The sequence below is a fragment of the Aegilops tauschii genome, chromosome 6 (genome assembly GCF_002575655.3).
Source record: "Aegilops tauschii subsp. strangulata cultivar AL8/78 chromosome 6, Aet v6.0, whole genome shotgun sequence".
NCBI lineage: Eukaryota > Viridiplantae > Streptophyta > Magnoliopsida > Poales > Poaceae > Aegilops > Aegilops tauschii.
Genome location: NC_053040.3, coordinates 16,240,704 through 16,301,651, shown reverse-complemented (window position 1 = coordinate 16,301,651; position 60,948 = coordinate 16,240,704). Strand labels below are relative to the sequence as shown.

Below are 60,948 nucleotides of genomic sequence, written 5' to 3'. Positions count from 1 at the left end.
TGCGAAAAAGATGTACGCCATGCTTGAAGGTACCTCTCTTTGCTCGAGTGAATTTATGTGAATCTCAGAAGCGATGCCATAACTAACCCTTTCCTTCCTTCTCGTGTAGAATACTGTCAGAATTTTGAGCTCGAGACTGAACGGATTGAGACGGATCTGGATCCCACCAAGTCACTCGTCAAGGACGTGGTGGCTTTGAACATGTTGCGACTTGAAGCTCGTCTTGATGATGTCCTGGGATACATCACCCGTCTGAGGGCTGCGCTGGTGAAGATAAACAAAGAGTTGTGGCAGGAGGATACACTCCAGAGTGATCTTGAATCAATGATGACCCGACTCAATGAGATCCCTGGACGGGTGCAGGCATGGAAGATGTCTGTCCCTCGCCGCGGGGCCGATGTGGCGCTTTCACTCGTCCGCGTCCATTGCAAAGATGCCAAGGAAGAAAAGCTGAAGAATCTCTAGGTCGCGAACACGAAGAAGCTTAAGTTTGAAGACTTCATGGAGACATTCATCGAGGTAGCCACTCGGATTGCGGATGGCATAGACTTGGAAACTTTCGTCGAGCCAACGAGTCCCACCGGTGTGTGAGGGAAAACTTATGACCCGAGTATCTTTCAGTTAGAACTTATTTGCCTAGGTATGCCGAGTAATTTTGTATCCATTAAAACTCCTTCGGGCTTTCAGCCCGAGTACTTTTATATGCGCTTGGGATTCTAGATTTATCTAAATGTTGCTTTCCAATTTCTTGCATGGTTAAGTCTATTTCATAACTTAGGCGAAGGCGGGCTCGCGGCTAAGTCTCCGAGTGAGAGAGATGCTCGTCACTCGGAGTAGTTTTTAACTTAGGCGAAGACTGGTTCACGGCTAAGCCCCTGAGTGAGAGGGATGCTCGTCACTCGGAGTGGGTTTTAACTTAGGCGAAGACTGGTTCGCGGCTAAGCACCCGAGTGAGAGGCATGCTTGTCACTCGGAGTAGTTTTTTAACTTAGGCGAAGACTGGTTCGCGGCTAAGCCCCTGAGTGAGAGGGATGCTCATCACTCGGAGTAGGTTTTAACTTAGGCGAAGACTAGTTCACAGCTAAGCCCACGAGTGAGTGGGATACTCGTCACTTGGAGTGGGTTTTAACATAGGCGAAGACTGGTTCGCAGCTAAGCCCCCGAGTGAGAGGGATCCTCGTCACTCGGAGTGGGTTTTAACTTAGGCGAAGACTAGTTCGTAGCTAAGCCCCTGAGTGAGAGGGATGCTCGTCACTCGGAGTGGGTTTTAACTTAGGCGAGGACTAGTTCGCAGCTAAGCCCCCGAGTGAGAGGGATGCTCGTCACTTGGAGTGGGTTTTAACTTAGGCGAGGACTGGTTCGCAGCTAAACCCCGAGTGAGAGGGATGCTCGTCACTCAGAGTGGGTTTTACTTAGGCGAAGACTGGTTCGCAGCTAAGCCCCCAAGTGAGAGGGACGCTCGTCACTCAGAGTGGGTTTTAACTTAGGCAAAGACTCGTTCGCAGCCAAGCCCCCGAGTGATAGGGATGCTCACCACTCGGAGTGGGTTTTAACGTAGGCGAAGACTGGTTCACAGCTAAGCCCCCGAGTGAGAGGGATGCTCACCACTCGGAGTGGGTTTTAACGTAGGCGAAGACTGGTTCACAGCTAAGCCCCCGAGTGAGAGGGATGCTCATCACTCAGAGTGGGTTTTAACTTAGGCGAATACTAGTTCACAGCTAAGCCCCCGAGTGAGAGGGATGCAAGTCACTCGGAGTGGGTTTTAACTTAGGCGAATACTAGTTCACAGCTAAGCCCCCGAGTGAGAGGGATGCAAGTCACTCGGAGTGGGTTTTAACTTAGGCGAAGACTGGTTGGCAACTAAGCCCCCGAGTGAGAGGGATGCTCGTCACTCGGAGTAGTTTTTAACTTAGGCGAAGACTGGTTCGCAGCTAAGCCCCCGAGTGAGAGGGATGCTCATCACTCGGAGTGGGTTTTAACTTAGGCGAAGACTAGTTCGCAGCTAAGCCCCCGAGTGAGAGGGATGCTCGTCACTTGGAGTTGGTTTTAACTTAGGCGAAGACTAGATCACAGCTAAGCCCCCGAGTGAGAGGGATGCTCGTCACTCGGAGTGGGTTTTAACTAGGCAAGACTAGTTCGTAGCTAAGCCCCCGAGTGAGAGGGATACTCGTCACTCGGAGTGGGTTTTAACTTAGGCGGAGACTATTTCGCAGCTAAGCCCCCGAGTGAGAGGGATGCTCGACACTCGGAGTGGGTTTTAACATAGGCGAAGACTAGTTCGCAGCTAAGCCCCCGAGTGAGAGGGATGCTCGTCACTCGGAGTGGCTTTTAACTTAGGCGAAGATTCGCAGCTAGGCCCCCGAGTGAGAGGGATGCTCATCACCCGGAGTAGGTTTTAACTTAGGCGAAGACTGGTTCGCAGCTAAGTCTCCGAGTGAGAGGGATGCTCGTCACTCGGAATAGGTTTTTAACTTAGGCGAAGACTGGATCGCAGCTAAGCTTCCCACTTGGAGTTTGGAACACGCGCCTGTGCGAGTGAAGTACTCTTATTACATCCTGAGAGGGATACTCGTCACTCGGAGTGGGTTTTAACTTAGGCGAAGAATGGTTCGCAGCTAAGCCCCGAGTGAGAGGGATCCTCGTCACTCGGAGTGGGTTTTAACTTAGGCGAAGACTAGTTCGTAGCTAAGTCCCCCGAGTGAGAGGGATGCTCGTCACTCGGAGTGGGTTTTAACTTAGGCGAAGAGTAGTTCGCAGCTAAGCCCCCGAGTGAGAGGGATGGTCGTCACTTGGAGTGGGTTTTAACTAAGGCGAGGACTGGTTCGCAGCTAAGCCCCCGAGTGAGAGGGATGCTCGTCACTCAGAGTGGGTTTTAACTTAGGCGAAGACTGGTTCGCAGCTAAGCCCCCGAGTGATAGGGATGCTCATCACTCGGAGTGGGTTTTAATTTAGGCGAAAGACTGGTTCGCAGCTAAGCCCCCGAGTGAGAGGGATGCTCGTCACTCGGAGTGGGTTTTAACTTAGGCGAAGACTAGTTCGTAGCTAAGCCCCCGAGTGAGAGGGATGCTCGTCACTCGGAGTTGGTTTTAACTTAGGCAAAGACTAGATTACATCTAAGCCCCTGAGAGAGAGGGATGCTCGTCACTCAAAGTGGGTTTTAACTAGGCAAAGACTATTTCGTAGCTAAGCCCCCGAGTGAGAGGGATGCTCATCACTCGAAGTGGGTTTTAACTTAGGCGAAGATTAGTTCGCGGCTAAGCCCCCGAGTGAGAGGGATGCTCGTCACTCGGAGTGTGTTTTAACTTAGGCGAAGACTAGTTCGCAGCTAAGCCCTCGAGTGAGAGAGGGATGCTCGTCACTTAGAGTGAGTTTTAACTTAGGCGAAGATTGCAGCTAAGCCCCCGAGTGAGAGGGATGCTCATCACTCGGAATGGGTTTTAACTTAGGCGAAGACTGGTTCGCAGCTAAGTCTCCGAGTGAGAGGGATGCTACTCACTCGGAATAGATTTTTAACTTAGGCGAAGACTGGTTCATAGCTAGGCTTCCCACTTGGGGTTTGGAGCACGCGCCTGTGCCAGTGAAGTACTCTTATTACATCCTGACAATTCAATCGTCAAGTATAGAATCGACGAAGAAGATTAGCATTCCTGGCACGTGGCTCGTCGATCTTCTTTAAGGTTGAAGAGGTGATAGGCCCCATTGTGTAGCACCTTGGTGACGATGAAAGGGACTTCCCGTGCGGGGGCGAGCTTATGCGGCCGCTGCTGATCCACTCGAAGCACAAGGTCTCCTTGGAATGCCCAACCCTTGATGTGTCTGGCCTGGAAACGTCGTAGGTCTTGTTGATAAGCAGTCGACCGTATTAGGGCCATCTCTTGCTCCTCCTCAAGGAGGTCCACAACATCTTTCCGCGCCTGTTGAGCTTCAGCTTCTGAATAGAGCTCCACTCGGGGCGAGTTGTGGAGTAGATCACTCAGCAGCACGGCTTCGACTCCATACAACATGAAGAAGGGGGTGCGGTCGGTGGACCGATTGGGAGTCGTCCTTAAACCAGAAAGGACTGATGGTAGTTCGGTCACCCAAGCTCCGGCCGCGTGCTCGAGATCACGCATGAGTCATGGCTTCAACCCTTGAAGGATAGGGCCATTCGCCCTCTCAGCCTAACTATTCGACTGCGGGTGTGCAACGGACGCGTAATCCACCCGAGTGCCTTGGGCAGCGCAGAACCCTCTGAACTCTTCTGAATCGAAGTTCGAGCCATTGTCTGTGATAATGTTATTTGGGACTCCATATCTTAAGATCAACTCTCTCATGAACTTGATGGATGTGCGTGAATCTAGATTCTTAATGGGCTTGGCTTCAATCCACTTGGTTAACTTGTTGACTGCCACGAGAAGATGGGTGAAACCACTCGTGCCTGTCCTGAGTGGTCCAACCATGTCCATTTCCCAAACGACAAACAGCCAGACATGCGGTATGGTCTTCAAGGCGGATGCAAGTTTATGGGACAAGTTTGCATAGAACTGGCATCCCTTGCAATGCTGAACGATCTCTTTGGCGTCTTCATTGGCACGTGGCCAGTAAAAGTCAGCTTGGTATGCTTTGGCTACGATTGTCCGAAAGGACGCATGATGACCACAGGTTCCCGAGTGAATCTCTTCTAGGATCAATCGACCTTCCTCTGGAGAAATACATCGTTGGGCCATGCCAGTGACACTTTCTATGTATAGTTGTCCGTTCATCATAGTGAAAGCTTTGGACCTACGGACAATCTGGCGTGCCTCGACATCATCCTCTGGGAGTTCTTGCCTGAGTAAATATGCAATGTACGGCACTGTCCAGTCGGGTGTAATTACTAGAATCTCCATAACCAAGTCAATGACTGCAGGGACCTCGATTTCAGTCGGGTTAGAGGGACTTATCGCCTGAGGGGGCTCTTCAGTGAAAGGATCTTCCTGCATCGACGGGGAATGGAGGTGCTCAAGGAACACGTTGCTGGGGACAGGCTTTCGAGTGGACCCGATGTTTGCCAAATCGTCAGCTGCTTGATTTTTGACTCGGGGAATGTGATGAAGCTCCAGACCCTCAAATTTCTTCTCTAACTTTCTCACTGTGTTGCAGTATCCTATCATAGCGGGGTTTCTGACAACCCATTCTTTCATCACTTGATTGACTACCAGATACGAGTCTTCGTATACCATCAGGCGACGGACGCCGAGTGGCCATACGCAACCCGTAGAGGAGTGCTTCGTATTCGGCCTCATTGTTGGAGGAATCGAAGTGAATCTGCAGGACGTAATTGAGCCGGTCGCCTTTTGGGGATACGAAGACCACTCCGGCGCTAGAACCATTCAACATCTTGGAGCCATCGAAGAACATACTCCAATGCTCCGGGTCGACCTGAGTCGGCTGTTGCTCTTCTATCCATTCGGCCATGAAATCTGCGAGTGCTTGGGACTTGATTGCCTTCTTTACTTCAAACTTAATATCCAAAGGAACAAGTTCAATGGCCCACTTGGCCACTCGGCCGGTTGCATCCCAATTGTTTATGATTTCAGACAACGGGGCATCACTGATGACTGAGACCGAGTGTTCTTGGAAATAATGTGCAACTTTCTTCGCTGTCAAGTAAATATCGTAGACAAGCTTCTGGTAATGAGGATACCTCTGCTTAGATGGAGTCGGGACTTCAGAGATGTAATACACTGGTCGCTGAACTTTGTAGTCCTTGCCTTCTTCTTCTCGCTCCACTGTGAGGACTGTGCTGACGACTTGGCCCGTGGCGGCAATGTACAAAAGCAGAGGCTCTTTGCTCTTCAGGGCAGGAAGCACCGGCTGGGTGGAGAGCAGGGCTTTGAGCTCAACAAACGATGTTTCTGCTTCAGGGGTCCACTCGAACGTATCGGACATCTTCATCAGTCGGTATAAAGGCAATGCCTTTTCTTCGAGACGAGAAATGAACCGACTCAATGTTGCGAGATAGCCTGTGAGCCTCTGGACGTCGTGCACGCGCTCAGGGCGCTTCATTCGGAAAATCGCGCTGATTTTCTCGGGATTAGCATTTATTCCTCGTTCGGAAACGAGAAAACCGAGTAACTTGCCTCCAGGCACTCCAAAGGTGCACTTGGATGGATTCAGCTTGATGTCGTATTTTCTCAGATTGGCAAAGGTTTCAGCAAGGTCAGCCAGCAGGTCAGAAACTTTGCGTGACTTGACCACGATATCATCCATGTAGGCCTCAACATTCCGACTGATCTGAGTGAGCAGGCACTTCTGAATCATGCGCATAAAAAGGTAGCACCAGCGTTTTTGAGGCCAAATGGCATGTTGATATAGCAGAAACACCAGAAAGGGGTGATGAAGGCAGTTTTTATTTCATCTAGTCTGTACAGTCGGATTTGATGGTACCCGGAGTATGCATCAAGAAAAGACAATCGCTCGCACCCCGAAGTGGAATCCACTATTTGGTCGATGCGGGGGAGCGGAAAATGATCTTTCGGGTAGGACCGGTTGATGTGTTTGAAATCGATACACATACGGAGTGACTTGTCCTTCTTGGGAACCATGACGACGTTGGCGAGCCACTCGGAGTGGTAAACTACATGTACAAACTCAGCTGCCAGGAGCCGAGCTACCTCCTCGACAATCGCCTTTCTCTTCTCTACAGCACAGCGACGGAGATGTTCCTTAACAGGTTTGGCGTTTGTACACCCTCTGTCGGACTTAATATTACAACTATCAAGTTTTAATACAAACTTAGTAAATTAAAATGTTGTCATAATGTATTCAATGGTGCTCTTGTTTGAAAGTTCTCGTCGCAACGAACACAAATATGCAAACAAAACTTAATTTGGATTTTCGATGACTGCATGCATGTGTGCCCTCGCCCATGCGTGCTGCTACCAATTTTCACATTCAGTCTACATTTTATCTACTATAAGGATGGTGAACGAAGTCTGTATAAATAGATAATACTCCCTATGTTCCATATTAGTTGTCGTTGATTTACTACACAGCTGTATTAAATCAGCGACAACTAATATGGAATGGAGGGAGTACAAGTCAAACTATAACCGTGTACACATATAGTTGACCCTAGCTGGAGCTGCAAGTAGATGCTAACGTGCACCATGGCCGGGCCGTACATGCACATGCAATAGTGCTAGCGACGGCAAGGGTATTTTCATTGACATTTAATAGCCAAGTAAAAAAGTCTAGTGGGCAAAGCTCAGCAGTGACAAACTAAGCGTTGCTGAAAACGATTGTTGTGCCGGTTGTTTTCCAACCTCCATTACATGTCAATGAAATTGACCAAAGCGAGCTTTTCAGCGTGTTAAGTAACAAGGTTGATGAAAAAGACCGGTAACCGCCATATATGAAGTTATCTATGCTATGACATCAGCTGTATCTAACGGCCTCAAGTAGAAAGAAAACTACGGTGAAAGGGAAACTTTCTGCGGAAAGAGGAGATATTAGCTAAGTTACAAATAAATCGTTGGCATGAATTAGTGCTTAGTTAAATAACTGATGTTTGCCTTTGCTTATGAAGGACCTGAATACGTTTCTTAATTATACCGGAACTTCTAAGTATGCCGTGATCACAAAGAGAGATGCATTCCCATTGAATATGTCATGGCCGCAAAGCAACATATGACTAGATGATAACTAACAGATTAATGTGAAAATTGGTTGCTAGTAATATATTTTAAGGAGATTTGGTTATATAGAACAATAATATTTGGACTAATAATGTGAACTGGAACTAAAAATACAAATAAACTGGACTAATATTATATAGAACAATAATATTTGGACTAATAGTATTTGATAACCGTATAGTTGTAAAATATTTTATATAAGTATAGCATAATACTCCTACATGGACGCATGTTGTGATATGTCTGCGTGCTAAGGAAGGTATTGAATCATATTTGATTATTATATATGATACCATAAGATATTGTCTACGTGATTGAGATTGTTGAGTGCATTACACGATTACTTTCCACTCCAGAGACGACTTCTTGGGTGTATTATATTTGACCCCCCTGAAAGATAGGAGCTGAAAGTTGCACTGCATTTTAGATACGTGTTGATTAGACAGGTGAGCTCTTTTACGTGGCACTTCAGCTTCTCCAAACCCATGTGAGAACACAAACACATCATAAGATACTCCTCTTGCACGTGCAGGAAGACTACGATACAACATCGATAAATATAATAATATTATGGGCTGAAAACAAGGGCTGATGATCTTAAGCGAAGTCCCATTAATTTGGCTTCAACTCAAGTGTGGAGATAGGGCATGCAGAAAGTTGCACTGCATTTTAGTCCTACAGATGTTGAAGGTGAAGAGAAAAATAGAGATGCCATTGATCGAAACAAAGATTATAAGGGTGTGTACAATGATGTTATCTTAGGGGTGTCACGTAAGATAAATGATGAATTGGAGGAGAGATGAAGCATAAGAAAAGGTTTGCCTTCTCTTAGTTAAGAGATAATCTCTTAGCAACAATATTTTTTGCAACATATATTTAGGGATATCTAGTTATCAAAGATAAGACTAAAAAATAACCCATTGTACACTGTTTATCGTATTCTCTAGACTACATGGTGGGCTTAAGATAAGACTACCTTATCAATCACTATACATGGCATAAAATTACAATTCTTCAGGGTGGCTGATAGACCCTGGAGCCCCCCTCACATACGGGCGACTCTAGGGCAACAAATCCTAGCTCCTCTAGCCCTATCCCTCCCTCTTGTCCTAGCTGCCAACTGAGAAGGTTGCCGGCGTCCCCTAATTGAGGCCGGTGAAGGTGGAAGTGCGGATTATGTTGCACTATGTCACTTCAGGGAGCTCCGGAGGCCGGGACCGCGGCCCTGGGTGCGAAGGTGACATCAACCTCTTCGGGTGGGGGGCATTGCAGGTGTTGGCTGGACCTTCAGGTCGCATGGGTGGCGGTTGGGCGGTGCTGGCTCCTCGCGGCGTGGTCTGCTCCAGCGGTTGCGCCATATCTGGATCCTGATGCTCTGTCTCGGCTCCATCTATCCTCGTCGGATCGGGCTGGCCAATGGGCGTGGTGGGAGAAGACCTAGGATGGGCGAAACCCTTGGTCGACCTCCCATCGACCTCGACACCGATGGTCTCCTACTGGTTCTATAGCTTTTGTTCTTTACCGAGGGAAATACTATCTGCTACTATACTACGTCACCCTTCCTCTTCGGAGAATCCCAACAATTATCACAAGTAGTAGTATCTCATATGTGAACTATCTTTTTTTCCTTTTCCCTTGGATGTGATGGATCTATGAGCCCCCTTGTTTGAATATTAGTTATCATGTTAGTGGTTTTGGATCTTATCCTACTTGTGTTTCCACTTTTAAATTCTGTCTCAATCTAATTTTCTCACGCTTTCTTTCTTAACTCCACCTCCAATTCACGAAGATGTGTCCACCCCTACGATTTGCCCTGTATCAGGGTACCGTCATTGTGTGGTGGAATGCTAACTGAAATTTGCTAACATGGGAGAGAACGTCAAAATGTTTTTCGTTTGGACTCGGTTCAACTATTCCTCGACGCCATACATTGATACTAGATATCGATAACAATAGCTCCAAAAGTAAGATTAGACCACAAGCCAAGCTCTACTTGATTTCCTTTGTAAGCAAAACAGATAGCTTCATCGTCACCGATACCCTAGCTATAGCTAGTTGCAGTTACATGAGGCGGGCGCGACTGTCGTCCGGTAGGGAAAGGAGTTGCCATACTGGAACGATACAGGAAAGCTGGGCTCAATGGATCCGCCACCATTGATGAGGCAGTCGTTAAAGATGAGGCAGTGAAACTTGTCTGGGTCGATGAAATCATTTGAGGCGAAGTCGCCGCATGCGACGTGGACGTAGCACACGGCTTAGTCGATCCAGGTGTTGGTGATCTCCACGCTGTAGGTTGGCATGCCACCGGCAATGCTCAACACGTTGTTCTGCGACACCTCCAGGAGCTCCTTTGAGCACTCCTCCAGCTCCAATGGCTCCGCCGCCACTCGACGACATGGAAGATGCATTGATCCTGAGCATCTTGCGGAACCGATGCTAATGCTATTGTAGCGAGGAAGATGCTGAAACTAGCAGAAAAAAAGTGAGAAAAGATGAAGAATTAGTATGATGTGAATCTATGCTTACTTACGTACTATAATACATTTGACTACCTTCACCAAAAGCTTGGAGCAGGAGCATATGGTGACGACGACCACATCCGCAACGTTTGAACGAACCCGAAAGAATGCCATGGCGCCTTGAAATCCAACCAGTCCGAGATCCGCATGGAAGGTGGAAGCATGGGCGTGGCCCTAGGGGCCTCCCCGTCTAGAACTGGATGTGGGACCAAACTACGACGTCAGCGAGCAGTCCTCACACAAATGAGTTGTCATTTCCAAGGCCGCAAGACAGCGGGCAGCGGGGGTCATGTGGCTAACCTCGACTGGGCAACATGTCTGCCATAAGGATCCTTCCGTGGAGCACAATCCAGGTAAAGAACTTGCATTTTGGTTCCACATGGGCTTCCCAAATCCTTGTCGGAGAGAACCTCGGGAAGATCCAGCGAACTGCGCCGCATAAGCCAAAGCTGCCATTGGGGTCAAACACCAGGAGATGGAGTTTTCCTGGTCCGGGGTTAGCACAACCTGGGAGGTAATAGAAGCAATCGCATTGAACTCTCGCATCTAAGTTGGGGACGCCAGGCGACCGATCTGATCCAATTCTCATCCTGGAGCTCCTTCATCATTGTCTCTACTTTCTGTTGGTGATCAATCTCAGGAGGCCTCTTCCACTCCAGTCGTCATGAAGGATTCCATGCTGTTGCCCAATGAGATGCTGGTGAAAGCCCTGAAGAGCGTCATATCCACCTCATCACAAGGTAGAGCGGACCCCCCCCCCCCCCCCCCCACTGTCAGCATGGGTCGTTCCACATGAGCCAAGGCCAGCGCAGTCGCAGTGCTCGGCCTAACCTCTAAAGGCCGGCGATTCCTAGTCCACCCAGGGCTTTAGGCCAGCACACCGGCTTCCAGTCGACCAGGGAGTGGCCGCTAGGCGCACATTCGGAGTCATCACCATACCAGATGAAATTGCGAGAGATCTTGTTGAGCTTCTGGTTAAGTGGGGAGGGGTATTGCTATGAGATGATGTGTTGGAGTAGCGCACAACATGGACTTAGCCAGGGAGACCCTTCCAGGTCGCGATAGGTTCTTTCCCTTCCAACCCAGTAACCTGCCCACTGCTTTGTCAAGGAGAGGTTGGAGGTCAACCCTCCTGAGCCACCTGGTATGCAGAGGGAGGCCCAAGTACTTGCCGGGGAAGGACGCGACGTTGACAGGGAAGCCCGAGAGGATGTCGGTAAGATCAATTACTTGGCAACGAATGGGGAACACCTCTGTCTTGGTCACGTTGATAATGAGGCGTGATGCTTCCCCAACATAGGCCAGGATCCTTGCGATGGCGTGAAGCTCCTCCTTGACCGGATTGACAAATATGCCAGCATCATTCGCATAGAGGGAAATCCTGCAGGAGGCTGAACGTGGCTTGATAGGCTTGAGGATCCCAGCCCGCCCGAAGCATAAGTTGGAGAGGATCGATGGCCAGGATGAAGAGCGTAGGAGATAGTGGGTCTCCTTGGCGCAGACCACGAGCGTGCGCGAATGGTGTTCCCAGATCCCCATTTAACAGAACACTGGAGGAAGACAATGCGAGGGTCATGCAAATCCAGCCCCACGAGCGCTGCCCGAAACCTAGCTGCTGGAGCACCTCCAGGAGGTAGGCCCAGTCCACTGGGTCGAAAGCCTTGGAGTTGTCAGGCTTAAGGGAGAGGTCAGGCATTGATGTGCGGTGTAAATCTTTAATCAAGTTCTGCACGTACAGGAAGTTCTCGTGGATGCACGGCTTCTGCACGAAAGCGCTCTGACACTTGGAGACCAGCATGGACAGCAGAGGGGCCAGCCAGTTAGCCAACAACTTCAAGAAGATCTTGGTGATGCTATGTATCAGACTGATTGGGTGGTAGTCCCAAATCCAAGAAGCGACGAACTTCTTAGGAAGGAGGATAATGTTGGTCGAGTTGATCAGACCATCGTAGTTGCCACGCAGATTTGCTAGCTGTTGAACGACAGCCACGACATCAAACTTGATGATCCCAGCAAGATTTGAAGAAGGCGCCGATGAAGCCGTCTGGCCTGGGAGCCTTGTCCCAGGGCAAGGAGAAAATCGCCTTTGTAGCACCTATTCGTATATTTCTTTCAACAAAGTTAACGTTTTATAGCACCTATTCCTACATTTCTTTCAACAAGGTTCCTGTAATGACGTGCAAGACATCAACTAGTTCATATCCATACTTGTTTATCACTTATATTCATTTTTATATATATTCTTAGTAGTTACTCCCTTCATTCCATAATATAAGAGTGTTTTTATATTACATTATTGTCAAAAACGCTCTTGTATTATGGGACAGGGAGTAGTATAGTAGACAGCAGATGCACGGAGCCTGACTTTTGAAGACGACGAAGACGCGGCAACCATACAGTTAGATGCATGCATGTGCAGGTAGTCACACACGTCGTTGGTATACTTATAGGAGTACTTAATTACTTACTCAGTAAGCTGCACGACACGGAATAGGAATGTCGTGCTGACTCTGCCAGTGCTGCTGCTGGTTACCACCTGGTCAAGTCAAAGATTCATTCTAGAACCTGTCCAGTTATATAAATCAAGGTGAGTCAAAATACGTATCTCGTCGATCGCGACGCCAGTCACTTAAAGGAGGTGCCTGGTCGTATATACATCACTCATCCGTAGTCTCCAGCTGGTCGTATACATACATACGAATACGTTTGGGTTGCAACTCTTGTACACGATCAGCGTACTAATTATCTTAATCGTGTATAATCTTATCATATACGTACGTAGCATGCCAACCTTGATAAGCTCAACTCGACAGATCATGTAATAGTAGTATCATTATAATTTTTAGAAACCAATAAGCTGTCAAGTCGCCGTTAATTACTTGCAAGTAATTCTCACTTTGGCTCTGTTGTTCAGAAAACACAGAAACTATACACACTAGCTCGCTAGATTCCAAAAGAAGAAACTCTTTGCACGGTTTCACACAGCGCTTTCACCTGTGTCCTCTAAATATTGGCCAATTGGTCCTCACCTAATTAACCTTTGTTTGGAGCTGTCATGAACCTCCAACAAAATACACCATCTTAGAATACTTTGGATATTAGGTCAGGAGTTGGGACAAGCCGTTGCTCAACAATCGCGTTATTAGTATATTTATATGTGACATAGAATTGATGTTATTAGATTTATATATTTCAAGATGCTTATTTATGGCCCTCTGTCTCAAACAGATGTGAGCGTCTAAGTAATATGGAAATGGAACTAAGGTAGAGCCACATAATCCTATGGAGCCAACCAGTTAAGGGCATCTCCAACGGCGGCCCGCAAATTTCCTCCCGGATCCGTCCACGGACAAGGGGACCAGTCCGCGGACACGGATACGGGAGGCAACCATCCAACGCTGTCCGCATACATTTTAACCCGCATTTGAACTAACCGGACGAAATTCATGCAAACCGGCCAATATTCATCAAAATTCGGATAGAAAATAGCACAAATCATCCATACATAGCATGCAAATTAAGTCTAGGAACACAATGTCTCAAATTCGACTAGATTAACCGAATGTCAAACAAGTTTTTGAGCAACGGATCATATTCTCCGACATATATTCCCCCTTCAGCTTCATCCAACAATGTGTGTACGTAAATGGCCGTCCCACTGTCCAGTGGCACTGCAGCGCGTGCGGGCTACATAATGTGTAGACCAACATTGAATGAACGAATCAATCAACAAGTTGGCAAGAGGAAGCAAAACTTCTGATCTCGTCGTCTACCGTGTGCAATGGCTACCTTGCCTCTAGCTGACGAACCACGTTACAAAATTTGGTGCACCTGTCTAGATAGTGTACTAGCGATATGATAACAACCTCATATTGCGTTCTTGAATGATGTACATGTCGTAAGGCGCAATGTGCTTTCGTGCGTGAAACGATTCATGCACTTGCTGCCAGAAGATCCCCCTCTGCTCCTGCGTATGAAATTTGTGGATACGGCGAACGATGCATTGTACAACAACTCATACTCCATGGTCGAGTAGCTCGCCATCCTTCGTACTCTAAAAAACATCACAACATTTGAAAATAAGTTCAATGTCACTTGATCGAACACCTGCCGAGCGTGGTGTCCACCATGGAGGTCGTCGACAAGGGGGCAAAGTGTACCTGGGTACAAATGGCTCTGAAGGGGAACGCGGCAGAAAACAAAAATTTTCCGACCTACGCACCAGCCCAGGACCACTATGGAGACTGCATACATGGTTTGATCTTTTTCGTTACCGACTCGTAGCGCGGCGGGAAGTAGAGTCGATGACGATCGGCGGTGCAGATCCCCGCAACTAGGATTTACAACCTCCCAACCGCGAGGATGTATACCCTCATCTGCTCCTCAGACAGCCCTCCAGGAGGCGGTCGAACAGTCCCCCGGACGGTGTCGCGGGCAGCCCTTCGGGAGGACCTTCGAAACTCGAACGGTCACTCGGACAGCCCTTCGGGAGGCACTCACGAACTAAGACCGAAACTACGATCTCTCTACAGAGTTGCACACATACGGTGTCATCTATCCGGCAGGGCTTCGCCGTCCAGAACTAGTTCCTGCCGGAACCCAGACAGCCTTACGGCTCTACGAAACTCTTTTCGTGGGAGGGAGAGAAGAAGCCAGATAATGCATGGCATGTGTATGAGAGCAAGGAATGAGTGTGGAGGGCTTCCCCTCCACCTCTATTTATAGGAAATCCCAAGGGGGTAGGGTAGTTTCACAAAAAACACAAAATGCACATGAATGAAGTCCTTCCACAAGGACCTAGGAGTGAAACCAAGGAACAAGAGGGTCCCCAAGGGGGGATACCCCATGTGGCCGGCCACACCCCCATGAGGGGCCCAAAAAATGGCTCCTATCCATCCATGTCATCCCCAAGATCTTTTGGAGCAAAGCCCCAAAAGGTGGCTTTCCATAAAGTAACCATAAAGCTGATTTTCACTATTCACGACGACATTTTTCAGCGTCTGATCGAACTGAAAATATTTATGTGGGCTAAGAACATTTCCAGTACCCACTAAAATGATTTTCAACGCGTTCCGAAACAATTCCGGTTTTAGTGATTTTCATCTGCGAAACGCATCTGAAGTGGCTCCGGCAGCTCCGGAACATTTCCGGTTTTTATCTCAGAAAATTCCAAAAAGCTTCCAGAATGATTCTGGCATCCTCCAAGAATTATCAGGCATGTGCCGAAACCAATTTGACTTAATGGTGTATCCCGAAACAACTTTTTAGTATCATCGAAACTTATCCGATGACCTCTCTCTGCGGTACGACTCCGCTGTCCGAAACTTTTCGGTGTCCGAAACTTTTTCGGTGATTTTCTCTCAGACTCCCTGTCTAGTATTCAGCAGATAGATGACCCTTAAGCGTGTGACCCTATAGGTTCGGTGAAGTATAGAAATGACCCGGAACCCCTTCCGATCAATGATCAACATCGGAGCCGTGGACACCCATATTGACCCCTATACCCACACGAATAAATATTCGAGTGAACCTCCAGTTGTCGTGTGCTATTCCTGTTGCTTCGCGATATGTTACAAATACCCGAGGTGAGACATGTTGGCATTCCCGTGGATCAACAACTTGTCCACTATGCTAGTTACCTCGTTACCGGTATTGTTCTCTTTTCTCGTTATCGTGTTCCGGCATCCCCGTGATCAAATCACAAAGTGTCTGGCCAGACGATGATGGATACCGTAACACCGAGAGGGCCCAGAGATATCTCTCCATCGTCGGAGGAGCAAATCCCAATCTTGAGCTATCAAGTTACTTGACACACTTTTCCATGAACCCGTAAGCCGCCGTAATAGCCGCCCATTTACGGATGACGTTTAACAAACCCCAAAGTTCATGAAGCAAGCATGAAGAAACTCGATACTCTCATGGTCTAAGGAATCATGCAAACGTTAACCATCTCTTTGTTATGTACCAATAAACTTGTGACGAATGTATCTCATAGCATAACATCAATTCGGGTCGATTCAACACAAATGTCCTTCCTGACATTGTGCCCTCAAAGTTGCTTGGCATAGACATGCCCATGATTGGGAAAACATAATCATCATGCAACACTTGAGCTAGTCTTAGAGGCATGACTAGGAATACATTTTATCGTTTATTATTCCACACGTGCATATGGGTTCTCCCCAGAGCCTTTATGGATATACGGGCTCGGGAACCACAGCAGTTATAGCATGGAACATAAACATAATTATGAACAGGGAGATAATCAATAACATTTATTATTGCCTCTAGGGCATATCTCCTACAGACTCCCACTTGCACTAGAGACAATAATCTAGCTTATGCTAATGCACTTCACACCTGTGGCACACCGGTGTAAATATGCTTCACTTGTGGTATAGCCTGATGTCCAATGGATCTGACGACTTCAGTTCCGTGTGTATCTTTGCATGTCCTCGCGTTTTCACAAAATTCATATTTTGTGTGGACTTGGCTTTGTATGTATGTGAATCACAGGTCGAACCTGGATTCCTCAGATTGAGTTATGGAGCAACTACCTGCAGTAGTGTCCCATTGTCAAAAGTCATCTTGGAACTATACTAAGTTCATGAATGAACTATATGATTCAACATCTTCTTTGTCGCTTCTAAAGCGTCAACATACTTAGCCCTTGTTATAGAATTTGCCACAGTAACTAGTTTGAACAAATTCCAACTAACTGTGCCACCACATTGTGTGTTACACAAAACCATTAATTTAAATCGAAAATCGCATGGAGAAAAGATGAAGACTGTATCGATGTAACATTTTACAACGAACTCTTCATGATCTCTGCTTGCGAGAAAACCATGTCATCAGTACTTACTCTAGTACTCTGTGACATCTTTCACTGTTGTCCCATGATCAGTAATTTGATCACTTTGGTATCCATACTCGCAACACCTTGGGAGTATCGGACATATCTGGTTGTTTTACATACCATGGAATACATGATTAATCCAAACACAAAAGTGTGTGGAATCTGCATCATGTATTTTACTCATCAGTGTTTTGGGACACCGAGTCTTGCAAAAACTCTTTCCATGTGACTTTGGCAAGAATCACTCCTTGGCGTTTTAAATGCTAAAAGGTTTTAGCATCTTGTCAATATGTATTCATTGCTTAGCCCCATTAGGTAAATCTATCTCCATAGATCATCATGCCTAATATTGAGGCTATTTAGCCTAAGCACTTCATCGAAAAACTATTTTCAAATGAAGTCCTAATTTGTGTCAAGAAATTTATTTCCAATTATCAATGTGCCAAGCACATAAGGTTTTTAGAAATATTATTACGCTCCCACTTACTTTCTTGAATTACAAGCATCTTCGTTACCCATTGATGAAGTCAAAACCCCTTTGACCATTTCATCAAAACACGAAGATTCCAACTCCATTTTGCTCTCTTCTGTCCATTGCTGGAACTCTGAAGTTTGCATACCTACTAGCATCCTCTGGATCGACAAATTACTTTGGACTGTATCGTATACAAGTCCTAGCTTTCATTTCCATCAGATGGAAATCCTTTTATCATCCATGTTTCATATCTCATGATTGAAATATGTATTAATTGCTAGTTCAACCCGAACCGACTTTAAGCATCGCTACGATGAAAACAACCTCATCGTAGTCAACTCTTGAACTTGTTATTTCAACAAGTCGAGCTTTATGGATAAAATATTTTCATCCGTATCAGTTTTAAGTTCCATAAATATTCATTAGACTCTAAGTCTTCCGAAAGGTGTATCAAGGTTTTAATCTTGAATCAGTTATATGGAAACTAACTCGGGTTGTATTGGCATTTAGCCAATTCTGGAGTCAGGGCCCATCAACGCTTCCTTGTGTATCGTAGGTATAATGTTGTCTAACAACAATATCTCGTTTGCGCACCTGAGAGGTTTGCACGAGCCTTGCCTACGTGGTTCAGATGCAAGTTCGACCGAAGTTCATACATTTTATTGTAGAGACTTCCATATCAGTCGCAGTAGGAAACTCTGGAATTACTTCCAAGGTCTCTTTCCTTTGATCTGATGAAGATACTGTTTATCTCGTCGAGTTGCACTATTCTCCCACTCACCTTTTAGAAAGAACCATTCTCTTTAAAAGCATACCGTTCTTTGTGGCAAACCTATTTGCCTCGGTATAGTGAGGGAGGAATACCCAATGACTTGGGATAACCTACAAAGTAGCACTTGTCTGATTTGGAATAGGTTTGTAACCTTTTACACAAGCCCCATATTCCAAATGTTAAGAAAAGATACAACATGGTTGGGCGTACCATATCATGGCTTCATTTCAACAGACCCGATGTAGCTCTTTTCAGTGTAAAAGCCGCAGTCTCTAAAGCATCACTTTAAAAAGGATAATGGCAAATTTATTTATGTCATCTTTGACCTTACCATGTCATAAATGGTTAGATTACATCTTGACGGACTTTTCACTTGCAGTGGTGTTCCGGGAGGTGCAAGTTATGAAACCCCTTTCACAACTCATCAGACATTCGCTAAACATGTAACTCAAATATTCCTTTGTGCAATCAAATTGCAGAAAGATAATTTTCTTGTTACAATAACTTCTACTTCATTTTTGAGAACCTTTCGAATGATTTCAAAAGATCCAGACTTACGTCTCATCAAGTAAATATCCATATATCTACTTGAGTCATTTCTGAAGATAAATAAATCCACCACTAACAACACTTATCGGACTACACACATCAAATGTATGATCACTAATAAGTTTGTTGTTCGTTCCTTATGGCCTGTGAACGGTATTTTAGTCACTTCACTTTTCAGAGAAAAGTTGCAAGTGTCAGATGATTCAAAATCAAAAAGACTTCAAAATCCATCATAATGGAATTTTCCATGCGGGTTTCTCCAATGTGACCAAATGTAGTGCCACACTTGTGTGGTATTCTTTCAGTCTTGCGACATTTAGCGTCAGGGTTATGGATGTATCATATTACCCTCAATATTCATAACACACGTCCCATCGATGATGGAAGTATGGCCCTTATGTTATTCATAATACTTAACAACAATTGTTGTTTTTATGAACAACTCTTTTGCAACAAACATTGTGCAATGGGCTAGAGTGTATGAAACTCTAAAATGAATTATGAAAGTAAACCCAGAGGTATTGTATTATTATCAATATTCATAACATACATCTCATTCATAATGAAAGTATGGCCCTTGTGTTATTCATAACATCAAACATAAAAGGTTCTCTTATGAACAACCTTCTTGCAAGATACCTTATGCAATGGGCGAGAGTTTGTAAAACTCTAAATGAATTATGAAAATAAATACAGACGGCAATACACCGATGGAAGGTATAGTAACATTTACTATGTTCCCTGTGTATACCTTAACCTCATTTCTGGCTAGTCTTTTTAGGCCATAGTAGCTCTTACAGTGATTCGCAATTGAATGCAATCGAGCGGGTATCTTTGTGATTAACTCACAATACCCAAGAATTAGTGATTAACATGTTTAACCATAATTCCCAAGAACTATATCTTTGACCAGCCTACTATACATCAAAAACTTGTATGACATTCATACATGAGCTGGATATTCCAGTCATCTTTCTTTCTGCCTTTATACTTCTAACAGTTTAACTTTTAGTATTTCTCCTACTCGCAAAAGAAGCACCCAACTTAAGAGTGGCGTTAGCCCCGGACTTCCTAGGCGTGTAAGTCATACTAACACCCTTTGGACACTTCCTTTCTCTTTAAGTTGTTGTTTTATTCACCTTTCATTATATGACAGACGTTCTTCTGGATCCCTTTCCCAACAGTCAAATGCATAGTAAACACTTTTACTAATACTTGCAAACAAACATTGCTTTGTTTGTATCTGAAAATAATTTCCAGTTCCATGAATATCATATAACTATCCCAACTTTCGAAGTTTGGGTTTCATGAAAGCAAACATATTCCACTTGACCGTAACAGAATTCTAGCTTTTGGATCAAAGGACGAGACTCACATGATCCATGGCATTAGCGGGAGGATACGGAAAGCATGCGATAGGACAAAGTCCTTCTCGGCACTTTTGAGGACAATCCTCATATTACGGTACCAATTGTAAAGTTTTAACCAGATATTTAACAGCTATTCAATTTTAACAGGGAAGGTGGAAACGCGAGCCATTATTCTACAATTATTTTGCATATAACACTTAGACAATGTTCATAATTAATTGCACTAAGAATTAAACATGTTAATTCAACAGTCGCTCCCACTCAAATCAATATCTCTCAAAATTGATTGTGAGTGATACAAGACCCACATTTCAATTGTTCGCCATTGGTGTAACACCACTGATGACGAAAAATCTCAACCGGTAGGCCAACTTGCCAATCACATCTCTATGTGACTCTTGTTCATCTTTCGATGTGTGTGTTCCGAGCTCATGACGGTCATGCCTGAACGTCAAGACAACCAAGTGATCTTGCTGCGAGGTCTCAACTCACCCGCCTCACACTTCTCTAATCGTTCGTACCCGTGTGACACGGCACACCCCGAAAAGATAGGTGCCGTGACGGTGCTACACTTGGGAGAACACTAACTACTTGGTATTTTTGTGAGAGATCACCCTAATAAAAAGCGACTACCGCGCAATCAAGAAGGGTGCATCATAAGGGATAAACATCTCAGGCAATTCATAATAGCATGATATGGTATAGCCCTTTCTAACGGAGAAGTCTTTCATTTCTTCGTCTTCGGCATTCGCGTCGGTGTTCACCTTCGCGAAGATTGCCACCACCTTGTCGTTGCACCAGATAATATTGCTATCTCTATAGCTAACAAAATAATGCATTACAACAAGGTTGACACGCAGGTCATTAAAGTGCAATCATATGGCTTCAACCATCATGCCGAATCATGACACGCAGGTCATGTTAATCAAATTACATCATATAGTCATCTCATACATAATCGAATTAGTATGAGCACTGCTATACCACATCATATGCACATCCTGCAAAACCAAGTTAGACGCCTCTAATCGGTTTATGCAAAATTTATTTTACGTGGCTTCTAAGGTTTTGACTTAAACCGCAGCGACCAACGTTTTATCATCAAGTATGATTATTCAAGTTGCTAGATTAACATCTCGGGGTGTATGAAACACGAGATAATTAAATCTCGAGCCCCATACTAAACTTCGTCATACGCATGACCCCCGTGCAGATAATATCTACAATGCCCTTTCATCTGCGAATTTCATCTTTCTTTTGACTACGGCAGAACCCAAAGAACTGATAGCACTTTCATGATCAATCAGGATCACGGATTGCCAGAACTTTGTCAAATTCCACCATGCTGTCTCGAGATTGAGCAAACGCAAATTCTAGGTAAGCAACAAGAACGTCGGGTAACAAATTTCATCTGTCACCCGCATAAATAATTTTCAGCAATAGATCTCATCTACTACCTAATTATATTATGCAATACCCATACATCTCCATGTATTCTAGATCGAAACCTGCATCTACGCATAGCACGGCTCTTGATGCCACTGAAGGGGAACGCGACAGAAAACAAAAAATTTCTGACCTACGCACCAGCCCAGGACCACTATGGAGACTGCATACATGGTTTGATCTTTTTTGTTACCGACTCGTAGCGCAGCGGGAAGTAGAGTCGATGACGATCGGCGGTGCAGATCCCCGCAGCTAGGATTTACAACCTCCCAACCGCGAGGATGTATACCCTCATCTGCTCCTCAGACAGCCCTCCAGGAGGCGGTCGAACAGTCCCCCGGACGGTGTCGCGGGCAGCCCTTCGGGAGGACCTTCGAAACTCGAACGGTCACTTGGACAGCCCATCGGGAGGCACTCACGAACTAAGACCGAAATTACGATATCTCTACAGAGTTGCACACATACGGTGTCATCTATCCGGCAGGGCTTCGCCGTCCAGAACTAGTTCCTGCCGGAACCCAGACAGCCTTACGGCTCTACGAAACTCTTTTCGTGGGAGGGAGAGAAGAAGCCAGATAATGCATGGCATGTGTACGAGAGCAAGGAATGAGTGTGGAGGGCTTCCCCTCCACCTCTATTTATAGGAAATCCCAAGGGGGTAGGGTAGTTTCACAAAAAACCCAAAATGCACATGAATGAAGTCCTTCCACAAGGACCTAGGAGTGAAACCAAGGAACAAGAGGGTCCCCAAGGGGGGATACCCCATGTGGCCGGCCACACCCCCATGAGGGGCCCAAAAAATGGCTCCTATCCATCCATGTCATCCCCAAGATCTTTTGGAGCAAAGCCCCAAAAGGTGGCTTTCCATAAAGTAACCATAAAGCTGATTTTCACTATTCACGACGACATTTTTCAGCGTCTGATCGAACTGAAAATATTTATGTGGGCTAAGAACATTTCCAGTACCCACTAAAATGATTTTCAACGCGTTCCTAAACAATTCCGGTTTTAGTGATTTTCATCTGCGAAACGCATCTGAAGTGGCTCCGGCAGCTCCGGAACATTTCCGGTTTTTATCTCAGAAAATTCCAAAAAGCTTCCAGAATGATTCTGGCATCCTCCAAGAATTATCAGGCATGTGCCGAAACCAATTTGACTTAATGGTGTATCCCGAAACAACTTTTCGGTATCATCGAAACTTATCCGATGACCTCTCTCTGCGGTACGACTCCGCTGTCCGAAACTTTTCGGTGTCCAAAACTTTTTCGGTGATTTTCTCTCAGACTCCCTGTCTAGTATTCAGCAGATAGATGACCCTTAAGCGTGTGACCCTATAGGTTCGGTGAAGTATAGAAATGACCCGGAACCCCTTCCGATCAATGATCAACATCGGAGCCGTGGACACCCATATTGACCCCTATACCCACACGAATAAATATTCGAGTGAACCTCCAGTTGTCGTGTGCTATTCCTGTTGCTTCGCGATATGTTACAAATACCCGAGGTGAGACATGTTGGCATTCCCGTGGATCAACAACTTGTCTACTATGCTAGTTACCTCGTTACCGGTATTGTTCTCTTTTCTCGTTATCGTGTTCCGGCATCCCCGTGATCAAATCACAAAGTGTCTGGCCAGACGATGATGGATACCGTAACACCGAGAGGGCCCAGAGATATCTCTCCATCGTCGGAGGAGCAAATCCCAATCTTGAGCTATCAAGTTACTTGACACACTTTTCCATGAACCCGTAAGCCGCCGTAATAGCCGCCCATTTACGAATGACGTTTAACAAACCCCAAAGTTCATGAAGCAAGCATGAAGAAACTCGATACTCTCATGGTCTAAGGAATCATGCAAACGTTAACCATCTCTTTGTTATGTACCAATAAACTTGTGACGAATGTATCTCATAGCATAACATCAATTCGGGTCGATTCAACACAAATGTCCTTCCTGACATTGTGCCCTCAAAGTTGCTTGGCATAGACATGCCCATGATTGGGAAAACATAATCATCATGCAACACTTGAGCTAGTCTTAGAGGCATGACTAGGAATACATTTTATCGTTTATTATTCCACACGTGCATATGGGTTCTCCCCAGAGCCTTTATGGATATACGGGCTCGGGAACCACAGCAGTTATAGCATGGAACATAAACATAATTATGAACAGGGAGATAATCAATAACATTTATTATTGCCTCTAGGGCATATCTCCTACAGGCTCCAGGGTGCATAGCGCCGTCGTAAAGGAGAGCATGCGCATCGGTGCTGATTGTGAACGTCCGACAATGCCTCTGTGGTGGCCGACGTACGGCGGCGGCGGCTGCAGAGGTGAAGGGTGCGGATGCAAAGTAAGGGGGAGAAGGGGCGTAACGAAAGGAAATGGGACCGGGAGAGGCGATTGGGTGGCCCGGAGGTGTCAGAGTTCTACGTGGTTGTTGTCCGGACTCCCGCAAAGCCCCCCCCCCCCATGTTTGTCTCCAATTTGCGGGAGAAAACACATCCAGACCGCCCTGCTGACCGATACAGGCCTGCGTTGGATTGCTTCCGCGGTCCGGACAGTGCGGTCTGGACGGATGTGGGCGATTTTTGGGTCGCCGTTGGAGATGCCCTAACAAGGAACGGCATGAACACTATCGTGCATGTTTATTTAAAAAAACGAATGCGTTTTTGTTTAAATTAGCTACTCCCACCTTTCATCTATAGAAGAACAATCTTTAAAATCACGAATAATAGGACACATTCTCTTCCTCTATGTTTCTCAAGAGAAATTGAATAGTTTTTCAATCATCAAACATTCATTCAAAATGCTTCTCTTTTATAGGAAAAAAACTCATCCACTGCATGTCTTAGTTGTTCTCCATTTATTGGCATGTCTAGCATTAACTACCAAGGGTGTCATGCCCTAAAACTTCCATTAACCATGAAAGCACCTTTCTCACGCTCGAGCTCAAATGCTCCTAGTATTAAAAATAAAATCAAAAAATAGAAAAATATTTCAAATTTTATGTTTTTTGGGAATATTTTAAGAAATGTTTGGAGTGCTTGCAAAGTTTCATCATGTAATCACATTGGTGAAAGTCGTGAAAAAAACAATCAGAGCTCCAAAATGCGTTTGAAAGTAACATTTTCGGAGCATCAATTTTTTTTCTTGCCACTACTTCCACGAATCTGATTACATCATGAAACTTTGCAACCACCCGAAAAAATCCTTAATGTTTATCACCACTTTATTGAATTTACCATCTGTGACCGGATTAAATGCGTTCGAAAGTACCTTTTTTTTTTGAATTTACCATTCATCCATGAGGAGATACTCCACGTCCTACTTTTCTTTTACTTGGTACATTTGAAACGGTTGAGAGGGGCCTAAGGTTGGTCATAGTGGGAAATATACCAGTATCATGCATATGATGATGTGTGAAATATGCACATACCTAAGATATGAGAAAATGTCCAATGGAAACCAAATTGTTGCGTACAACAGCTCCAGGAAAATCGTATTTACATGTTTTTTATACCAATTTACATGTTTGTATAGCATGACATTCCCATCATAATGGACTTCGTTTTATAACCTGTTAAAGCTCAAACGTATTTTTCACAAGTAACCATGATAACTTCAACCAAACAGGCAAACAGCCCTGATAAGTTCAACGAGACAGATGGACGATCTTACTAATTAAGAAACAGAAGAGGTCAAACATATGACTGATGCTGTGCGTTAATTTCAGCATACGACAGAGAACGTGTCAAACTGAAGTAAGGTCCGTGCATGCTATAAATACATGTATCCTTCTAACCTCTTGAGCACCCAACCATTACAACCTAGAGACTTAGCTACCTAGCTCTTGCCTCTTCCGTCCGCGGTGCAGCTCTGAAGAGAGCTAAGTACCAAGGAAGAAGAAGGCTTCGAGCCTCAACAAAAAAGGATATGGAAATGGAGATCGGTTCGACGGGCGCCACAGCAGCATCCACCAACTTCTCGCTGCCGGTGGACTCTGAGCACAAGGCCAAGTCCATCAAAATCTTCTCCTTCGGCAACCCACACATGCGTGCCTTCCACCTTGGATGGATGTCCTTCTTCACCTGCGTTGTATCCACCTTCGCCGCCGCACCGCTCATCCCCATCATCCGCGACAACCTCAACCTCACCAAGGCTGATATAGGCAACGCCGGTGTTGCCTCGGTGTCTGGTGCCATCTTCTCAAGGCTGGCCATGGGCGCCATCTGCGACCTTCTTGGCCCGCGCTACGGCGGTGCTTTCCTCATCATGCTTTCTGCACCAGCGGTGTTCTGCATGTCCGTCGTCGATAGTCCCGCCGGATACATCATCGTACGCTTCCTCATCGGCGTCTCACTTGCCACCTTTGTGTCGTGCCAGTATTGGATCAGCACCATGTTCAATAGCAAGATCATCGGGACAGTCGGCGGCTTAACGGCGGGGTGGGGAGACATGGGTGGAGGTGCCACACAGCTCATCATGCCTTTCGTCTTCGATGCCATCAAGGCATGTGGTGCGACTCGTTTCACCGCTTGGCGCATCGCCTACTTTGTGCCAGGAATGATGTTGGTGGTGATGGGCTTGCTCGTGCTCACCTTGGGACAGGACCTTCCCGATGGCAACCTGAGGAACCTCCAAAAAAATGGTGACATGAACAAGGACAAGTTCTCCAAGGTTCTCCGTGGAGCCGTCACCAACTATCGAACCTGGATCTTTGTCTTCATCTATGGCTACTGCATGGGCGTCGAGCTCACCTCAAACAACGTGATTGCCGGGTACTACTACGATAGTTTCTACCTCGACCTTCGAAAAGCAGGTATCATTGCCGCCTGCTTTGGCTTGGCCAATATCTTTGCACGCCCCATGGGCGGGTACCTCTCCGACCTTGGTGCTCGCTACTTTGGCATGCGTGCCCGACTCTGGAACATTTGGATCCTCCAGACTGCTGGTGGAGTCTTCTGCCTTTGTCTCGGTCGTGCATCCACCCTTCCCACCTCCATAGCATGCATGGTCCTGTACTCCATCTGCGTCGAGGCTGCATGCGGCGCCGTCTATGGTGTCATCCCCTTCGTCTCCCGACGCTCCCTCGGGCTCGTCTCCGGCATGACCGGTGCAGGTGGCAATGTGGGTGGCGGGCTCACACAGCTCCTCTTCTTCACTTCGTCGCAGTACACCACCGGCAAAGGACTCCAATACATGGGCATCATGATCATGGCATGCACGCTCCCCGTCATTCTCGTGCACTTCCCACAGTGGGGCTCCATGCTTGTCCCTCCCAGCATGGACGCCACCGAGGAGGAGTACTATGCCGCCGAGTGGACGGAGGAGGAGAAGGGCAAGGGTCTCCACATGGCCGGACTCAAGTTCGCTGAGAACAGCATATCTGAGCGTGGCAGACGCAATGCCATCCTCGCCGTACCTGCTACCCCACCCAACAGCACGCCACAACACGTGTAATACGTTAGTATCTTCTTACCTCAATGTATACAGTGCGCGTATACATATATACATACGTACCCATCAAGGTGGGGCACCCCATTTTGCCGGTGTGGTTTCCCCGACCACCTGCTTTTTGGGCGCTTATCTAGGCCTTAGTCAATAGTACCTGGGGCTTGTATCATGTTATGCAAATGAGCAATATGAGAATATGCATCGTTTCTTATACCTTGCATATATCTCCTTAATTTCATTGTACTTTCTGAGACAATATTTGTATTTCCCGAGATGGCTTACCATGTGATTAATTTCATTGTGCCTTGCATACATACCATGTGATTGATTTCATTGTACTTGTAAGGGCTTGTAATATGTTACGAGAAAGATCAATATGAGATGATAGGTCAATGGCGTATTCTAGCACAATGGATCGGCACGTACGAACTTCTTGCACGCCAAAGTAAAAACGCGTTCATGACTCCACGAGTCTCTACCTTACGCATGCAAGCGTACGGAAGTACGGTGCGCTTGTGTACTTATTCTAGCGTGATGCGAACTTGGGTACTTCTTCCACACCAAAGTACAGAACCGTTCAAAGAGGGGCTCTATCAACAACAACGATGGCGGTGCTATGCAGGCATGAAAGCGTACGGAGTACTATAATATTATGGGTGATCTATAGCCTAACCTCTCAACAGCGACATGGCACTTGCATTTTCTCTAACCAAGTCAATAAAGTAGTTGTGCTCAAGGGAAAAAAGTGTCAAGTTTGCCAAAAGAACAGGAGAAACAAAATTCAAACGAGTCGGTGGTCCGAATTTCTACCTTTAGATACATTCAGCACGCAAAGAGTTTGACCTGCGAGAGCACGGGTCGATCGACACGTGGTTCACACAGACATGACCGTTTACTAGCTATTTTGACGACGAAGACATGACTGGATCTAAACGCCGTCGGTCCAAGATTCTTAACCTTGGGCAGCTGTTTAAATTTTATGTTTACAAGCTTTTCGTCCTCCTTCAGTATATTGTATGATTTTATGCTATGCACTAATATACACACTTTCAGTGGTGGACTGATCTATATGTAGTTTGTACATGTTCATGCGTGCTCTAGGCAGCTTCTAAGATCTCTACTATTAAAGGAGAATCGAACGTCGTGATGGTTCAACCTCCTCCTTCCCACCTCCCTCGAGAGATCCCGCATAGAAAAAATCGCAGGAGAATCCACGTTGACAACCAACCACCTCGCACCCCCTTACGATTCCCAATTTTCTTGTATAGTAAAAAGAAAAGGAAAAACAAAAAGCACCCACGAGGCCACGACCACGACACACGTACCCCGCCCCGAACTCTCGTCACCACCCAAACTACTCATCGCTCCTCCCACCCCATCTCTCGCGAGAAATATCCCCTACCGTCGTCCAGATCGGAGATCACATCGGTTCTCCTCCACCATGCGCCCGCCTCCCCCCACGGTCGTGGCCCGACTCATCCTTCTCTTTGCTCACCGCGCCGGCGCAGGCGCTCACGCCTTCTTAGCGCTCATGCGCCGCCCACGGATAGACGATGGCTTCAGCCGCGTCAACGAGGTCGAGGAGTCCCTGACCCAGCCCTTGCCCTCACCTTCATCGGATGCCTCACCCGTCTCCATGGGGTCGGGTACTCTTTCCCTCCCCTACCCTGCCCTCCCCTAGCGGTGGCTGACACACTGTTCTCGTCTATCTCCCGGGGATGCCCTGCCCTCCCCTGGCGTGCTGGGGACTGATGACCGTGGGGAATTTGATCTTGTGGCGCCCGTCGAACGTCGAGAGGTTGGCACAGCCCCGCCACACACTTGTCCCCCCTCATTAGGATCCTCAATTTCTCATCTAAAAGGTCCTGTCTGCGTGCGCATGCCTCTGGTTTCATCCATGAATTAATCTTATCTTGAAGTGTGGTGATCATGCATGTTTGTTTGTGTTCTCAAGGCATTCAACCTCTGCTTTCGCTTCATGTGCAGGTTTATGTGGATGGAACTACCACCATATCTACCCAGCGTTTTGGTTTGGTCTTGTGATGCTGCCGCACATTGTCTTTCATGTTCCTACTATTTGCCTTTTAGTTTTGACTTGTGATCCCGACGCACATTTTCTTTCTACAACTGTGATATTTCCCTCCTTCATTGATGAATGCAACTGCATGAATGGGACAGCGAAGCCGCTGTCATGAAAATTGCAGAATGATGACAGAGATACAAAGGCGTGAAATAAAAGGCAAATGTGAAGCTCTTGCATCAATCCTCAGACTGCTTCCTGCAAAATTTCCCGCATAACTACAACATGGTAGTCTTGAAGTAAATACTATTTTTGATATTTTCTATGTGTTTTTAGCACAGTAGATAGTTAAGATTGTTTTTCGTCTCAAGTTCAAGATGAGGGCGACAAATTAAGAAAACAGTTTGGTGAGATAGAGTGGCAGGTTTGCTAGAATCACTGTAGCTTCTTCAGTCGCAAACTTTTGCTCATGCCTATGACATTTTCTGGGATTTTTTTTGAGGAAACTATTTTGTTTACACCATCCTATTGACATGTCTATGGCAGCAGTGAAACATAAACGAACACTTCTAGGCTAGATATTATTAAGGTGTACATACATTGATCCTTTACATGGATCTTGCCATCTTTATTTGCCAGTCATTTGAACTATTTGAGAAACTTGAAGGCAAGCTCAAGGAAATACATCATTACCTTTTAGTTTTATTCTTGAGTTGTTGGAATCAATCTGGAAAACATCTTCCTATTGTAGACACAATATTTACTGATTTGTAGTCTTATACTCTGTTTGACACATTACAGAAATACTGAGATTATGCTTATGCCACTGTGCTGATAGAGATTGGCTACTTAATAGTATGGAGAGGACAAGATCGAAAAGGATGGTGATATAAGGAAAGCGGGGAGTGGAAGAGGAAGAAAGTTGGGATGACAATTATAAATAGGTTAGTACTTTGAATCTTTATGCACTGAGGTATTCTTTGTGGTAGAAACAAGTGTTTTAAAAGGCTCATGATTTTGGCGAAACTATATGATGTATGTGTGTTCCTTCACATGGACAAGTATGAAAGGGTACCCATTATGAAATCATAGATCAGTGATGTATCATTTCTTTGTCTTTCATATTGCATATATGGCTCACATGGCCGCACTCTGCAGAATATCGAGTTTGATGATGATGACGATGATTGGAACCAAGAGGAGGAACCAAGTAAGTTTCATTTGATTTTCTGTTCATATGGCGGCTACTGTGACCAGATATGTAAAGTCTGGATTGGTTTACTTACTTTCTTGTATGTTCTATACTTATAGTTTTTCAGTACTTGCTTCTTGTTGCCTCTCAGTGTATCATTAAATAATCAGTTGACCAGTGTTGACAATGGTGCATCGATCCTATTTAGTTCTGGTTCTGTATGCCTCCCCAGCTACAGCTTATACCCAAAAAATATTAGCATACAAATTGATATCGGCTGTGGGAGACTCGGCTACGCCGATAATGCCTCCAATGTGGTGAGTAAATAGCATAAAACTACTACTTTACAGGCTATGGTTCCAAAAAACTACCGGTTTTTAATTTTTCTCAGATAACTACCAAACGAGGGGTCGGCTGTTTCAAAAAACCCAAACGCTGAGTGCTTATCAATTGATTGTGATTATGAAAGGTGGGCCCCATGCGTAAGAGCTCTAATTGTTTGACCATTTGTTTGACCGTTAGGTGTGGGCCTGCACACAAATTTAAGAAAGCAATCTGGTCCCTGCTTTTTTTGCAAAAAGCAATCGGGTCCCTGCTCTCAGACCAGGATCCATTGGTGCTCTTCTCGCTCCCGAGCTGGACCTCGTGGCTCCGCCTCCGGCCGGTGAGCCGCCCGCCGCCGGCGCTCACCGGGGCTCAACCCTGGCCGTTGCCCCGCCTCACCTCCTTCTCTCCTACCTCTCTACGCCCGCCGCCTAGCTGTGCTGCACGACACCGCCGGGCCAGTGGCTGCCTCTACGCCGGCTCCCCATGGCGGGCTCAGGCCGTCGCGAGCCGCGCGCCATGGCTAGGGGCTCGGGCCGTCGCCAGCCGCGCCATGGCCAGTGGCTCAGGCCGCCACCAGTCGCGCGCCATGGCTAGGAGCGTGCCGACGAGCAAGGGCCGCCGCCAGCCGCGCCATGGCCAGGGGCTCGGGCCGCCACCAGCCGCGCGCCATGGCCAGGAGCTCCTCCACCTAGCCCGTCGCCCGACTAGAGAAGCCCGCCGTCGCGACGAGGAACGCGGTGGCCGAGCCGCCGCCTTTCGCTTGGCCGGCGATCTGGCCGCCGGCGAGCTACCGGCGCAGTTCTTGATTGCTTTTTCCAGAAAATATCAGGGACCCGATTGCTTTTTCCAGAAAACATCAGGGACCCGATTGCTTTTTTTAAAAAGATATAGGGACCTGATTGCTTTTTTTAAAACTTACATAGATACTGATATGTGGGTCCTACATGTAAGGCAACAGTCAAACAAACGGTCAAACAAACGGTTCTCTTATGTGCGGGTCCCACCTGTCATAATCATGATCAAGCACTCAGCGTTTTGGGTTTTTTGAAACAGCCGACCCCTCGTTTGGTAGTTATCTGAGAAAAATTAAAAACCGGTAGTTTTTTGGAACCATAGCCTGTAAAGTAGTAGTTTTATGCTATTTACTCCAATGTGGTGGTTGTCATGGTGGACGCCACCATGTCAACTTTAGCTCATCTGGGCGTAGCCGGAGCGATTTCCTTCGCAGTTCAAGTCCGGGAAGCTTTTTATGTGCATGCATGTAATCTCGTTTTGCTCGGTCCCTAGCATTATTAATTATATTTTTCAGCCAATAACAACCATGTAATGTGTGCATGTCCATGTCTTGGTGTAATTCTCGGTTAGTTAGATCTGACTGATGCATGTGCTTCGTGGGATGCCACGAATCCAGTGCAAGCAGCGTCGCTGTGGCTGGGTTCAGGTGGACATGGGATGGTTCATCCGATATACCTACTCACTAGCTACTTTCTCTCTTTTTCAGTAGTATTTTAAACGACAATACTTGACCATATAAATAAGAGAAAAAAACCAGAAAAGGCTGCAAGATTTTTACGCAATGCAAATCACTTATCTGCGTGCTCACATGTGTGTAGGCGTGCTTGTTCTTTCGTGTCCAAATACTGGTGTAGTGTTGTGAGAGAGATCCTGGAACTTCAATTTTTGTCATGTAGTTTCTTGAGTCGTATACATCTTGTGTCCTTTAGATACATCATGTGTACAGGGAGCAAGCGCCACATTGCTATATTTAATGCTTTGGTGTGCTCTCACGCTCCAAGCCATTGTCCCACGCTCCAAACTGCAGATATTGACTATGATATGAAATTGTAATTGCTCGTAATTTAAATTTTTGACACAAGGCAGGAGCCAAGAATACTAGCTTGCCTGAGAGAAGATACGTAAGAGAGTATATTAATTTACCTTTGGAGGGAAGAGTATATAATTTAAGACTAAGGCACATATGTGTGACATGGAAGCTCTTAACAATGGTTAGCATATGGTTGCCAAGTTATTTCTCTGGTTCATCTCAAATTGAGCGTCTTGATACTTCATATGAAAATTTGGTTGTAAAATTTTGTTTTCCTCAAGACACACTTTTTGTATGAAAGAAATATGTATAAAATTCCTCAAAGCATTGTAGATAAGCAGGTTCATATGTCTGAGTGTCTGACATGCCTTTCTTTTTTTCAGTTTTTCCTGCTAGAAAGAACGCAAGTGACTTATTTAATCTCAGAGATATGTCCCCGTTATCACTTTTGAGGAGTCATTGTTCCAGGCACACAAAATGTTGACAAATGTATCATTTACAATGACCATTCAATTGTAATTTCAGTGCCACGTCATAAAATTTCAACTCACCAGTTCAGCCCCTTCCATAAGGTAGTTCTCTTTCTATGACCTGAAATCACAAAATCCATTGCATGTGATTTAGTCTTCTATACCAGGATAGCAAATTAGCAATTGTAAATGATTACCTATGGCAGTGAAGTTATGTGTTGCTACAAAATCTTTCTCTGCCAGTCTCAACGGGGCGACAAGGTCATCCAGTTTGTTCATTCCTTCAATTCTTTTTGCTTTGCAGATATTGCATCAAAGGTCGGAAGTGAACCGTGCAATACATCAATCTAATATTAGTTATAATCGGCTGACCATGTAGGATGTACCACTTGTGATGTATTACACTCCATATTTCCTTACATTTGTGGCGTGAAATTTTTATTCCTCTCATTTGTCCATTTTTTGTTATATCACTTAAATTGGTGAATTGGAAGTTATGTTGTTTCAGATGCTTAATGTGTGATGAAGCAGATGGTGTTCGGAAATCCAGCATCTGACTCCTGGTTTTGGTCTTAAGATTGCAGTAAAACAATGGAACAACCATGGTTCACTGCAAAATTTACTTAATACAACTATAGGTAGAAAATTCTGAGAGGAGGAACATAATTGATCTTCATTAGATCTACTTCAATTACCTAGAAAAACCAATAATTTGTTTTAAAAAAATGTTCTTCCCATTAGGTGCCTAGAGTTTTAAGTGTTTTCCACTAGCACTATGTAGCCAGCCTTTCTTTATGAGTTATTCGTCCAACAAGGAAAATAAAATGCTAGAGCGAAAGTAAATCTTCGGAACTGAAATCACATATTGCCATGCTAAACGCATATTTTTGAAGTAGAACATTTCATTGTGTCCATATACTTTTTTTATTCCGTGGCAACGCACGGGCACTTAGCTAGTGTATCTAGTTTGTATATTTGTATATGGTATGTAAAATAAGAATATGCTAATATCATAACGAGGAAACATGGAGGTCGTATCACTAACCAGGAGCCATGGACAAGTGTTGGATCCTCCTACACATACGCATGCATTTCTATTGGAAAGTGGTGGCCAAAGTCCTCGGACAAGGTCATGTGTATCCTTCTCATCTCAAATGGGTGCAACGTGTATACGTTTTGGTGGTCAAGTTGTAGCCTCATGGCGGTGACGCCTGTATGGAGACTCTAAGGATGTATTCTTGTGAGATATTTGACCTAATTTGGCGAATTCTTGTGCTACGGATAACAACGTGTATAACTTATTTCATGTCGTACTTGAAGGTTCATACGACCGTGATCAAGCACGTGATAGATCTTGTCAGTATTTGTCATTGGGCCAAAGATGATCTAGAGAATAGGCACAATCCTTGGATGTACGTGCCATAGTGTGCCGACCGAAGAGGAAGGGGATTGTGGGCGTGATTAATCTTCAAGTTTCAAATTGGGGACCTTTTTCTTAAACAACTACATGAATTTTATCAGAAATGTGATGTGCCATACATTAATCTTATCTGTCAAACTTATTATTACGTTGTGGTTTCCTCGTGCTCTTGGTCGTGGGCTCATTTTGTTGGTGTGATGCCTTCTCTCCCTTTCGCGAACTTACCGTGTCATTACTCGGTGCATTCCAGAAAACAATTTTGGGGACTCTTCTCATATGGCCTCATTTAGAATATTTATCTTGATGGTATGCTTGCGGAGATGGATCTTACTTTTAGACTCCCTCTCCACTCAAGCCTATACAACATGTTTGGTTGGGGGTAACTAGAGTCAGGGAATGGGAATTTAAGGGGTACGAGACTTCAAATCTATTGTTTGGTTAGGGGATTTGGGAATTTATAAAGGAATAGGCATGGGACTTGAGACTCCAACTCCCACCGTTTTATTAACAAGGGAGGGGGTGGGAGTTGGGACGGAATTGTTTCAGTGAGTCAATATCTTAACCCTTCGTCATAATTATGTTCACTTCCCTGGTCTAGTCTCTCGTCAGTTCCCATGAACCAAACAAGGGAATACAAATTCTCCTCAAATTCTCACACATAATTCCTATCATGCGCCAAACAGGGGATTGGGAATAAAACGACTCATCCCATGTCTAATCTCAATACAACTCCCTACACTAAACTCCCATTCCCCTTCCCAAATATTGTCAAACACACTGATAGGGAATTTTAACAATTTGAGGGATTATTGTATTTTTAGAACGACGTGGGGCACTGATTTGTATCCGTCTAGGATCCAACATTTCATGTATGATGGTCTTCAAGTGCCATTTTTTTCCTTCATAAAATTTGGAAATGTGAAATCCTCTCTTAGATCAAAGTTTTCCCTTGGCTTTTTGTTGGGTGGATCGCCTTAACACTCATGATACGATGATAGGGCAATCATTTCCGATGTTCGGGGTTTATCATTTCCGATGGAACATTTGGAAGGAGTGGAAACAGCTTTATTTTAAGCATGTGGTGCCTTCTTTTTCTTGGTGCAATATTCTATTTAAAGAAGAGCTACCCCTCATGGCCCATAGGGTTCAAACTTCTTCTAGATCAACCCTCTTGACTTGGTTAGACGCCTTGATGCAAAGCTCTCCATGGGGATCCTTGCCCATGTATACTTTTGCATATGTTCATATAATAATAAAAATTAACCATGAGGGCTTACCGCGTTGTTCACGGTCCCAAAAAAATGTGTATACTCCTGCATGTTTTTTTTGGGGGGGGGGGGGGGGGGGGGGAGTACAATCATGCGTGTTAAGGCCAAGATTATTATTCTTAATATGTGCCTTGTTTTTTGTTGCTTTTCATAGTGATTTGTATCATACATCCAATAGGGAGAGGATTTGTGTTGCGCATGTGTGGGACCACGCATAATTTTTTTCCATCTGATTGCCTCGTGATTCGGAAATTGGTTTGGTGTTTGCATGTGCTTTAGCCCTTAATTACCTTAGATAGGGCCCATGCGCTCAGCTTTTCACATCTTTTGGCAGCTCCACCCATCTCATCTCTCATACTTTTTCTTTTGACTTTCTAATTTAAATCCATATCTTTTGAACAGAAGTCTAATTTTATGTTTCGTTTGCATATTCGTGTTCCTTGCGACGAGGACTTTGAAACAAGACCACTCTTGAATACATTTTGACAAGTTTGGAAAACTTCACCAAGTTTCACCTACTAAAAGTTGCTAGGAACGAACGATAACACCAAGTTTCAAAAACTGAAATTTTTGTGTATGTGCTTAATATTACAACTATCAAGCTTTAATACGAAACTTAGTAAATTTAGAAGTTGTCATAATGTATTCAAGAGTGCTCTTGTTTGAAAGTTCTCATCGCAACGAACACAAATACACAAACAAAACTTAATTTAGACTTTTGGGTCAAAAGATATAATAGATTCGAATTTGAAGATAAAATAAAAATATATGAGAGGTGGGGTGGGTGATGCATACAGCTCTGTCAAAATCAATCATACATGCATTGAACACCCCCTGCGTGCTGCTACCAATCTTCACATTCAGTATACATTTTATCTACTATGACTATAAGGATGATGAAATGAAGGCCCTAGGTACTTTTTTTTGCGGGTAGTACAACTACTAAATGAACGACAACTAATATGGAACGGAGGGAATACAAGACAAACTATAACCGTGCACGCATATAATTGACCCTAGCTGCAAGTAGATGCTAACGTGCACCATGGCCCGGCCGTACATGCACATGCAATAGTGCTAGCAACAGCAGGGGTATTTTCCTTGACGTTTAATAGCTAAGTATACAAGTCTAGTGGGCAAAGCTCAGCAGTGACAAACTAAAAGTTGGTGAAAACGATTGTTGTGCCGGTTGTTTTCCGACCTCCACTACATGTCAATGAAATTGACCAAAGGGGGCCTTTCAGCGTGTTAAGTAACAAGGTTGATGAAAAAGACCGGTAACCGCCATATATGAAGTTGTCTCTGTTGTGACATCAGCTGTATCTAACGGCCTCAATAAGAAAGAGAACTACTGCGAAAGGGAGACTTTCTGCGGAAAGAGGACATAACTACTATCTTAGCTAAATTACAAATAAATCGTTGGCATGAATTAGTGCTTAGTTAAATAGAGTTATTATACCGGAACTTTATGAAGGACTTGGATACGTTTCTTTATTATACCGGAACTTCTGACGTATGTGGTGATCACAAAGAGAAATGCATCCCCATTGAATATGTGACGGCCGCAAAGCAACATATAACTAGATGATAACTAATGCATTAATGTAAAAATGGGTTACTATATATTTTAAATAGATTTGATTGTGTAGAACATTAACACTAATAATGTGAACTGGAACTAAAAATACAAATAAACTTTGTGTATCTTTTGTATTTGATAATTGTATAGTTTTAAAATATTTAATATAAGTAGCATAATACTCCTGCATGGATGCATGTGTGTGATATGTATGCGTGCTAAGAAAGATAGTTTTATTGCTGGATCATATTTTATAGTTATATATGATACCATGTGATTGAGATTGTTGAGTGCATTACACGGTTTCTTTCCACTCCAGAGATAACTTCATGGCGTGTACTCCCTCCGTTTTTTTTACTCTGCATATTAGAGTTGACTGAAGTCAAACTTTTTAAAGTTTGACCATGTTTATAGAAACAAATATAAATAGGTATCATAAAAAAATTATATGATGTGAAAGTACATTCAATAATGAATCTAATGGTATTGAATTGTTATTGTATATGTTAATGTTTTTGTCTATAAATTTAGTCAAAGTTTACAAAGCTTGACTTTGACCAAAGCTAACACGCGGAGTAAATAAATACGAAGGAAGTATTAAATTTGACCCCCCTGATAGGTAGGAGGTGATGCATGTTTGATACTCCCTCTGTAAACTAATATAAGAGCATTTAGATCACTAAAATAGTGATCTAAACGCTCTTATATTAGTTTACGGAGGGAGTACGTGTTAATTAGACAGATGAGCTCTTTTACATGGCACTTCAGCTTCACCAAACCCCTGTGAGAACACAAACGCAACATAAGATACTCCTCTTGCACGTGCAGCGACTATGATACAACATCGATAAATATAATATTATGGGCTGAAAAAAAGGGCCGGTGATCTTTAGTCCGAAGTCTCATTAAATTGCATCAACTCAGTGTGGAGATAGGGCATGTAGAAAGCTGCACTGCAAGTTAGTCCTACGGATGTTGAAGGTAAGAAAAAAAATAGAGATACCATTGATCAAAACAAAGATTACAAGGGTGTGCACAATGATGTTATCTTAGGGGTGTCACGTAGGATATAAATGCTGAATTGGAGGAGTGATGAAGCATAAGAAAAGGTTTGCCTTCTCTTAATTAAGAAATAATCTCTTAACAACAATATCGCTTGCCACATATTTTTAGGGATATCTACTTATCAGAGATAAGACTAAAAAATAACCCAGTGTACATAATTGTTTATTGTCTTCTCTAGATTACATGGTGGGCTTAAGATAAGACTACCTTATCAACCACTGTACATGAATAAAATTGCAATTCTTGAGGGCGACCGACAAACCCTGGCGCCCCCTCACGGGCGACTCTAGGACACAAACCCTAGCCCAACTATCCCCTATCCCCCTCCTCTCCCCGCCGCCACCTGAGAAGATCACCGGCATCCCCTAGTGACTGCCAGTGAAGGTGGCAGTGAGGTTTATGCTGCCCTCTGTCACTTCTAGGAGCTCTGGATGCTGGGTCGGTGGCCCTGGGTGCGAAGTTGGCGTCAACCTCTTCAGGCGGGTGGTATTGTCTGGCCCTTCCGGTCGTATGGGTAGTGGTTGGTAGCGGTGACTCCTCGCGGTGTGGTCTACTCCATGGGCTGCACCAGATCTATATCCCGACACTCTCTCTCGACTCCATCTGTCCTCGTCGGTTGTGGATCTGGCTGCCTCCAGGCCGCCAGATCGGGGTGGGCTGTGGGCGTGATCCATGGTGGAGGAAGGCCTGGGATGGGCAAAACCCCTGGTCGACCTCGCGTCGACCTCGACGTCGATGGTAGCTTCTGCTCCGTTCTCCTTCTTGAGGGGGCGGTTGATTCCCCTCCTCCACCCACCTACTCCTCCCCAAATCCCGGGTGGAAACCCTAGCCGCGTGTGGTCGAGCGATAGTGGTGCTCCAGCATCGTGATCTTCTTAAAGACGCTGCCTTTGGATTGGTGGTGTGGATGTTCTTCGAGTCATCAGCATCGCTGGCGGTTGTGTGTTTTCTGTGGGGCGTCGCTAGAAGTGGGTGTGAGGTCGCCTTCACACTTCCACTATTGTGGTTCGCTGCCAAGCGGCATTGTGGGTTGCTGGTTGGTGATGGTGCTCCTATGATGGGGCGAGGGGAGATACTCCGGCAGTGTGTGAGGAGAGATAGTGGTCTCTCCTCCGACCTCGGCTCGGCCATCCTGGCATAGACGACGATGCTCCTTCCTACAACGGTGTTACTCTCACCCTCTCTCTGGTGTGCCTCTATGGGCGTTGATCCTCTTTGGCATGGAGTTCATCCTCGACTTGATCTTGCTATTTTCCTCGATGACAGTTGTATTTGGGCTTCTCTGTAGATAGCATCTGGGTACTTGTTGCCTACATTTTTTGCATGTATTAAGTATGTATCTTTGTATTCAACACCACTGTATCCCTAGCCGGTATCTTTGTATTCAACACCACTGTATCCCTTGCCGGTTTATGGCTTCATTAATTTGAAGTTGGGCTATATGCCCTTTCTCTAAAAAAAGGCATTGTATATGCCCTAAGGCGTGGTCACAACCACCTATGTTATACTCCCTCCACTCTGTGATATTTTTTTTTTCATTTTTTCATTTTATAATGTATTGTCTATAGTTTTCTCAAAATTCAACTGCTATAAAAATTGACAAAGTTTATCAAGGAAACATCATCATCATCTTCATCATCAACAACAACAACAACAACAACAACAACAACAACAACAACAACAGCAACATCAACAGCAACAACAACAACAACAACAATGATAATAATATAAAATATAAAACATAAAAATAAATCCCATGCCGTTTCTAATAATATATACTATTTGATTTAGATATGTATATTTTTTCCCTTTGGTGGTGATCACCCAGAGTGATGCATCTCTTATTGAATTTGCCAAGTTTACAAAGTTACTTCTGCATCCAACATCCAGTGTTTCCATAACATTGATGTTTCAAACTCCATCTGCGTCGAGGTTGCATGAGGCGCTGTCTATGGTGTCAACCCCTCCATCTCCAGACGCTCACTCGGGCTCATCTTTGACATGACCGGTGCAGGTGATAATGAGGGCCGCGGGCTTGGGCATCATGATCCTGACGCAGACACTCCCCATTGTACTCGTCAATTCGCGCACTTCCCCCGGTGGGGCTCCATTCTTGTTCCTCCCAGCACCAATGCCATCGAAGACTACTACATCGTCTAGTGGACGAAGGAGGGGAAGGGCAGGGCCTCCACATGTCGGGCCTGAACAACATCTCTAAGCGTGGCAGACGCAATGCTATCCTCGCAGTATCAGTGAAACCACCTAGCAACACGCCAAAGAAAATGAGCCGTCAGATTTTTACCCCGAAATAGGCGGACACCCCCATTTGGTTGGTGTGGTTTCCTAGACCAATTGGCTTTTGGGGCGCTTACCCAAACTCCCCGTAATAACTGGTGCTTATATCATGTTATGAGAAAAGTAATACTCCCTCTGTTTCTAAATATAATTAAGTCCTTTTAGATATTTCAATAAGGACTACATACGGATGTATATAGACGTATTTTAGAGTTTAGATTCATCCATTTTGCTCCGCATGTAGTTCATATTAGAATCTCTAAAAATACTTATATTGAGGAACAGAGGGAGTATAATAGTTTGCTTATCCAAACCCACATTATCGGAGGCCTTAATCTATAACACAGGCTTGTAATATGTTATGAGAAAGGCAAAAGAATAGTTCGCTTTGTGCCAAAAGAAAATATGTTATGAGAGAGATCAATATGTGAACATTCATCGTTTCTAATAGAGTGAATTCCACATTTTATCCCCTATATATGCATTTGTGACACTAATTACCTTCTCGAGTGGAAATTCGTCTAGAATTCTGCTTTTAGAAGCTTTGGAACCTCGTTTTCTAATGCGTCTCATTAGGTAAGGTGCGAGGTGAGCCAGGGTCCAAAAATATCTGGATGACGATGAAGAATGGAACGGAAGGACAAGAGAAGTCTAGACATAATCGTCAATGTTGCCCTCCGATCTTTACAGATTTTTTTACGAATCATTGACGCTGCATGCTGACCCTATCTCTTTTTTCTGCGGAAATGTGATCCTATCTAACATAAAGGAAAATGCAAAACTGGGGTAAAACCGTGTTAAAAGTCTCCAAAATCTGATAATTCAATATAAATTCTACTAAATGGGCTAATATGTGTCACAAATGTACAACTACATGGTAAAAAGTGGAAATCACTCTTTCTAATACACCTTGCATATTTCTCCTCAATTTCGTTGTATGTGCATGTACTTGCGTGCTTCTGTGGCTTGATTACTACTACACGGCCTTCGTACATTATACCGCCGCGGCAGGTTACGAAAGTGGAAGATACTGCGAAGAGTCTTGCAACTTGTACTACTTTTCCTTGCCCCATATCAGCTATAGTATATAAGATCATGCCACACACTACTAGCTAGTTAATTAGCACATATTGATCAAATAGCTAGCTCTCGAATATGTTTCTTAATTAGCAGGCAGATTACGCAGTGATTATTAGAGAAAAGGGGTCCAACGCGGAGATTAAACATGGAGATTTTGTATACATATTCTAGCTAGCGTACATATTCCACACCAAACTACAGAACCATTCAAAGAATTGACTCTAGCAGTCAAACGCATGACTTCAGTAGTCTCTACGTTCTACATGCAAACGTACGGCGGTACGCTGCGGTTGCTATGCATGAACGCGCACGGAGCACTAAAATATTCTTGGGCCCTGAACTCTCGGTAGCGACAGGAGTGCATTTTCTCTAAGCAAAGTCAGTAAAGCTGGTGTGTTCTAGAGAAAATGTCAAGTTCTCCTAAAGAACAGGAAAAAACAACAGAGTCGGTGATCAGAACATATACTTTTAGACAATTCAGCACGCCGAGAGTTTGACATGCAGGAGTGCGGATCGACGCGGTGGTTGATACGGACATGGCTGCATCAAAACTTCTAGTCTTGAATTCTCCTTCTTATTGTGTTTTTAAATCTTCTTTGGCCGGTTGTTTTCGGACCTCCACTCCATGTGTCAATTAAATTGACCAAAAGGGAACTTTCAGCTTGCCAAGTGACATCAGCCGTATCTGATGGCCTCACGTAGAAAGGAAGGTGTGGTGAAAGGGAGGCTTTGTGCAAACATAGAGGACAATTAATATATCTTAGCTAATATGTAAATGCTTGTAGTTAAATAATTGAAGTTTGCCTTTCAAAGACTCCGTCTCAACGTATGTGGTGACCACACGAAGAGATGCGTCTCACACTGAATATATTGAATAAGTCAGGGATGCAAAATTATGTATAATTAGATGATACCTCACGCGTTGCTACAAGATTAGTTGCAATATTTTAATGAGATTTGATGGTATAAAACATTAATAGTTGGATTGATAATATGAGAACCGAAACCAAGAATATATATGTTTTATTGCATTTTATTATTATATTGTACTACTATATAACGAATATAAGTAGCACAATAGAGGAACAATAATACACTACCCCAGAGAGTCCCCGACTCCCGCGTCGCCCGAGCCGGGCGACTCGGGGGAAACCTAGCCGCCGGCGCCCCGTCGCCCGCCCGCCGCTCGTGTTAGTAGTTGTGTTGCTGCTCACGTAGATAGCTGACCAGGGGACATGCATGCAGCATGATCCCCACTAACCTACACACGATGTGCACGTCGCGCTCCCTGTAATCCAGCGCTCCGTGCGCCCCTGTAACCCTATATATACATGCGATATAGATCGGCAACACCCAAGGTGCTCTGCCTAATCCTCCTACTGTCTACATGGTATCAGACACCGGCCTCTCCCAGCGCATGTAAGCCTCTTCCGCTGCCGTTTCTTCTCTGGCGAGCATGACCACGCCGCCGCCTCCTCCACCACCCCCTCCTCGCCCCAGCCGTGGCCTCACCGACGCGCTTGAGGATGCCGCCTCGGCCACCCCTCGTCCCACTGCACCTTCCCTCCTTACTCCGTCCGCACTCGGACTCGGAGCTAACCCCGGCGCCCTCGTCACCGGCGCACCCTCTACGGTGACCACTGCCATCCCTACCTCCCCGCTCGCCGCAGTCTTCATCAACCACCATGTTCCCATCGTCCTGACTCTGCAGCCCCCGAACTTCTCGCAGTGGCGCACACTGTTCGAAGTCATGTTCCAGAAGAGCGGAGTCCTCGCTCACCTCAACGGCGCCCCGTGCCGTGCTGATCCGGCGTGGCTTCAGGACGACGCCCACATCCTCTCCTGACTCTACACCCGCGTGAGTCCAGAGATCTTCGGCCTCATCCATCAGCGGCACGCGACTGCGGCGGAGGTCTGGGCCTCCATCATCTCTCTGTTCATGGAGAACCAGGAGCATCAGGCGGTGTTCCTCACGACGGAGTTCCGCCGCATCGAGCAGGGCTCCTCCTCCATCATCACCTACTTCGGTCGTCTAAAGGAGTGCGCCAACCGCCTCGCTGACCTCGGGCAGTCCGTGACGGATCGGGAGCAGGTTCTGAACATGTTCCGAGGTTTGCACCCTCGCCTGCGTTATGCCATCCCCATTCTCACTATGCAGACACCATTCCCTTCCTTCCTCCGCTGTCGTGCGTTCCTTCTCCTTGAAGAGAGCCGCCAGACCGCGGACACCACCTCCGAGATGGCGCTCCACGCCGCCCGCACACCTGTGCCACCCAACTCCAGCGGTGGCGGCAACCCTCGCCGCCAGGGAGGCGGCAACTCCGGCGGGGGCGCAACCGCGGCAAGGGCAAGGCCGTGGACACCTCTGGTGGTGGCTCCCACTCTGGCGGGGCGTCTTCGTCGCGCTCCCCCGCCCCTGTTACGCCATCCAACGTCGCGCCTTGGACCGGCATGGTTCATGCGTGGCCTCTGCCGTGGCGCCCACATGCTCCGGGCGCGGGCGTGCTCGGCCCACGCCCTGGTGCTCCACACCCCTTCGCCGGCATCGCCTTGCACTACTCCAACGCGCCTCCCAGCAACGGCGCTCCGCACCCGATCCCGGCGACCACCCCTCCCGTGCAGTGGACTGCCGGCGCTGTGCCGCCGCACCCGCTCTACGGGGCGCCGTCTACCGGTGGAGCGGGTGGCCAGTCGCCTGCTTGGGACCAGTTTGCCCTCGTGCACGCTCTCAACAGCATGCACGTCCAGCAGCCGCAGCCGGCGCCTCCAACCGCCGACTGGTACCTCGACACCGGCGCCTCCGCGCACATGGCGTCCTCCTCTGGTATGCTCCTCTCATCGTCCCCCTATACTTCTTCTGATGGGAGCTCTCTCGCCGTAACACACACTGGACACACCTCCATTCCCACCACCACCTCTCCTCTCCACCTACACAACGTCCTCGTCTCCCCCTGCCTTCTCAAAAACCTAATCTCCGTCAAAGCCCTAGCTAAAGATAATCCTGTTAACGTCGAATTTGACGATCACGGTTTTTCTGTTAAGGAACGAAGGACGAAGCGGGTGATTCTCTGATGTGATGATGACGGCAATCTCTACTCCGTGTCCACGTCCAAACCTCACCACGCCCTCGCCGCCGTCTCCACCAACATTTGGCACCAACGGCTTGGTCACCCCGGCCACGACTCCCTCCACAGCACTCTGCGCTCTTCGTCCACACCAAGCCATGGCACACTGTCGTCCATATGTCATGCTTGTCATTTAGGCAAAAGTGTTAGATTACCGTTTAGTTCTTCTGATCATGTGTCGTTTTCCCCTTTCCAACTAGTTCATTGTGACGTGTGGACATCACCTGTACTCAGTGTATCCGGCTACCAATATTATCTAGTGCTACTTGATGATTATAGCCACTTTGTATGGACGTTTCCTTTACGACATAAATCAGACGTGTTTCATACAATCAAAACCTTCCATGCGTTTGTTCGCTGCCACTTCCACCTTAACATACTCACCCTCCAAAGCGAGAACGTTCTACGCCTCCGCATGTCCTGTCCTTACACGTCGCCGCAAAACGGGCGCGCCGAGCGTGTGCTTCGTACACTCAACGACATCTCTCGTACCTTGCTCACTCACGCCTCCATGCCGTACCACTTCTGGGCTGAGGCCTTGAGCACGTCCACCTTCCTTCTCAACCGCCGGCCTTGCCGTGCCCGCCAAAACCACACACCATTCTTTCTTCTGTACGGCATACACCCTGAGTATGCACCCATGCGTGTATTTGGGTGTCTCTGCTACCCCAACCTCGCATCCACAACCCCTCACAAGCTCGCTCCGCGCTCACATCCGTGCGTTTTTCTGGGCTACTCCCCCGATCACAAAGGCTACCGCTGCCTCAATCGCGAGACCGGCGTGTCATCACATCACGTCATGTCGTCTTCGACGAAACACGGTTCCCGTTCGCCGCGATCACTCCCCCTGACGCCGCGCCTCCGGCTGACGACACCGAGCCACTGTCTCCACAGCTCCACATCCCTCGTCGCCCTCGCACCCTCCGCGCTTGTCCAGACACAGCTCCCACTGCCCCACCAGTCTTTACCACCAGCCCTCCTCGCGCCGATGCCGCGCGCACGGCGCCTCCGGCCACCCCGTGCACCAACGTTGTCGTGCCAGCGTCGCCCGATGCGCCCACTTCCGTTACCGAATCACCCGCTGTCGAACCCACTCCCTCCCCCACACCCACTCCTGCTCATCGCGCTGCCCCTCCGACGCGCGCTCCCCGCAGGACCGTTCCCTCCCATCCCATGACCACGTGCGCCCAGCTCGGCACGTTCCGTCCAAACCCGCGCTATGCCGATGCCAACACCGCCACGGTCACCACCCAGCCCTCGCCCATACCCAAGTCCGTTCGCGCTGCGTTGCGCGACCCCCATTGGCTAACTGCAATGCAGGATGAGTACAGGGCACTGATGGCCAACAGGACATGGACGCTTGTGTCGCGGCCGCCCGGTGCCAACATCGTCACCAGCAAGTGGCTGTTCCGGCATAAGTTCAAGGCTGATGGTTCGCTGGAGAGGTACAAGGCGCGATGGGTCGTCCGGGGTTTCTCTCAACGCCCTGGCGTGGACTTCGACGAAACCTTCTCGCCGGTCGTCAAGTCTGCCACAATCCGGGTCGTGCTCACCATCGCCGCCGCCCGGGTGTGGCCCGTCCATCAGATGGACGTGAACAACGCCTTCCTCCAGGGCTTCCTCACCGAGCGGGTGTACTGCCAGCAACCTGCTGGCTTCGTCGATGCGCAGCACCCCGAGCACGTCTGCCTCCTCGACCGCTCCCTTTATGGGCTCAAGCAGGCCCCGAGGGCGTGGTTCGACCGCTTTGCCAGCTTCCTCCGCACCATCGGCTTCATCGCGGCCCGCTCGGATCCCTCGTTGTTCGTGCTGCGCCAGGCCGACCAGGTGGCCTACCTGTTGCTGTACGTCGACGACATTGTGATCACCGCGTCCACGCCGGCGCTCCTTCACCACCTTCAGCAGCGCCTCCTCTCCGAGTTCTCCATGAAAGACCTCGGGCCCCTCCACTACTTCCTCGGGATCAGCATCGTCCGCAACGCACACGGCTTCTTCCTATCCCAAAGCAAGTACGCCGAAGAGTTGCTAGACCGCGCAGACATGTCGAACTGCAAGCCGGTGAGCACGCCGGTCGACACGCGCCACAAGCTCAGTCGGGACGCGGGAGCACCGGTCTCTGATCCATCCGAGTACCGGAGCCTGGTGGGTGCCCTGCAATACCTCACCATGACGCGGCCCGACCTCGCCTACGCCGTGCAACAGGCATGTCTCCACATGCATGGCCCGCGCGATCAGCACCTCGCTCTGGTCAAGTGGATTCTGCGGTATGTCCGCGGCTCCTCTTCGCACGACCTTCATCTGCACCGGCCGGCCTCCCTCGACCTCATCGCATACTCCGACGCCGACTGGGCAGGGTGCCCCGACACACGTCGCTCCACGTCCGGCTACGCCGTCTTCCTCGGCGACGCCCTCGTCTCCTGGTCATCCAAGCGTCAACCCACCGTCTCGCGCTCGAGCGCCGAGGCGGAGTACCGCGCCGTCGCCAACTCCGTTGCTGAATGCTGCTGGCTGCGCCAACTCCTCGGAGAGCTCCATGTCCCGCTCCGCACGGCTACGATCGTGTACTGCGACAACATCTCTTCGGTTTATATGGCGGCGAACCCAGTTCATCACCGGCGCATGAAGCATATCGAGCTCGACATCCACTTCGTGCGAGAGAAGGTTGCTCTTGGACAGCTCTGCGTGCTCCATGTGCCGACTACACAGCAATTCGCGGATGTGATGACGAAAGGGCTACCAACACCGGCGTTCGAAGAATTTCGTTCCAGCTTGTGCATCCGACCACCGAACGCTGCAGCTGCGGCGGGGTGTTAGCAGTTGTGCTGCTGCTCACGTAGATAGCTGACCAGGGGACATGCATGCAGCACGATCCCCACTAACCTACACACGATACACACGTCGCGCTCCCTATAATTCAGTGCTCAGCGCGCCCCTGTAACCCTATATATACATGCGATATAGATCGGCAACACCCAAGGTGCTCTGCCTAATTCCTCCTACTGTCTACAGCTCGCCCCCGCGTCGCCGTCGCCGGAGGGCCGGCCGGCAAAGCCGCGCCGGGCCTTGGGATGGCGGCGGCGGGGCTGTCCTTCCTCCTCCCGCCCCAGCTCCTCCCCCCACCCCCCTGGCGCCAGATCTGGGTCGGCTGCTGCGGCGACCTCCTCCTCCGGCGGCGGCGGCGGCCTCCCCCGGCCTCACCTACTCGCTAGCGGCGTAGGTGGACTACCTCGGCCGAAGTTCCCCGCGGTGAACCTCTGGTCCGCCCCGACATGATCTGGACGCCGTCTCCGGCTAGCTGCGGCGCTCCGGCCGGCCGGCCTCGGCAGGGCCCTGCTAGCTGCGGCTCCTCCCCCTCCGACCCCCCCCCACCCCCCTCCCAGCGAGTTCCAGGCCCGCCTCCTCGGGGGCCGGCCTCGGAGGCTGCTGGCTGCGGTTGTGCCCGTCGGTGTCTGCCTCCTTTGGCACGCCGGTCGGGTTTGGCTGCGCGCGAATCCACGTCGACACCACCACCTCGCCCCACCTCCCGCTGCAGGGGCGGCTTCGGCCTGGCGGCAATGGACCTGCGTCCCCTTCCTGCGTCTATTGCCGACCGGCGCGGCTTCGGACCCGACGAGCCTCGAAAGCTGCGCTCTTTCCGGCTTTCTTGGCTCTTTGGCTCCTCGGCATATCCGCACCATCACCACCCTGCGGTGTTTTGGTTGGCCATCCATCCCGGTGCATCTTCGTCACCGGCATGCTCCGGGAGCTGCGTCCCCTTCCAGTTCCCTGGGCCCGCCGTCGTCCCTGCTGCTCCGGTCCCGGTGGCCCGGATCCGCGTTCCTTCCAGATCCTGGCTTATCTGGGGCTATGGTCACCGTCCCATCCCCACTTCATTCCGCGCAGCCACGCATCCTCGTCCTCCTCCGGAGTTCGCGTGCCCGGTGATGCACGATGCCTCCTTTGGCACCGCGCGTGGCTCCCCTTCCTGCAGTCGCAGCACCAGCCTACACCCGATGACCTCCTCTTCGACTCGTGTTCCGACGGCTTGGGATTGCTTGAAATTGGCCAGGGCGAAAGCCCTGCATCTTTTGCTGGCAGTGGCGACACCCGCGGGTGCCGTCACCTTCCTAGAGGCGTTGTCATGGCCGTTCTGTGCCCCTCTTCGAGCATCAGGGGAAACTCTAGGTCCGGGTTTCCGGATCGGACGACGACGGCGTCTCGGTGTCGTTCTCCTTCTTGAAGGCCTTGTCATGGTTGCTCGCGGCGTCCTCGATGCGGGCTTCGGAGTTTTGGTCGTCTAGTTGTAGATTGGTTTGCTTCTCTGGTCGGAGAGTTTAGCCGTGTTCTTCTTTGTTTGGGTCGTGCATCTTTCATCTCTTCGCTTCGGGCACCATGTTCACGCCCCTTGCGTCCGTGTCATGTGTTGTACCAACTCCTGTAATCATTCTTACTCCTTCTATCAATGCAATGATACACAAGCTTTGCGTATTCGAGAAAAAAAGTAGCACAATAGAATGGAAATGTTAGGCTTTTTTCCACGCGCGTTTATGGTGGGTCTTTTTCATGCATAGTTCTATGTTGAGGTGGCATACGTACATGTTGTTTAGAGATATATTAGTGGAGGTTTTGTTTCATCTATTTCTGTTATCTATTATCTAATCACCATGCAAAGCATCATACCTCAATTTCATCACTTTAAACATTAAGTTGCTTACCACACATACCATGTGGTTAGATTAGTGGAGATTACCTATTTAACTATGTAAGGTACGATAATATGGTATCTACCTATGTGATTGAGATTGTTGAGTGCACTACACGATTACTTCCATAGATAACTCCATGTCGTGTATTAATTGTGTGCTACTCCACTACGTGTCACTTTAGCTTCTCCAAACCCCTGTGAGCAAGACACATATCACAAGCTACTCCTCTTGCACGTGCAACTAGAGTACGGTAGCTAGCGACTGGTGAAAGGTCCATTGCATTTTAGTCCTACAGACGGTGAAGACGAAGAATATTAGAGATACGGTTGGTCAAAACAATCATTGTGAGGTGTCTACCAACAAATATGTTATATTATGAAGAAGTGTAGAATGATATAAGTCATAGACTTTAGGGACCATACACGTGCGTGATCATGCGTGAGCAGCCTCCCCTCGGCAGGGGCAGTTCTGATAATATTTTGCAAAAATAGAGGGTAGGCTCTAGCCTTAGAGGGTTTTTGGATGGGCTTTTACGTGGCGTTTTCACTTTGGCTTATAAGCGAAAGCACCTATGTACATGCATTTGGCTTTAACTTTGGCTCATTTAGAGACAAAGGCCAAAAGCCAAAGCACCTAAATAGGTGCTTTTGACAAAAGCCAAAGCCAAAAGCATCTACATAAGTGCTTTTTTTGGCTTATAAGCTTTCCACCTTGGCTTATAAGCAAAAAAGGCACCTATTTAGGTACTTTTGGCTTTGTATTTTGGCCTATTTAGAGACAAAAGCCAAAGCCAAAGCTGAAAACACATAAATCGGTACTTTTTTGGCTTATAAGCCAATAAGTGAAGACGCCAAGTAAAAGCCCAACCAAACACCCTCTTAAGCCTGCCAGTAAAATCGCCTCTAGGTATATCGATGCATCAGATGCATCTACACATGGACATGTCTGCTTATGCTTATATGTCCTTTAGTACCATGCAAAGAAAAGGCAATGGCATATCATTGTGCTCTACACTCAAAGTTAGTAAAAATCATCTAAAATACTTTCAAAAAATGGTTGTGGATAACCATCTTTTGGACGTTGTTAACATTGACCAAAATATGAACTTTTAATAAAAGGCAGATTATTAGGCACTGGATGAAACTACTATGTGGTCGAGTGGGTGATATTAGGACACTCAAGATTTAGGTTGATCCTCTACATGGAAAAATGAAGTATGGTTATTACTACAAAAATCATAAGAAATAATCTATAATAATGTAAAAAAATCATGGTTTCCATATATTGTGCTTGCTATAAAAATGGTAGACATAGTTAATAACTTATAAACAAGAAAGAAATAAAACATAACAAAAAATTGGAGCAAATTATTTTTGTAGTACAAAATGGACCTTCATTAAAATGATCCCAGTAAATAATAAAATAACTTATTTATGTCTCACTAATTCCAGTTCATTTGAGCCTACAACACTCCATCAAAACATTTTACAACCACTTGTTTTATCCACTATCATGCCTGTATGCGGAGTTCATTGTTGGCTACCATTTCCTAAACTTAAAAATACTAATCTTATTTTGGTGTTGAACATGCACTGACCACTAACTATTGTTTGTTGTTGCATGACATTTCTCTAATAATAAAGCAAATTAATATGGTGTGTTCTCCTGTATGTGGATGAGCATCATACCTGCATGATGAAATGGTCCTTAACATCATGCAAAAATATACCATGACTTTTCCTCATTTTTAATAAATAATGTGTCTACATGATTCCAAAAAACATAGATCATAAAATAATAAACATTACTATGATACCAAAGTGGAATGTAGATGGGAAATTTTAAACAGAGACATGCTTGTTCTTTCAAAAGAAGAACACGGTTAAATTTATTTTCTCTAAATTGAGTTCTAGAATGCACAAACCAGATGCTGCCACTTACTTAATTAAGGGAGCACAATTTTTTCTACTTTTTTCGTTTATATTGATCTGAAATGAAGACATGTTTGTTCTTTCTAAAGTTTGCTCAAAATAAATCTACTATCAATAAATAATCAACATGAACTACGGACTATATTTCATTTTGAAAATAATTTATTTTTTGGGTTTTGTTTTGATAACACTTCCAATTTCTGAGTGGAAGCAAAGCCCTTAACAACATGAAATGGCCCACTCAACGATCGCATGAGCCCAAGATGGCATAGTCCAAACGACGGATTGGGCCCAGCAGAAACGCGAGCCATACGCGAACATAACTGTACGGGCACGGCCTGTTACGGCAGGCAAGCAGACGAGACGCAGCTGCAACCTACCCCAAATCCCTCCGCCATCGCCGCCGCCGCCGCCACCGCTGCCGGCGCCATGCTCCGCCTCCGGAGCTGCATCGTCTCCCACCTCCTCTCCTCTCCGGCCGCCTTCCGTGTCTCTTCGCCCCACCGCCTCCTCTCCGCCGCCGCGGCCCCCATTTCCCCGAGCCAGCGCTTCGCCGTGGAGGACTACCTCGTCTCCACCTGCGGCCTCACCCGAGCCCAGGCGCTCAAGGCCTCCACGAAGCTCTCCCACCTCAAGTCCCCCGCCAACCCCGACGCCGTGCTCGCCTTCCTCGCCGGCCTCGGCCTCTCCGGCGCCGACATCGCCGCCGCCGTCGCCAAGGACCCGCGGCTGCTCTGCGCGGGCGTGGACAGGACCCTGGCCTCCAACGTCGTCGGGCTCACCGGCCTCGGCCTGTCCGGCTCCGACGTCGCGCTCCTCGCCACCATCGCCGGCGAGCCCTTCCGGTTCAAGTCCGTCGTCCCCAAGCTGCAGTACTACCTGCCCCTCTTCGGCTCCTCCGAGAACTTCCTCCGGGCCCTCAGGAAGAGCTCCCACCTGCTCACGTCCAACCGCGACAGGGTCGTCGAGCCCAACGTCGCGCTCCTGCGGGAGTGCGGGCTCGCTGCTTGCGATATTGCCAAGCTGTGTATGGTCGTGCCAAGGATCCTCACCGCAAATCCAGAGCTTGTCCGGGAGATGGTGGCATGCGCTGAAGCTCTAGGCGTGCCCCGCGGCTCTGGGATGTTTAGGCAAGCGCTGCAGGCTGTCTCGTTCAAAAGCAAGGAGAAGATCGCCGCCAAAGCGAGCTACTTGAAGAAGATATTCAGGTGGTCTGATGCTCAAGTGAGCCATGCTGTGTGTAAGGCTCCGATTGTGCTGAGGAAGTCAAACAGCTCGCTGCAGCAAAGGTCCGAGTTCTTCCTCTCCGAGATGGGGCTGGAACCGGCGTACGTTGCTCATCGCCCGGCATTGCTCTCTTACAGCATGGAGGGCCGACTCAGGCCCAGGTACTATGTTATCAAGTTCCTTAAGGCAAATGGATTGCTAGGTCAGTACCGGGACTACTATAATATAGTCATGCTGAGCGACAAAGTATTTATGGAGAGGTTCATATGCCCTCACAAGAAGGCTGCACCACACCTCGCTAAAGACTATGCAACTGCTTGCAAAGGGGAAGTGCCAGCTAATTTCAGATTTACATGAACCAAGAAAAGGCTATGGAAAATTTGTAACATGTGTATGGCGCGACAAAGTTTTCACTCTGCATTGTATGCTGGTAACTCTTGTCTCAGTACTCATTGCCTAACTTGATGTTGGCTATATTTGATAGTATATCCATGACATGCCAGTTTCGTCATTGCTAATTCTTGAAATAACTGATAATTTGATTCCTGAACCCCGAGATGATGTTCTTGTTATTCCTTAAGAGTTGATTTTTGAAAATGAGAAGTCTCATATGTTTGTGTTTCTAACTAATGTTGGGGATCATGGAAATCGGATGTGTGCGTGGACCAACTTTCGGATCAAACCAGGACCCAGAAAACCAGACATAACAGAAGAGCCCTTTGTCGTTTTCCACTAAAAATATCAGCGTGATCTGCTTTCATGGCAACATTTATTTAGCATGCCCTGTTTTGATTTCATTGTATTTTCTGTCCCATCATATTTCAGGTAGTACTAAGCTTGCAGTTCAATGTTCAGTATTTAGATTATGCTTAGAAATACTTTGTCTGTTAGTACTAACTACCAAGTTTGCAGTTCAATGTTCAATATTTCGATTATGCTTAGAAATATATTTCTAATGGACGTCTTTTTTCTTAACCTTTTGTTTTCTTTCCCCTTATTGTTCTAAAGATTCATCTTTTTTCTAAATATCATAGTTGACCTTTCTTTAGTTTGGAAGCTTTCAAATTTAAAAACGTAACCTAGGTGGGACTAATCCATGATCTACAAATGAATTAGTTTTATCATTTACATAGTTCATTAATCTTCAAAACAAACCAATGGAGGTGCCATGAATAACAAGGAAATCCAGTGAAATTTGAACTAACATTTGTTATTGGGAACATATGAAGAAGAAAAGGATACAAAGTTTTTCCGCTACAACATACAGCTTGCATGGAGCCAGATGTCTTTTCTTCATATCTATCTACTATTCAGTGATTGCATATGTAACACCGTTGTTCGCAAAACCACATACATATGTTTTGGCAGCAAAAGTAGCCAGTATGAAATCGTTGGTTTAGTATCTATTTCGCAATGCCACAAAATTCAGCCCAATTTGTTGCTTTGACACGACACTAAGACCTTCGACCCGTTATCCATCCTGACATAAAAAGTGGCAAATTATATTGTTTAGCAATTAGCAATGTCTTCCAACTGAACTAGTCGCACGACTAGTCCATGTGTCAGCTTGTAATCCTTGGTGTTTAGTGATGTAAGTATGTGTTCTGATTGTGCTTAATGAGAAACAGGGGTAACTATCCTAGCTACTGTTACCATGCCATTATATGCAAACACTTTGCTTGTTAAATCACATGACAGATTACGACCATATCAATCTGAAAAGGAAGAGAAAAATGAGAGATAGTATCTATTCAGTTAAAACAAAATATTAATTCATGAATTACTAAATGAAGTGCCCATCATCGCGGTGACTCCAACTCGCTTTCTCAGCCGTTGGATGAAGTGTGCCACTGCTCTGTTGCTTCTGCAGAGCTTCAGCAGATTTGGGTTGCTGCTGTTAGTTTTTTTTTATTGCTCAGTGACTTGAACTGAGGTAAGTTTAACTTTCTTTTCCTGAACTTCATGATCGATACAGAGAACTTAAGGGGCGCGAGAGGAAAAAAAATCAAATACTTAGGCAAGATGTACGTACTTGTGTTGATCAGTGCTTTTATATTTATATGGATGAATGTGTAGGATACTAGGTTCAACTAGGATGTATTCTGAACCTATTGCCACTAGGAAAAATTCACTCTACTGTTCAGATTCATAAGCTTTCCTTAAAAGGGTTTTATATAATCATAATTGGAGGTTGAGATAGCTTGATATTTTCACTTGGATTAGACTTATGTTTACTAAAACATATCCTATGTTCCTACTGCATGTTCGGCATATATGGTTTGTCAGGCTGGTCGGTCTGGTCGAGCATATTAATGTATCAGCCAGACTGTAGGAAGAACATGATTCTTCCATCCAGAGACTAGGTGGTTGTATTCAGAGCACTGCAGCTATTTTCTCCCTGCAGCTATTTTCATGTACGGTTGTCCAGGTACTATAAACACAGCCTCATTGTGCCATCTCACGTTTCTTATACCCCACACCTGAAAGTAGTATCTTCATACTTGACTTTATGTTATCAAACAGCGCCAAAAATAGCTGTGGGTCAACTCGCGTCCGTGAATCCCTGCTTGACACACTCTAAGACTCACAAGAACACTTTACAGGTATTCTGACATCTATGGCCTCTATCACACACGGATCTAGTACTGGATTCACTGTATTTTCTATTATTGCAGATGTGACTGCCTTCTCTGTCACTGTCAGTATAACATTCTGTAAAAAATAATTGTCTCCTTCCCTCATCACAGAGTTACTCGTCATACAGTCTATTGGGGTGATCATTGAAATCCAGAGATATGATTTAGAACTTAGCATTTTCTTTTGCTATAAGATACTACTATATCCAATAAAAAGTAGTGGCATTCAGTTCTTTGTACAGTAAGTAGTCTGGCTGAACACTAAGAATAACCACAATCCTACCTTACCACCAATAAGATATGGAGAAAACAAGGGGTCCATGAGTTTTCATTCTTCTCTGCTTTTGTTGTAGACGTGTCCCTCTGAATACCTCTGCCCGTTTACTTTGTATTATTGTCATTTCATTTTGTTCTCATGTAAGAACGTCAGTTAGCCCTTTTGGGCAATACCTCTGCCCGTTAAGCAACAATAGTTGAGCTCGACAGCTTGTAGCGAGTGTATGGCGAAAAATGTCAACCGGTCACAGTGCATGAACATAGCACGTCTAATTTTAGATTTTATATCTTTTTCTCTCCCAAATTTCTACATGATAAAATATAGTTTCAGCCATGTTAATTCAAAAATGATACTCCCCCTGTTCATAAATATGTCTTTCTAGATATTTCAATATGGACTACTTACGCATGTATATAGACGTATTTTAAAGTGTAGATTCACTCATTTTGCTCCGTATGTAGTCCACACAGCTAACTTACTAGTATGCCTATAAAAATTTGATCTTATTTGAACTAAAGAATTGAGAGTTTTTTACTTTCTCTACACACAGTTAACTTTGAGCCCCCCTTCATTTTCTTTCAAAGATTCGCCACTATTTCCATGATGAGGGAGAAAAAGATTGTCTAAAAAATTTGACTTCGAGGAAAGCAAGCCATGAAGGCCAACTAACCAAACATCAGCGTCGGTGATCTCCTGCCGCCATGAGCAGCAGCACTGCCATCTCAACTCACCGCTGTCGTGAGCAGCAACGCCGCTGGTCTCATTTCGTCGCCGCCGCCGCCGCCGATCTCCCTTCAATTCTGTGAGGAATGGTGCCGATGTGAGCAATTGTTGATCTCGTTTTACATCCCCAGCCGTCGCCCCTCCTCCGGCATCTTCTACAAGGCCAACGGTTGTACGCCACCTCTTCCTCTTCCCTTGCGTGAAGCAAACACATCACGTATTCACTTATGTCTGATCTAATAATACAATGTATTCTCATTACAACAGTGAATGCGGTACCTCTGCTCCAACCAAACGCGTCCTTAGTTGCCTATCGGATCCGGAAAAACATTTGTTTTTGTACTCCCTCCATTCCTAAATATTTGTCTTTCTAGACATTTCAAATGGACTACCACATACGGGATGTATATAGACATATTTTAAAGTGTAGATTCATTCATTTTGCTCCGTATGTAGTCATTTGTTGAAATATCTAGAAAGACAAATATTTAGGAACGGAGGGAGTATTTTGGAACAAACGCATGTCAGGTTTTTCTTTTCTTTTTTGAGCTTTTTTTAGGAGTATTCCATTTTTTGAGCAAAAAATATAAAAATAATCAACTCACGGCAGGCCTGTCAAAACTGCAGTCCAATAGAGCCCACAAACAGCCGAAAGAAATGCATCCCATTCACCTAAAAAAAAAAACGCTGCCCGCAACTGCAGTCCGTCGGAAATCTCTGCCGCCGCCGCCACCGCCGTCTGCCGTCGCCGTCGCCTGCGCCATGCTCCGCCTCAGGAAGTGCGTCGTTTCCTGTATCCTCTCTTCTCCCTCCACCTCCGCCATCTCCCCACTTCGCCGCCTGCTCTCCGCCGCCGCGTCGCCCCCCATTTCCCCTAACCCTAGTAGCTTCGCCGTGGAAGACTACCTCGTCGGCACCTGCGGCCTCAGCCGACCCCAAGCCCTCAAGGCCTCCAAGAAGCTCTCCCACCTCAACTCCCCCGCAAACCCCGACGCCGTCCTCGCCTTCCTCGCCGGCCTCGGCCTCTCCGGCGCCGATGCCGCCGCCGTCGTCGCCAAAGATCCGCAGTTCCTCGGCGCCAAAGTGGACAAAACCCTGGCCCCCGTCGTCGCCGGGCTAACCGGCCTCGGCCTGTCTAGTCCTGAGATCGCTCGCATCGTCTCGCTCACCCCCGACGGCTTCCGCCGTAGATCCATACTCTCCAGGCTGCTCAAGCGCTCATCCTGCCTGTTGTTTTCGGACCTCGACAAGGTTGTCAAGCCCAATGTTGTGTTTCTGAGGGAGTGCGGGCTAGGTGATTGTGATATTGCCAAGCTGTGTATCCATGGGCCGAGGATGCTCACCACCAACCTGGAGCGCGTCCGAGCGATGGTGACATGCGCCGAAGGTATAGGCGTGCCCCGTGGCTCTGCGATGTTTAGAAAAGCGCTACATGCTGTCGCATTCCAAAGCAAGGAGAAGATTGCCGCCAAAGTGGACTACTTGAAGAATACATTCAGGTGGTCTGATGCCGAAGCGAGCATTGCTGTGCGCAAGTATCCGGGTCTGCTCAGGAAGTCAAAGGAATCTCTGAAGCACAGGTCCGAGTTCTTGTTCTCTGAGGTGGGGCTGGAACCCGCGTACATTGCTCATCGACCGGAAATACTTTCTTATAGCATGGAGGGCCGACTCAGACCTCGGTACTATGTTATCAAGTTTCTCAAGCAAAGTGGACTGCTAGATCGTGACTTGAGCTTATATTCTGCGGTCAAGATGACTGACAAGGTATTTGTGGAGAAGCTCATATGCCCTCACAAGGAAGCCGCAGCACACCTCGCTGAAGATTATGCAGCAGCTTGCAAAGGGGAAGTGCCAACTAATTTCAGATTTACATGAACAAAAAAGGTCTATGGAAATTGGTTACAGTGTATGGCGCAACAAAGTTACCACCCTGCGTGTAAGCTGTACTTCCTGTTTCGGTGTTCTTTGCCTTACTTGATGTTGTTTGTTTTCTGTAGTATGCCTGTTACATGCCACTTGATCATTGCTAAATGCTAACTCCCTATGAAGCTGGCAATTTAATTCCTGAACCCCCATATATGTTGATATTGTCATTCCTTAGAGAAGATCTCTGTAAATGAAAAGTTTATTGATATATATATGTGATTCCGACTTCCATTCAAGATCATGGAAATTGGATGTGTGGGTGGACCAATTTTGTGTTTAAACTAGCACTGGAGCATAATATGGTGATGTTAGATTACCGTAACTTAGCTTGAGTATATATTTATTATTCTGAAACGGTGGACTCAGTTTGGGGTTTCTTCTGACTATTAAACATTCAGTTTTGACTGAAGAAGTTGATGTTTCAATTGATGCGTCAGATCAAATATGTATATGTGATTGAGGTGAGTTGTATATTTCTGAGGTTTACATTGCAATGAGCACTGTTCTTAGAAACACAAAACTGAATTTATATACTAGGCCCGCATAATTGTTTTCTTGGCCTTCGGATGCAATCACCTCTGTTATATTACATCTGCAGAGCATCAACAGATCTGGGCTTCTGTTGTTTATTTTTTCATGCTCTGACTTGAACTGACGTATGTTAACTTTCTTTTCCTGAACTTCATGATCAAAATGAAGAAGAATGTAACACTTAGGCGATGTGAATGCTTGTGTTGACATCTGGTTTATATATGGAGATGAATGCATTGGATGTTAGGTTCAGATATGGTAGATACAACTAGGCCCAATACCACGAGGGAAAAAATCACCCTGCTGTTCAGATTCATACACCTTTCTTAAAAGAGTTATACTTAAGCAAAAATAATGGTTAAGATAGGTTAATTTTTTCACTGGGGTTAGACTTACGTTTTATTCAGAAGTTCCAGCTAACCATCTCTCAAGTAAAAGAAAACGAACCTAATCAGTCCGATGTAATTTTTCTGCTGCACTAGAGCATTATATGGTGATGCTGAATTACCGTATTAAGCATGAGTATATTTTTCTTAATTTGAAGCGATGGACCACTGCAAGTGGTTTGCGGTTGCTAATCTTCAGTTCTGACTATTAAACATTCATTTTTGACTGAAAGAAGTGGATGTTTCCATTGATGTGTCAGGTCAAAAATGTAAATGTGATTGAGGCTGGTGAGTTGTGCTTTCTCAGGTTTACAAGCATTGTTCATAGAAACACAAAACTGAATTTATATACTTAGGCCTGCATGATTGTTTTCCTTTGGCAAGTTCACTTCATCTGTTGATGCCTATTTGGGTGATTATAAAAATATATATCCAAATATATGATTTGAAACTTAGCATCTTCTTTTACTGTAAGATACTACACCCTCTGTTCCCAAATGTAAGACTGTTTTGGTAGTTCAATTTAAACTGCCAAAGCATCTTATATTTAAAACCAGAGGTAGTAATATCGAGTAAATAGCAGTGACATTAAGTTCTGGGTACAGTAAGTAGTATGTGGCTGAAGACTAAAAGAATTGACGCTATCCTGTCTTACCACTGACATGGAGAAAACATGGGGTGCAGCTTAGTCGGGCTTTACTGTTCAGATGCACATTCTGTGTTTTGGTTGCACATTCTTTTCGGGTTTACTTTTCTATGAGGTGGGCCCTTTCAGAAACCTGCGTCGTGTTGTGCCAGTGCCATAGCGGTTTATTGTTATATAACTTCTAATTTGCAGCGCCAACGATTTAACAAGTATCGACATCTTGCAAATGCACATCCAGTATCTGACATAAAATTCACTTGTTTATCTACACTGGTCACAAAGCAGGATACCTATGATTTGGTATTATAGCATGTTTCTTATAGTTACGGTTCTGCTTTAGTTATATACTATTGTAGCTGATATTGTATATTCAGTTCCTATGACCACAAGTAAAGTTCTGTTTTACTTAATGTTTTTGCAAATACTATGACTACAGAGTCCAACCATAATACGGTACGTGAAATAAAAATTGCAAAGGCAAATTTAATGAGCCGTTGTCAGTCTTAGCAGAAGCAGGGACCTAAATGATCAAATCAAAGGAGAAAGAGGCTGAAACAAGGGGAGAAGATCACAGCAACCACCAGGAGAAAATATATCTCAGTTTTTCAGGACCCGCCTACCTGAAAAAGCTTGCTGATGGGATGCAAAGGCTAAAATTGATGTAGTAGGAGGGATGCTGTACATGTTTGGTTTTAGTGCGCCACCAGAAAAAGCTTGCTGATGGGATGCAAAGGCTAAGGTAATGAACTAGTATGTACTTGAGGTAGTAGGTTATGCTTACTGTACTGCCTGCTAAAATGCAATGCCTAAGATGCACTGTCCTAAATTGTGAGGACTACTTGAAAAATACCTTCAGGTGGTCTGATGCCGAAGCGAGCATTGCTGTGCGCAAGTATCCGGGTGTGCTGAGGAAGTCAAAGGAATCCTGAAGCACAGGTCCGAGTTCCTGTTCTTCGAGGTGGGGCTGGAACCCGTGTACATTTCTCATCGACCGGACATACTTTCTTATAGCATGAAGGGCCGACTCAGACCCCGGTACTATGTTATCAAGTTTCTCAAGCAAAATGGACTGCTAGATCATGACTTGAGCTTATATTCTTCGATCAAGATGACTGAGAAGGTATTTGTGGAGAAGCTCATATGCCCTCACAAGGAAGCTGCACCACACCTCGCTGAAGATTATGCAGCAGCTTGCAAAGGGGAAG

The 60,948-nt window shown here is 46.2% G+C and overlaps 4 protein-coding genes, 1 long non-coding RNA gene and 1 pseudogene across 6 annotated transcripts in view; 4 read left to right on the top strand and 2 right to left on the bottom strand.

The window, feature by feature from the left end:
* Positions 1-3,638: 3,638 nt before the first annotated feature.
* On the bottom strand, positions 3,639-4,112 carry LOC141025709 (uncharacterized). Its single transcript, XM_073501619.1, has one exon. The coding sequence runs from the start codon at positions 4,110-4,112 to the stop codon at positions 3,639-3,641; it is 474 nt and encodes a 157-aa protein (XP_073357720.1).
* A 5,597-nt stretch (positions 4,113-9,709) lies between these two features.
* LOC109785037 (TPD1 protein homolog 1B-like) lies at positions 9,710-10,291 on the bottom strand (annotated as a pseudogene).
* Positions 10,292-25,447: 15,156 nt separating this feature from the next.
* Positions 25,448-28,889, top strand: LOC109785029 (high-affinity nitrate transporter 2.1-like). Its single transcript, XM_020343639.4, has one exon. The coding sequence runs from the start codon at positions 25,589-25,591 to the stop codon at positions 27,113-27,115; it is 1,527 nt and encodes a 508-aa protein (XP_020199228.1). The 5' UTR covers positions 25,448-25,588; the 3' UTR covers positions 27,116-28,889.
* Positions 28,890-29,126: 237 nt separating this feature from the next.
* Positions 29,127-30,564, top strand: LOC109785031 (uncharacterized). The gene is made up of 3 exons (XR_002237968.4): positions 29,127-29,428; positions 29,968-30,073; positions 30,288-30,564. It is a non-coding gene; the product is annotated as an uncharacterized lncRNA (long non-coding RNA).
* Positions 30,565-51,628: 21,064 nt separating this feature from the next.
* Positions 51,629-53,168, top strand: LOC109785033 (transcription termination factor MTERF8, chloroplastic). Its single transcript, XM_020343641.3, has one exon. The coding sequence runs from the start codon at positions 51,644-51,646 to the stop codon at positions 52,973-52,975; it is 1,332 nt and encodes a 443-aa protein (XP_020199230.2). The 5' UTR covers positions 51,629-51,643; the 3' UTR covers positions 52,976-53,168.
* Positions 53,169-56,753: 3,585 nt separating this feature from the next.
* Positions 56,754-60,948, top strand: part of LOC109785034 (uncharacterized) — a 4,509-nt gene continuing 314 nt past the window's right edge. Inside the window, exons 1-3 of one of the 2 annotated variants that reach the window (XR_002237970.4) lie at positions 56,763-58,190; positions 60,254-60,482; positions 60,600-60,948. The exon at positions 60,600-60,948 is cut by the window's right edge and continues 314 nt beyond it. Coding sequence is in view for 1 of the 2 variants with exons in the window: in XM_020343642.4 (XP_020199231.2) it covers positions 56,912-58,018; positions 60,864-60,948 (1,192 nt within the window). In the remaining variant the exon portion in view is untranslated. Of the gene's footprint in view, positions 58,191-60,253; positions 60,483-60,599 lie in introns of both variants that reach the window. The other variant, XM_020343642.4, reaches the window with a different exon arrangement.

Excerpts from the sequence above, each read along its gene's own strand:
- LOC141025709 (XM_073501619.1), bottom strand. The coding sequence starts at position 4,112 with ATGCGTGATCTCGAGCACGCGGCCGGAGCTTGGGTGACCGAACTACCA.
- LOC109785029 (XM_020343639.4), top strand. The coding sequence starts at position 25,589 with ATGGAAATGGAGATCGGTTCGACGGGCGCCACAGCAGCATCCACCAAC.
- LOC109785033 (XM_020343641.3), top strand. The coding sequence starts at position 51,644 with ATGAGCCCAAGATGGCATAGTCCAAACGACGGATTGGGCCCAGCAGAA.